Source organism: Arachis ipaensis, chromosome B1 (genome assembly GCF_059453495.1).
Source record: "Arachis ipaensis isolate K30076 ecotype BB chromosome B1, ASM5945349v1, whole genome shotgun sequence".
NCBI classification, from domain to species: Eukaryota; Viridiplantae; Streptophyta; class Magnoliopsida; order Fabales; family Fabaceae; genus Arachis; species Arachis ipaensis.
The window spans coordinates 126,947,692-127,019,780 of record NC_142436.1 but is presented as its reverse complement, the minus strand read 5'-3'; the positions used below and the strand labels follow the sequence as shown (position 1 = coordinate 127,019,780).

The 72,089-nt window shown below is 34.9% G+C and overlaps 2 protein-coding genes, 2 long non-coding RNA genes and 1 pseudogene across 5 annotated transcripts; 3 read left to right on the top strand and 2 right to left on the bottom strand.

The window, feature by feature from the left end:
- Positions 1–413, top strand: part of LOC148578305 (uncharacterized) — a 1,686-nt pseudogene extending 1,273 nt beyond the window's left edge.
- Positions 414–14,916: 14,503 nt separating this feature from the next.
- LOC110271954 (uncharacterized) lies at positions 14,917–22,998 on the bottom strand. The gene is made up of 2 exons (XR_015902434.1): positions 22,830–22,998; positions 14,917–15,767 (listed from the first exon to the last, which is right to left on the bottom strand). It is a non-coding gene; the product is annotated as an uncharacterized LOC110271954 (long non-coding RNA).
- A 1,618-nt stretch (positions 22,999–24,616) lies between these two features.
- On the top strand, positions 24,617–34,492 carry LOC107633253 (arginine biosynthesis bifunctional protein ArgJ, chloroplastic). 2 transcript variants are annotated; one of them, XM_016336894.3, is made up of 19 exons: positions 24,617–24,915; positions 25,972–26,322; positions 27,009–27,576; positions 27,665–27,787; positions 28,665–28,788; positions 28,867–28,940; positions 29,244–29,288; positions 29,466–29,516; positions 29,607–29,675; positions 29,809–29,867; positions 30,043–30,112; positions 30,663–30,743; positions 30,823–30,909; positions 31,164–31,286; positions 31,705–31,767; positions 32,281–32,358; positions 32,439–32,584; positions 33,472–33,542; positions 34,011–34,492. In XM_016336894.3, exons 3-19 carry the CDS (start codon positions 27,511–27,513, stop codon positions 34,091–34,093), a joined length of 1,413 nt encoding a protein of 470 aa, XP_016192380.1. In that variant the 5' UTR covers positions 24,617–24,915; positions 25,972–26,322; positions 27,009–27,510; the 3' UTR covers positions 34,094–34,492. The 2 variants fall into 2 exon arrangements, with proteins under 2 accessions (XP_016192380.1, XP_016192383.1); XM_016336897.3 differs by having other exon boundaries at positions 24,692–24,915; positions 25,935–26,322.
- Positions 34,493–35,774: 1,282 nt separating this feature from the next.
- On the bottom strand, positions 35,775–38,278 carry LOC107619012 (uncharacterized). The gene is made up of 3 exons (XR_002362816.2): positions 37,817–38,278; positions 37,365–37,537; positions 35,775–36,139 (listed from the first exon to the last, which is right to left on the bottom strand). It is a non-coding gene; the product is annotated as an uncharacterized LOC107619012 (long non-coding RNA).
- Positions 38,279–43,040: 4,762 nt separating this feature from the next.
- On the top strand, positions 43,041–44,689 carry LOC107633272 (sodium/hydrogen exchanger 7-like). Its single transcript, XM_088500451.1, has 7 exons — positions 43,041–43,094; positions 43,467–43,510; positions 43,622–43,674; positions 43,815–43,999; positions 44,143–44,190; positions 44,270–44,377; positions 44,594–44,689. Exons 1-7 carry the CDS (start codon positions 43,041–43,043, stop codon positions 44,687–44,689), a joined length of 588 nt encoding a protein of 195 aa, XP_088356577.1.
- The last annotated feature ends 27,400 nt before the right edge of the window (positions 44,690–72,089 follow it).

Genomic DNA, 72,089 nt, shown 5'->3' with positions numbered 1-72,089 from the left:
TGCAACAAACAGAGTCTAATAAAAACATGCAAGCAAGATTAGATTATTTGACCCACAATATGCCAGCACTAGATCCACAAATCAAACCATTTGAGCAGTGCCAAGAATTCAGAGACCGACAGGAAGCAAGGTCTCATCACTACACAGATGTAACACATGAAAGATTGGAGGCAGTTGGGCTCTCAGGGCTATTAGATCCTGTCTGGGATAGAAGGTGCCCTAGTGAAGAAATTCAAGACTACTCCAAGCTCTGGAAGAGAAAGAAGAAGAAAGGAGAATCAAGCAATAACCAAGGACATGACAACTTGAAGGTGGTGAAGTTCTTTCATTTTCCTAAACTAAATAAGGAAGATGTATATCTGAAACATGATATACCTCCAATTGTTCTTTGTTTCGCACATGTTTTAGCTTAAAGAGTTATCTGCATAATAATTGTCATACTTCATTAGCTTGAGTATTTTGCTTTGTTCCTCTTGCTGTTTGAATAAAAGAGAGATGTTTGATTTAGAAAAGTAATTGTTCAATGTTGCAAAAGTTAGAATGAAAGTTAGTGGTGGTATGTGTTTGATTCAATTGTTAGCTCACAAAATAATTGCTGCATAATGACATGTTACTTGAAGCTTAAGCTAGTTTGCTGCTATGATCCTTCAACTAATGAAAATCCCTTGAAAATAAACCAAAATAGAAAGAAAAAGAAATAGAAAAATCCAAAAAAGTGGCAAAGAAACAAATAATAAGGCTAGACACCAATAGCTTGGACCCTAGGACATATGCCTGTGGTGTTTGTGTACTAGGATATGCTTGGACAAGTAAGTTCTAAGGAGTATTTCAAAACTTGGCACTTAGATCAACTGATTTGGGATGGCCAACTGAAAGTCCACAATAAAGAGCAACCTAACTACAAAACACTTAGTTATCCAAAGAGATGCTGGGCATCAATGAGCCTAGGAAGAAAAAGGTGAGCCATGTGTCTGTGGTGAAGAAATATTGAGTGTAATTAAGCCAAAGGCTACTGCAACATTTGCCACCAAGCCTTCAATGAGTAATAAGCTCTCTAAGCAAAAGAAAGAAGGAAAAAGCTAACAAGGGAAGTAAGCAGAAAGCAAGGCATTATAGCAGCAACCTTAGTGACCCCTTGAGGAAACATTGTTTGTTTAATAGCAAGTAATAAATGAGTTACTATTGATCTGCATGAAACCCCATGAAATAAGTTCAACTATCTGCTTAATAAGGACATGTATACTTCTCTATTTCATTTTATCTTCTCTTATGTTTAATGCTTGCTTGGGGACAAGCAAGTTTTAAGTTTGGTATTGTGATGACAAGTCATCTTAGCCTAGTTTTACTAGTCTTTTTCTTTGTTTTTATTAGGTTTTATGCACTTTCTTGCATTGTAAGTAAGTAATTTGGAATGGAAATGCATGGTTTCCTTGAATCAATCAACCACCGTTTAATTGATACTAAATTATGAGGTTCAAGCTAAATTTAATTGATTTTTATTGATTTATAAACCTTGTGAATTTAGTGATACTTTGATTGGTTGTTTTGATTACTTGTAGGTGAAGAAAAGAAGAAAATAAGAAAGTGTGACCTAAGAAGCGTGACCCAAGGAGGAGAAGAGTGTGGCAAAGAAAACAATAAAGCATGGCATAGGCATAGAGCTCTCTTCAGGAGCGGAGCACTCTCTCAAGGAAGCACAAACTATGAGCCAAGAAAGCAAGACATGATGCTACGCTCCCCTTGAGAGCGGAGCACACTTTTGAACCAAGAAACAAAGGAAAGAAGAATGATGCTCCGCTCCCCTTGAGAGCATTATCGGGCTTCACTCAAGAATAAATCCAAGTAAATAGTTTGCCAATGCTTACTCCAAGGATCGAACCCATGAGCAAGGGGGACTGGGAAGTGCTACTCACAAGGGAAAATGAGCCACACTTGGCCAAAATGACACCTCCAAGGATCGAACACAGCACCTTAAGGAAGCAAGGAGCAAGGTGCTACAAGAAACCAAGGAAATTTGCACCAAAAAGCTATCCCAAAAGTCTCGAACTTGGGACTTCTCCAAAGCAAAGGGAGAGCTACGCTCTCCACTAGAGCAGAGCGCTACTCCTTGGTGCAACACGCACAACTTGACACGGCCAGGAGACTTGGAGCGCACAAGACACACACAAGCCACAATGCTCCGCTCCCCACAAGAGCGGAGCACTATCCTGATTGCCCCAAAGCCTTGGCACGTAACAAAGGGATCCAGCACAAGCCTCAATGCTCCGCTCCCCACAAGAGCAGAGCATCCTCCTGGGAGCAACACATGGGCTAAAAATTTAATAAAAAATCCAATTGAATTCAATTCTTCACTAAATTAAAAAGCCCACCCAAATTCTAAAATCCAAGAATAGAAAGTGTATAAATAGAAGCTAATTTGATTTAGAGAGGACTTTACTTTGGACTTTTACCTTTTTGCTTTTTTTGAGAATTTTCATTTTAGAATTTTTAGAGTTTTTACTTTGAATTTGGATCTTGGAGAATTTGGGAGGAGAATTGATCTCTCTTCTTCCTTGTTCTTGCTTGAGCACTCTTTACTTCTTGTCTTGGATCTTGGGTGAAGAATTGAAGAAATTCTGTTTCAATCTCACCTTGAGATCTCTTGTTTATTTTTCTGCATAATTCTGAGAAACTTTGATTTACATTTCAAATTCTGTTTACTGCTTCTTTTCTTTTACTACTTCTGCAACTTACTTTTCTATTTCTTTTGCAATTGTTCTTGTTGGATCAAGGAAGGATTTGAGATCTAGACTTATTTTCTAGTCTCTTCCACTCCTGAGATCTTTAATTTCCTTTTTAATTTCTGCAATTAAGATACAATTACTTTCTGTTTTAATTCTTCAAGCATTTTTACTTCTTTTGTTTGAGATCTACTGCATTTAGATTCATCTTCTCCTTCTTCTGTTTAATTGTCATTATACTTCTGCTTGTTTAATTTCTGCAACCCCAGCTCCTAATTCCTTTTATAATTCAAGCAATTTACATTTCTTGCACTTTAAGATTCAGTCATTTACATTTCTTGCAATCTAAGCTTCTGCAATTTAAATTACTTGTTCTTTAATATTCAACACTTTTACTTCCTGTTCTCTTTAATTTACTGCAATTCTCACCTCTCCCTTTAAATTTCATTCAATTTAGCTTCTGTTGGATACCAATCACTCAAATCAACTCTTATTTGCTTAACTAAATCAACCACTAAACTAAAATTGCTCAATCCTTCAATCCTTGTGGGATCGATCTCACTCACGTGAGTTATTATTACTTGATGCGACCCGGTACACTTACCGGTGAGTTTTGTGTTGGATCGTTTTCCACACATCAATGACGAACGGATTTTGCTAGTAAAGAATTTCACAAATAAGTTCTCGTTGCTAGTATAGTTTCTAAACCAACAAAGAATCCTTTCGTACAAAAACTTGTTTGTCACTAAAACAAACCCCTAAAAATAATAACCGAAGTATTTAAACCTCGAGTCGTCTCTCAAGGAATTGCAGGGAGGTGTAGTTATTATTGGTTATGGAAAAATATCTTTTTGGAGTTTTGAATAAGGAACAAGAAAAGTAAATTGCAAGAAAATAAACTAATAATTAAGAAAACTCTTGACAAGGTATGAAAATTAGACGTCCTATCCTAGTTATCCTTATCAATTGTGATGAGAATTATTCATTGCTCCCACTTAGTTAACCCTTACTAAATAAAGGAAAGTCAAGTGGACTAATCAATTTGATTCCTCAAGTCCTAGTCAAATCCTAAGGAAAGACTAGCTTTAGAGGGATCCAAATCAACCAGCAACTGTCAATTATCAATCATCAAAGGAGTTTAATAACTCAAGAGTCTCTAATTACTCAATTCAAGCTAAGAATGTAAAAATCTAAATTAAAATCATAAATATGAAATACATCAAATTGCATTAAATAAAGAAATCAAATCTAACATGGAGTTCATAAACCAAATTGGGAAAGAAGAGAATCAACAAGAGAAATAAATAAACTAAAGTACTAAAATAAATAAGAGTATAAGAGAATTAAATTAAAAGAACATTGAATCTGGAATTGAGAAGAAATAAACCTAAAACTAAGAGAAATCCTAAAACCTCTCCTCTCTCTCTCTAGAAACTACATCTAAAACCTAAATTGTGAATTATGAGAAGTGTCCCCTTATTCCTCCACTCTGTAGCCTCTAATCTGTGTTTTCTGGGTCGAGAACTGGATCAAAAATAGCCCAGAAATCACTGGGGGCGAATTCCGATACGCTGAATTTTCGCAGATGCACGCGTGCATCGCGTGCGTGTGATGCATGCGTGGTGTCCCTAAAAGCCAGAAAAACTATGACAAATTTATATATCATTTCGAAGCCCCGGATATTAGCTTTCCAACGCAACTAGAACCGCCTCATTTGGACCTCTGTAACTCAAGTTATGGTCAATTAAGTACGAAGAGGTCAGGCTGGATAGCTTAGCAATTCTTTCAATTTCTTGTATTCCTTCCACTTTTGCATGCTTCCTTTCCATCCTCTAAGCCATTCCTGCCCTATAAACCCTGAAAACACTTAACACACATATCACGGCATCGAATGGTAATAAAGGATAATAAAAATTGACAGTTTAAAGGCCAAAGAAGCATGTTTTCAATCATAACACAGAATTAGGAAGGAAAATATAAAACATGCGAATTATATGAATAAGTGTGAGTTTAGTGGATAAAATCCACTCAATTAAGTATAAAATGTACCATGAAATAGTGGTGCATCAAATATTCCCACACTTAAACATTAGCATGTCCTTGTGCTAATCTCAAGAGAAGCTATAAGAGAATGAAGAGGAATGGTAAAACTTATGAAATAAGACCTATCTATATGAATGCAACTAAATGCAAAAATATTTCTGTCTACTTGGTTAAAAGTAAATAAGTTTTCCCAAACAAACATAAATCAGATTCCACTAATTCAAACCATACAATAAAAGACAAGTAAACTTGTAAGAAGATAGCTCATGAAAGCAGGGAACATAGAATCAAGTATTGAACCCTCACTGGTAGTATATATGCACTCTAATCGCTCAAGTGTCTAGGGTTAATTCACTATACTCTTCTCTAGTCATGCTTTCTAGACTTTGTTCTTCATCTAACCAATCAACAGAAATTTAGAGTACCAATGCAAACATCATGAGGTCTTTTCAAGGTTGTAATGGGGCTAAGGTAAGGGTGAGGATATATGTATGGTCAAGTGAGTTATAATATGAATCTTTGATTAACCTAAGCTTTCACCTAACATACACACACACACACACTATGTAACTCTAAATTCACGCCTAGCTACCCATAATTCCCACTTTTTCATCACATACTCAAGCATCAACTTTTCTTTAATTTTATCATATATGCATTGATCTTTTATTAAACTTAACATTGGGGTAATTTTATCCCCTTATTTATTTATTTATTTGAATTTTTTTTTATAAAAGTAAACATAACATATCAATGCACATGAATTTTTAATTTTTTTGGTCTCAAATGAGTAGGTATCTGAATTTCCAAAATTTTGTCAATAAAACACTGTACACTCTCATCAACCAAAGTTCCCACTGTTCCCCACACTTAATTGACACACAATCTCTATCTTAAGCTAACCAAAGATTCAATTAGGATAATTAATTATTTTTTCTACTTAAGGCTAGTGATGTGGTAAAATATAGAACAAACGGAGATTAAAAGGCTCAAGGTGGCAAACAAAGGTGATTGAAAGGGTAGGCTATTTAGGATAAGTGAGCTAATAACAAATGATGGCCTCAATCATATGCAAGCATGTAAATACACTAAACAGTGGACATATAGAATGGAACAAACTATAGATTACAATCATGGAGAAGAAAACACACAAGAACAAAAATTTATGGCTAAATAATGTAACCATATAAATAAGCTCAAAATCTCACAAGTTGTATGTTCTTAGCTCAAAAACCATGTTCTAATTTACAATCTTCAAATAAGTTTAACACAAATTTTAATTTAAATTAGTGAAATGCTGTAAAAAGGGTCTTTAAAAAGAAAATATTACTTCAACCAAGTAGTGGTAGAATATGCACCAAATCAACAAATATGCAATCAAACATGCAAATGCAACAATGAACTACAAAGAAAGTTAAACAATGGTGCTGAAAAGAACGTAATTAACCCACGGAAGTCAATATCGACCTCCCCACACTTAAAGATTGCACCGTCCTCGGTGCATGCTAAGATGTGCAAGTGGACGGGGTTCTCCAACTGACGCATTTCTCTCCAAAGAATGTGCGTAGGGGCTTGTTTGTTGCTCCATTGAGAAGCGTTTCCCTTTTCCTTCTTCGGTGGCCATCCTGAAAGAAGAGGAAAAAAAAGGAGAAAAGTAACCCAGAAACAAAGATAAGAAGACAGATAAAGTATGGGTGGGTTAATGCCAAATAACGAGGGTCTCAATTACATGGTAGCTACAACATGCAAGGGAGAAAACAGTAGAAACAAATCGCATATCAATAGTGCAAAAATTACAACAATGGGGGAGAGAGTGTGGATAATGTAAGATAGTGTAAGTTCATGTCAATGCAAAAGGAATACAGGTATCTTAAAAGATTGACATTGACAGAAAAATAATATCACCCAATATTGTAAAACAAGTCACTAAGCACCAAAATAATACCAGAAAAGATACAACAGTTGAATAAGAACATTTAACACCAATGGAAAAATAATAAACGTAGAAAAGAAAATAAAAATATGCACAAAGGTAAAATGCAATGAAAAAAATATACAAATGCAGTAAAGATAGAAATTAACGAAATGAAGAAGAAGAAAGGGAGATAGGAGAAAGAAAGAAGGAGAGAAGATAGAAGAAAAGAGAAAGGAATGAAAAACGGAATGCGACGCGTGCGCGTAGGGCACGCGTGCGCGTGAAAACTGAAGGAGTCATGCGACACATACACGTCTGCCACGCGTACGCGTGGGTGGTCTGGAAGTGAAAGGACGCGCAAGCGTCGGTCACGCGTACGCGTGAGAACCCGCGCGGCTCCAGCACCATGGCATCATAACTCTCTGTTCAAGCACCTGTTTACGCCGATTTGCAATCCCATGCATACGCGTCATGGACGCTTACGCGTGGATTGGCAAAAATGCAGGAAACGTGTACACGTGCGTGTGGGTTGGCTTGTGCGCCAAGCACGCCGCCCGCGTCGTTCCAGCAGAACTCTCTGCCTCTTTGCGCATACACATACGACGCGTGCGCGTCATAGACGCTTGCGCGTCAATCCCCTATTTTTTTATTTTTTTATTTTTTTTAAAATGTAGAATGCAAAATGCAGAATGCAGATGATTATGCAAAAATTATGAATGAACACTAATAAAAACAAAATAAAATAAAACTAAGAATAAAAATGAAAGATCATACCATGGTGGGTTGTCTCCCACCTAGCACTTTGCTTTTACGTCCTTAAGTTGGACATTTGGTGAGCTCCTTGTCATGGTGACTTGTACTTGAACTCATCCAGGAATCCCCACCAGTGTTTGTAATTCCAATAGCCTCCGGGATCCCACACTAGTTGCATAAAGCCGTCAAGCAAGTTAAAGCAAGTGACGAGGCCCCAAGAGTGTTGATTGCTAGAAAGAATTCCGGGGTCCCAAACCTTACTTTTGCACCTGTCTTCTTGTTGATCATCATTTTTCCACTTGGGTGATGAGCAATCGGAATTCTCACTGAGACATCCAAACAACTTTCTAGACCCATTCAATTGAGAATTATACCAACCTTTGTACTTCAATTTGGAGCATGCAACCATATTGAACCTTGCATGACAATTCCTACCACTAACTATCTCCTACTTGCTCTTATAGCCACAAAGAGCTCTAGGTTGCCCATCCGTCTCAAGCAGAGCATATTCAAGTGGGCTAATTAAGCTTATAGATGAAAGATTTACCCACTTGAATAAAGGAATGGATGGTGATGGCTTTGGGGGAGAGGTCTCCAACAACTTTGGCAAGGTGATTTTCAGCTCCATTCCCTTGAGCTCTTCCTTGACAACTTCCACCTCTTTGCAAGCTTCTTCAATTTCAACCTCTTCCTCTTGGTAGCTTTCTTCCAATTCAATCTCTTCTTCATTACTTACCAATGGCATGGGAGGTTATACTTCTTCTTCTTTAATCTCCATCTCTTGATCAACCTCTTCAAAGTCTTCAACCATGATATGCCTCGGAGGTTGTACACCCTCCTCAACTTCAAATTCAAACGTCTTGGACGGAGGCTCTATGACTTGAGTTTCCCATGGAGGTTCTGCATCTCCTAAGTCTTTAACCACTTCCTCTTCTTCTATAATTTCGGCTTCCTCCACTTGTTCCAGTACAAAGTCATGCTCCTCACTGTCCACCGGAGTTTCTAGTGTCTCCTTCATGCTACGTTCTTCATTAGATTCTCCACATGAAGCCATGGAGGTTCCTTGAGTGTCCAAACATTGGGAAGCGAATCGATTTATCACTCGCTTCAATTGATGAAGGGTTGCATGAAACCAATCCATTGTTTCCTTGAGATGATCCTTTGATTCTTGTTCTACTCGGATTGCATGATTAGGATCATATGGCTCATAGGTTGATGGATATGGACATGGTGTATATAGAGGTGGTGGTTCTTGGAAGTAATTGGGTTAGAATTGGGGTGGTTCTATGTATGGTTTATATGGCTCATATGGTGGTTGGTGTGGTGGATAAGGGTTAGGGTCATATGGAGGTGAATGGTGGAAATGTGCTTGTGAGTATGGTGGTTCAAAATTATGTTGAGGAGGGGGTTCATAGGCGTATGGTGGTGGTTGTTGATAATCAAAAGAGTGCACACCATAGCCGTCATCTTGATATGCTTCTTGGAATGGCTCTTGGTTATAGTATGTTGGTGGAGGTTGTTGTCAAGAGGGTTGATCAAATCCTTGTGACTCCTCCCAACCTTGATTGTTCCAACCTTCATGCATATTCTCATTGTAGCCTCCATTCCCTACAACATAATTCGAACTAAACTCATAGCCAAAGGGGTGAGAATTCATAGTAGCTAAAGAAAATAAAAACAGAAACTAGTAAAAATAAGCAACTAAGTCCTAAACTAACAAAAACTAGCAAACAAGCAAAAAGCAAATATTTACAATAACCAACAATAAGGCACACATTTGCAATTCCCCGGCAACGGCATCATTTTGACGAACGGATTTATGCTAGTAAAGAATTTCACAAATAAGTTCTCGTTGCTAGTATAGTTTCTAAACCAACAAATAATCCTTTCGTACAAAAACTTGTTTGTCACTAAAACAAACCCCTAAAAATAATAACCGAAGTATTTAAACCTCGGGTCGTCTCTCAAGGAATTGCAGGGAGGTGTAGTTATTATTGATTATGGAAAAGTATCTTTTTAGGGTTTTGAATAAGGAACAAGAAAAGTAAATTGCAAGAAAATAAACTAATAATTAAGAAAATTCTTGACAAGGTATGAAAATTAGACGTCCTATCCTAGTTATCCTTATCAATTGTGATGAAAATTGTTCATTGCTCCCACTTAGTTAACCCTTACTAAATAAAAGAAATTCAATTGGACTAATCAATTTGATTCCTCAAGTCCTAGTCAACTCCTAAGGAAAGACTAGCTTAAGAGGGATCCAAATCAACTAGCAACTGTCAATTATCAATCATCAAAGGAGTTTGATAACTCAAGAGTCTCTAATTACTCAATTCAAGCTAAGAATGTAAAAAGCTAAATTAAAATCATAAATATGAAATACATCAAATTGCATTAAATAAAGAAATCAAATCTAACATGGAGTTCATAAACCAAATTGGGAAAGAAGAGAATCAACAAGAGAAATAAATAAACTAAAGTACAAAAATAAATAAGAGTATAAGAGAATTAAATTAAAGGAATATTGAACCTGGAATTGAGAAGAAATAAACCTAAAACTAAGAGAAATCCTAAAACCTACATCTAAAACCTAAATTGTGAATTATGAGAAGGGTCCCCTCATTCCTCCACTCTGCAGCCTCTAATCTGTGTTTTCTGAGTTGAGAACTGGTGTCAAAAACAGCCCAGAAATTGCTGGGAGCGAATTCTGATACGCTGAATTTTTGCATATGCACGCGTGCGCATCCCTAATCGCCAGAGCAAATATGGAAAATTATATATCATTTCGAAGCCGCGGATGTTAGCTTTCCAACGCAACTAAAACCGTCTCATTTGGACCTCTGTAGCTCAAGTTATGGTCAGTTAAGTACAAAGAGGTCAGGCTGGACAGCTTAGCAATTCCTTCAATTTCTTGTATTCCTTCCACTTTTGCATGCTTCCTTTCCATCCTCTAAGTCATTCCTATCCTATAAACCCTGAAAACACTTAACACACATATCACGGCATCGAATGGTAATAAAGGATAATAAAAATTGACAATTTAAAGGCCAAAGAAGCATGTTTTCAATCATAACACAGAATTAGGAAGGAAAATGTAAAACATGCGAATTATATGAATAAGTGTGAGTTTAGTAGATAAAATCCACTCAATTAAGTATAAAATGTACCACGAAATAGTGGTGCATCAATCTACCATAGGTTTCCGTCATTTTTTCTGCCTGGATATGACATCATTAGGTTTCTACTTGAAGCTAGGTATGTACTTATTGTTAAGATATTAATTTAACAACTTATACACAGTGGATATGAGTTAATTATTGTAAATAACTACTTTTTGTTATTAATTTTTTTATTATGTGTAGGTTGGCAGGCTTAGGAAAACAAAGCAAGGATCACCACGATGGCAAGATCCAGACTTTACGTCGTCGCATCGATGGCCTCACCTTTGATCACGCACGACATATTTTGTTGTCTACTTTATTTCATGCATTGGTGATTCGTTCCTAATTATTGTACTTTATGCAATTTACTTAGTTTTGATGGACACCATATGATGATCTCTAGTTACATCAGATTGCTCTTAATTGGCTTAGCAGTGATAAAGAGATTTACACATGGAGGGTTGTTGTCCCCCTGTCTGCTTTCACTTTGTAGAGTTTATCACGTTGACAGAGTGAAGAGACATATCGGGGGGTAGCAACATCGGCCAGCAGATCCAGTGAACGTCGACGAGTTTCTGTTCAAGACAACGAGGGGAGATGATGCCTGGTGGCCCGACATGCATTGTGATTGCTAGGACTTGTTTAGGAGACATTACCAGCTACACCACTTGGTGACTATCAATGGAATCCCTGATTCTCGTCCGACACAAGAGTATCCACATGGTGGCAGCAAGCATGTAGAGTTCAATTTCTATCTGGGGAAGACATCCTGGTTGATCTGAGAGTAGCAGCACTGCCTGCTGATATCCTCCCTACTGCCCTGGGATAGAGAGATGACTTACAGCTTTCACCAGATGCCCCAGATCGGAGACGATGGGCTAGGAGGCATGCCCAAGATGATGTTCAAAAACCAGCTCAAATGGTACGCGATCAGTACGTCAAGTGAGCTGAGGGAGACGATCATCAGGCTGCGGGTGATGGTCAGCTGTCAGACGAGGAGGCTGAGTATGCACAACAGGAGGATATACTGGAGGATCCTACTGCAACTGCACACGCAGAGATTCCCTCCCTGGGATTCTTTACTGGGCATGAGGTGGACATGGCTAGGACCCTGATTGATGAATCCATATTTGACGATAAATTTTGGATTGATTTAAGTAGATTTCATCATATAAACTCACATTTATTGATCCAAATAGCATATTTTTGTTTTCTCTCTCTAAGTTGAGCTTAATTGTGAAAACATGCTATTTCGTGCTTAATTTAACTACTTTTATTCCACTTTCATTCCATTTGATGCCTTGATATTTTTGATGAGTGATTTCAGGTATAATAGGTAGGAATGACTTGATAAGAGTGGAAGAAAAGCATGCAATAGGGAGAAAACATGAAGAAATCAAAGGAGAAGCACACACTGGAGTGTGCGTACGCACAACCTACTATGCGTACGCACAAGAAGCACACGGCCATGTGTGCGTACGCACAATATCCTATGTGCACGCACAAGAGGAAGATTCAGCATGTGTGCGTACGCACGAATCAGCGCACGTGACTCACTTAAAGAAAAACGCTGGGGGCGATTTCTGGGCCTCCGAGCCTAGTTTTGGACTTTCTGAAGCTGATTGAGTGCTAAATCAAAGGGGCATCACTCCATGTCAAGTGGAGAGCAATTAGGGTAGATTAGAAACATGCTTTAGGTCATATTCTAGAGAGAGAAGTTCTCCCTTCTCTCTAGAATTAGGGTAGATTAGGTTAGATTTCTCTTAGATTTAGGTTTAATTCTTGTTTTCATTTTGTTTTTCTTGCCATTTATTGTTATTGCACCTTTGTTCTTTACTTCTATTTGTTATTTCCCTTCTTTATCTTCATATGTCTTTTGGGCTTCCTCTTGCTCCTTTTGACGGATGATTGCTTGAGGCTGGTTCATTGCTTCCTCGAAGTGATCCATTGGCTCTTGTTCTACTTGACTAACATAAGTAGGATCATATTGCTCTTGGACCAATGGATATGGGTATTCTGCCATGGAGGGTTGTGGTAGAAAGGAGAATTCATTTTGTGGTTGAAAGTTATCATACATGGGAGGTGATTCATCTTGGTAAGAATAGTGAGGTGGTGGTTCTTGGGGGTATTGGTAGTAGAATTGGGGTGGTTCTACATATGGTTCATATGGTTCACAAGGTGGTTGGTATGGTGGGTAAAGATTAGGGTCATATGAAGGTGTTTGGTGGTATGGGGCTTGTGAGTACGGTTGTTGAGGGCTATGTTGAGGGAAGGGATCATATGTATGTGGTGATTGTAGTTGACAATCACAATGAGGGTCACATCATACATTAGATTGGTATGCATTAGGAGTTGGATTGTATCCATAAGAAACCGGAGGAGGTTGTTGCCAAGAATGTTGGTCAATTCCTTGAGGCTCCTCCCACCTTTGATTCCCAAATCCTTGATACACATTCTTATTGAAGCTTCTATTTCCTACAACATAGTTGTAACCACACTTATAGCCAAAAGGGTGAGAATTCATGATGGCAAATAAAAACAAAGGCTAACAAAAATAAGCAACAAAATCCTAAACCTAACAAAAACTAACAAACTAGCAAAAGGCAAACATATTCACATATTCACAATAGCCAATAACATAGCACCATTGCAATTCCCCAGCAACGACGCCATTTTGATGAGAGGTATCAATTTGTCGGTATAGAATTTCTCAATGAAATCTCGTTTGTCAACTATAGTTTCTAAACCAACAAACAATTCTCAATCAAAATTTTGTTTGTCACAAGTACAAACCACGATAAAAATAACCGAAGTATTTAAACCTCGGGTCGTTTTACAAGGAATTGCAATGAAGTGAAGAACAAGGGGTTTGATTTTATAATGGGCAAGAAAATATAGATGACAAGAAATTAAATGACAACAACAAATTAAGAAATGGAAAGAACTCTTGGCTAGACATAGGTAATTGAGATCACCATCCTTGTCTACAAACCATATATTGACAATTATGAGGTACCAACCCATTAAGTCTACCCCTATGCTTAAAGCAAGTATAATGTCTACCTCAAGCATTAGGTCGTCAGATAGGCTTGATCAACATCAATCCATAAGTCCCAGCCTAGCTACTAATTGACTTAGTAGTAGGCTAGAGTCAATGGTTATCAAATTGACCACCAAGAGTTCTCAAATCACCAATTCATTAAGACCCAATCCTAATGACTCAAGGTCACTCAATTCCCTTAGCCTAGGCCAAGAGTCAAGAAAACTATCCAAAACCTAGAGAAAACATTTTAACAAACACCTAGAGTACACTAAAAATAAACATCATCAATTGTAAGAATTAATAAAAGCTATAACTAACATGAGCAAGAATTCAATAATAGAAACTAAGATCAACATAAAAGAAACATGGAAACATAAAATTGCATTAAAAGGAAATTAAATGCAACAAGAGTGCATGAAGGTAGAAATAGCAAAACAAGGAAATTAACAAGTAAACTAGAAGAATAAAGATGTAACAACAAGAAATTAAAAGGAAAACTAAATCAAAACAACAATTGAAGATTGGATCTAAGCAGTGACGTAACCAGAAAATTTATGTTGGGGGGCAAAAATAATACACATTACTATCAAAAGATATATTAATTTAAATTTAAAAATATAAAAATGCATATTCATTATTCGAATACAAAAAAAAAAACTAAAAATTACATTAGCCGCTAACTTTTTTCGCTTCAATTCTAAGAATTTCTTTTTATTAGAAGAGAAGACTAATAGAGTGACTTCAGATTCTAATGGTAGCTTTCTTTTAAAATATTTTTTCATTATTATTTCTAAAAATAAAAAATATATATTTTAAATTAGTAAATTGATCAATTTACTTTAAAAATTTATATGCAACATAATTACATATAATAAAATAGAACGAAAGATAAACAAATAAATAATAAGAATCACTAAATTGAGAATAAAATAAAATATATAAATTTATGAAGAGAATAAAAAATAGATTAATACCTAAATTATAATTATTTGAATTAAAATTTGCAATTGAAAATATCAAAAAGAGAAACAATGAAATTGAAAGATACATAGAGTCATAGAAAGTTATATAAAACAAAATAGAGAATTTAAAATTTACCTTTTGATGAAGCGAAGATGACCACTAGATAAAGAATAGAAAAAGAAGATTGAAAATATGAAACTAAGAAAAGGGTTTAAGAGAATAAATGAGTAACGACTGGGATTTGAAAATAGAAGAAGACTAAATTTAATTAGGTTAACTAATAGTCAAAATAATAGAAAGATAAAATGGGTTTAAGACTTTTAATAATTGGGTTTAGTTTATTTATAATGGGGTCATTTAAAATTTAAAATGGGACATATATATATTTTTTGTTTAAAATTATCAAATCAGAGTGGGGGCAAGTGCCCCCTATCATGATGCTTGGGTCCGTGCCTGGATCTAAGGAAAATTAACCTAAATTACCCTAAATTCTAGAGAGAAGGGAGAGCTTCTCTCTCTAGAATTCTACCTACAACATGATGAAAGCTACACTATGATTCTCCCCCCTAATCCCTTGCCATCCTTGGGTTCAAAAACATCAGAAATCGCCCCCAGCGTATTGCCCTTAAGTGAGTCACGTGCCGCTTGTCACGCGTACGCGTCATTGGCAATTTTCCTGGTCACGCGTGCGCGTGGGGTGACACGTACGCGTCGCTTGCGAATTTCCATCTTACGCGTACACGTGGGTGACGCGTGCGCGTGGCCTTCAGTTCAGCAAATCCTCATTTCTTCATGAATTCTCCATTTTTGCATGCTTTTTCTTCATTCTTTCAACCCAATCTTTGCCTTATGAACCTGAAATCACTCAACAAATATATCAAGGCATCGAATGGAATTAAAGTGAACTAAAATTGGCAATTTAAAGGCCTAAAAAGCATGTTTTTACACTTAAGTATAAATTAAGGGAGAATTACAAAACCATGCTATTTAATTGAATAAATGTGAGAAAAGATGATAAAATCCACTAAAATTAACACAAGATAAACCACAAAATTGAGATTTATCACCTTGCCAAGGTATGCATCCTTATTGAATAGATTTTGCTAATGGTGATTCGTGTCAAAAGGACTTGGTCTTAGTCAGTATTGTAAATTTTATGATTACAGCTACTGAAAGTGAAGCCAGAAGAAGTATTAGTTGAATCTACTAGTGTAATTGGTCAAAAAATAAAGAAGGTAAATGCAGAATCTCTATGCACTAATTTTCTGTCTTCTTGTGTTTTTGTACTTTGTAATTGGACAATTACCTAAGCATTCCAACAAGCAGAAATTCTGTTTGCCACACTAATTACTTCTCATTTCCTTGCAGGGCATTTTTAAGCTCACTTCCCACGTTAGTGGGTTCACTTTCATCATCAATTGAAGGGTAATCCCTGTATTCTGTGATTATACTTTTGAATTTTACAAATGGCATGCTATCATGTTAAGAAACTAACTTTTTTTTCCTTAAAAATTATTTTCGTCAGAGCAACATTGTTGTGTCAACTTTTCAATACATTTTCCCTCCTTTTTATAATCTTATCATTTTGCTTGCTTACAAGGCAGATGCTGCAGCAGTGGCAATCACAACAACGGACCTTGTTAGCAAAAGCGTGGCAATTGAGACTCTGGTATCACTGTTTCCTCTTTTAATTTAAGGTTCATACAATCAACTTGTATTTACCTACTGTAGCATATATATGTAGAGTTTGTAACACACATGCACGCATTTATATAAATTGTAACATTGTCATGTTTTGGACTCTGGATCATTTGGATGAATTGTTGATATGAACAAAATCATGGGCCAAAAGGCGTGTTTCATTTGGCTAAATGGAAAAGCAAATAAAAAAATTGAGTATTTTGGAATTTCTGTGCAATCAAGCGCCTTAATACAAGCCATAATAGGATGTTTCATACTTTCATTTAAATGTGACCTGTATAGCTTGTGCCTTGTTAATGGTAGTTGGGAAGAAAAAGTAGAGGGGCCATAGTTGCATGCATTTATTTGTAAGGAAAGTAGTCTTGATAGGTAATTATGTATAATAGCTAGCTATAGTTTCATCAACTTCAAATTTTCTAAACTGAAATCTTTAACTCTTTTTAAGTTTTGGTTGTTAATGGATTATGTTTGGTTCATAACAATATTCTATGTTCCCTTTTTTTTTTGTGGTGTTGGTTAGGTTGGAGAGACTAAGGTAAGGGTTGGGAGAATGGCAAAAGGCTCTCGGATGATCCATGCAAATATGGATGCCATACTCGGGGTATGTCCAACATGATGCTTCTTTCTCATTTGAAATATATGGTTTTTTCACTCTAATCCTTAAACTATATCTACCCTAGGTAATAACAACTGATGCCCGGGTAACCAGCAATGTTTGGAGAAAGATGGTGTTGGTTGCTGTAAATCGAAGTTTCAACCAGATAAATTTATGTAATTTTCACTTTGTTCGGGAACTGCAAATTCATTTAGTTATGTTGTATTTAAATTTTATATTTGATATTCTGTATATATCAGAATAACGGTGTTGCAATAATTTTACAATTTTAATTTTGTGTGTTGCTTTTAATGCAAAAGGGTCATATACTCATATTATCTCCATAAAAAGATATTGCTTTTCTGAGATTTTACCATGTTATGAATTGTGACTGATTCTTACCTTGTTTTTGCAACATTTTACTACAGGTAGATGGAGATACTAGTTCTAATGACACTGTTATTGCTTTGGCTAGTGGGTTATCTGAGTTGGGCTGTATTTCTTCACTGGACAGTGATGAGGCTGCTCAACTTCAGCCATGCCTAGATAAGGTATATTTGTTCTTCTACATTGTAACGATATTATAATTTCATCCTCTATTTTTTTGCTGTTGAATAACTTAAAATAATGATTTACTTCTACACTTACAGATAGCTTAGATTTCTAGTAAATCTAGGAATGGGAGTACTATGGGCTTTTAAATTTAGATTCTTTGTAATATGGGGAGATGGTGCATCATTATGCCGGTATTGTGTGTGCATAAGTTACTAAGCTAGAATTTAATGATTCAATAAAGCTCCACATCCAAGTGATTTAACCAACCAAGTCTTTTAGATTCACGCGCTTCTTCTTTCAATTTGGTGTACATACGTTCTTCTTCATCCTTGATACTACGTCTTTTTCTTCTTCTCCTCCTTCCTTTTCATCCTTCTCCTCCAACATCATCATGATCATCATCGTTATCGTCATTGTCGTCTTCTTCTAATACGTATCATTGTCTGATCTAAAATTGATTTTGATGTGTTTTTATTCAAAATTGACTTGGTCTGTGCTTGTTTTTGAAACGAGTTTGTATATTGTCATCATTAAGTAATTTCAGTTCATTTGCAATTTAATTTTCGGTTCATTTTAGATGTAATTTCGGTTCATTTCTGAGTGAATTTCTGATCATTCAATTTTTTTTGTGCTTGAATACAATCATTAAGTAATTTCAGTTTATTTTAGATTTAAATAAGGTGCACTTGGTCTGTGCTTGTTTTGAAACGGGTTTGTTTGTGTATCATCGTCATTAAGTAATTTCGGTTCATTTAGAATTTAATTTTTAGTTCATTCTGGATGTAATTACGGTTCATTTCGGAGTGAATTAAGGTGCATTTGGTTTCGTTGTTCTGTACAATTCAAAACTCTTATTCCTCACATCCTCTCTTGAGAGGAATTAAACCGAGAAAAATCGAAGAAAAATCAAACAAAAAAGAAGAAACAAAAATAGAAAACTCCTCAAAACTCTTCATCATGTTCTTCTTCTTGTCTTGTTCATCTTCTCCTTCTTGTTTTTCCTTCTCAAAATTCTTCTTCTTTTACCCTCTTAACAATAATAAAAACATGAAAAAGTCAAACAAAGAAGAAGAAACGCGTAATGCTGTAAAATCACTTGATTAATTTGGATGTGTTTTTGTTCATGATTCAATTTTGTTTGTGTGCTTGTTTTCGAACGCAATCATTAAGTAATTTCGTTTCATTTTGGATTTAAATAAGGTGCACTTGGTCTGTGTTTATTTTGAAACGAGTTTGTTTGTGCATTGTCATCATTAAGTAATTTCGATTCATTTGGAACACAATTTTCGGTTCATTCTGGATGTAAGTTCGGTTCATTTGGAATTCAATTTTGTTTGTGCTTGTTTTCAAACACAATCATTAAGTAATTTTGGTTCATTCTGGATTTAAATAAGGTGTACTTGGTCTGTACTTATTTTGAAACGAGTTTGTTTGTGTATTGTCATCATTAAGTAATTTCAGTTCATTCAGAATTTAATTTTCGGTTCATTCTGGATGTATTTTCGATTCATTTCTGAGTGAATTAAGGTGTGTTTGGTCTCGTTGTTCTACACAATTCAAAATAATTCTTCTTCTTCTTCTTATTCTTCTTCTTCTTGTTTCATTTTGTTATAATTATTCTTGTTTTACTCTCTTGATAGGAATAAAACCAAACAAAAGAGAAGAAAAATCAAACAAAGAAGAAGAAGAAACACATAATACTGTAAAATCAACAAGGAGAGGAGGAGGAAAAGAAAAAAAAATGCAGCAACAACAACAGTAACAAAAGAATGACGACGAGGAGAAAACACGCGAAGAAGGAGGAGGAGGAGGAGGAGGAACGTGAAGAAGAAGACCACGACAACGATAATATAAAGCCCCGCGCGTATAATCATGTTCTTTTAATGAAAGTGGTTTTTGTTAGTATTGAGTCTACTTGGTTGAACTTGGATGACAATAATGCTTAGATGTGTAGCAGATCTGTTAATGATTTCTATGCTAAATTCGTAACATTTAAACTACTTTACTTGGGGGTTAATGGGTAGAAAAACGAAAAGAATGCAAAATTTCATGAATTTTGTTTTTATAAAAGAATCAGTGTTCCATGATTTCCTGTAATTCTTCAAAAATGATCTCCTAGTTTTGGTTGCCCTTTTCAGGTAATGCAAGATCTTGCCAAATCAATAGCTTGGGATGGAGAGAGAGCAACATGCCTCATTGAGGAATGCTTCTCTAAATGAAGCATATTTTTGCTTGATCGTGCTATTACATTATATTATAATATTCCCCAATGATAATACTATACTTCCTTTTTCTACATGTTTATATTTCCTAGAGGTATAGATTTCATTCTGCACTTATTATCTCAACAAATCCTCTTTATTCAAATATTTTTTAGTTGCCCAACAAGTAGGCATGGCTCAAGAGTAATATAAAAAACAATATATATATCATTCTTTCTCCGCTTCTCTGTTTTCCTCCGCTGCTTTTTCTGTTTTTAACTGTCTGGCTCAATATCCATGTTCATATTATTTTCCCCCAAGATACATAAGCCATTGCTGATATCTTGCAAGGCCATGTGATCAGATTTTCCCTTTGTTTTCTGCCTTTTCTGTGGTTTGATAGACGTGTAACACAATTTTGTGGTCTGGTTGATGTTGATTAGTTTGAATGAGGCCTCAATCCTTCTTGTATATATGTATCATCAAAATTTGCAGGTCAATGTAATGGGTGCAGATAGTGACGCTGAAGCTGCAAAAGTTGCTCGTTCTGTTGCAGCATCTTCACTTGTAAAGGTACGAGTAATTGAACTAAAGAATTTTGTTACTATCTCAATCTCGCTGAAGAAACATTTTCTGATATAGTGTTTTATCAGGCTGCTGTGTTGAGCTTCTCCTACAGAACAAACCAAGTTAACAGCTGAACTCTAGGAGGGATATCCTTTTTTTAAGAAAATTCCTTGTGAAATTGTGCATCTTGGAATCCATGTCCTCCTCATTGTTCTTACAAAAAAAAAATACATAAAAGATCTGACTGAAAAAGAGCCTAAATTATCATGTCTCCATAGGATATTCTCTGATTCTTCGCTACTTATTGCAACCTTACGTTACCCACTAACACCATCAACTCTTGCAGCTTCTCCTCTTTCCATTCCTTTAGAGGACGTCTCTATTTCAAACTCCTAACCCAAGATATCCCATCTTACAAACCGCACTCGCTAATCCGACAATCTTATCAAGGGTACAACATATAGTTTTGGAAACCTATCCCGAAGAACACCTCCCTTGATCCACAAACTCTTCTAAAATTTAGTTTTGTTCCCATCTCTTACTACTAGTTGCATACCATCTTCAAACACCTTCGTCAGCTTCTCATATCACTATCAATATGTGTTATATCGGCCCAAAAATCCCCTCCTACCACCAAAGCTCTACTTTTACAAAGTACTAGAATCTTGGATGCCATTATAAGAGCTTACCACACACTTCCAAAGAGGGAACTCCTCCCTCTTAAATCTCCACCACCAAGAGAAGCATCGTATCTTTCAATACCAAATCTTTTACATCTAACCCACCTTGACTCTTAGGTTTCTGAATAATATCCCACTTTACTGTAGGCATACCCCATCATCCGTCCACCTTCTCCCAAAAGAAACCACATTGTAAAGAGACAATTTTCTTCGCCACCAACACCGGAAATTCTATCGCCCAACACCATCAATTGTGAGTAGCAGCTAGGGGTGTTCAAGACATGACCCAGCTCAAAACCCAACCCATAGCCGAGGCATATTTTATCGGGTTCGAATTTATCCTTTTTACCCAGTGTAATTTTCGGGCCAGGTTTGGCTCATACTTCGAGTGACCTGGTCCAGTCCGAAGTTGTATTTTATAATTGAAATATAAATTTTAGAGGTTGTATTTTACCCAGTGTTATTTTTGAATTAATTTAGAATCAAATCAAAATAGACCTGACAAATATTAGGCTTGAATACAAATCTAATTAAACATGGCCCGACTCAACCTACGTACATCCCAAGTAGAAGCAGGTGTCCTCAAAACTTGACACCTCTATATCTACATCGGTAATAAAATTTCAATTAGCAAAATTCTTTATTAAAATGTTTGTACAAATTTTTAATCTTTTTACCCAAGGATTAGCCAGTTAAGTTTATTTAAAAGTTAATGTAATGTGCTTAAAAGAACCTAATTTCTGGCTTTTTGCAAGGCTGTATTTATTTTGAGGTACTAAGACTGAGACTAGGAGACTATAACTCAATAATATGTAGATTTTCTATTTTTAGATGTCATTGTTAAATAAACTAAAGTACTTGTTAGAGTTGACAAAACACAAAGGAACATTAAAAAAAAAATGGATTGAAGTCATGATTTATGATGTGTTTAACCTAAAAAACATGTTTTGCCAAAAGTAGCAGCCAATATGTGGTATTGCACAAGAACCTCTAATTCAAATCTGCCCTATATACTAACATTCCATTCTTAAATTGGTTCTAATTCAATCTGTTCTGTATACTAGCATTCCATTCAACTAATACCTGATAAGAATAATTATACTTTTATATAGGTTGTAATAAGTAATAACTAGTCCTAAGATCAATTATACTATAGTGAATGTAACAATAACATTGAAATAACTTGCTGAACAAAGTAATTTAGTTAAGCTTCGAAAGTTTAAAAGTATATAATATAGTGACCTCAACAATAAACCAAACATGATTACACACTTGATTACACACAGATTTAATAAAGTCATATTCTACAAAGTAATTTAGTTAAGCTTCGAAAGTTTAAAAGTATATAATATAGTGACCTCAACAATAAACCAAACATGATTACACACTTGATTACACACAGATTTAATAAAGTCATATTCTACTGGCTTTAAAAGTTTAAGCTTCGAAAGTAATTTAGTTAAGTTTCGAAAGTTTAAAAGCATACTCTACTAGCTTTGAAGTCATTCTCTCTATGAAAAAAATGGAAATAGATTACACACGCTTGATTAACTATATTCAGGCCTTATATCTTTTGATCTATTGAAAATCTAAAACATGAGAAAATGTAATAACACACACTTAAATGACACTTGTTCTTCAAAGAAGCAAGACGAATTCTCAAACACCAAAATAACTCACTTGATCTCTAAAACAAAAGCTCTCACTATGAAAAATAAAGAGGGCCGACACTAATCGAAAGATTCTACCTCTATTCAATCTCAATATTCAACAAAAACATCAACAAATTCTCTTGTAGTCCTTGCATCCAACAGAAGAAACAAATTAAAAGAGGCACCATATGAAAATAGGACAAAAAAAAGGAAAAAGAAGAGATATGAAGAAGACATCAAAGATGAGAGAGAGAGAGAGAGAGAGAGAGAGAGAGAGAACCGTATTCGAAGCAATGGAGAAATGGTGAAGGCCTTCTCGTTGGAGGCGAACTCGACGCCGAAGAGGGGAGTGGCATCGACAAAATGGGGTGATCCGGTGGGAAGCACTGAAATTGAGAAATGAAAAAGGAGGAAGGGATGGCAGTAGTGTTGGGTTAAGGGTTTTTGTGTCTCTTTTTTTTCGTTATTTTGAATACTAGAGGTAATTCAGTCGTTTTATTTATTTTAATTTTAATTTTTATTTTAAATTAAATAAAATATTAAAATATAATTTAAGTACCATTTTTGAAATTTCATACCATCATCTCCCTCTCCTCTAAAACAACCTTTACCTAATTCTAATTACATAAAGATCAGTCTCAATTTCTCAGTTTTAATATGTTTTAAAGATTAATAAGACTAGGTTAAACTGTAGATCAATACTAAATTCAATCAATCTAGATCAGAATCGACCCAATCTTTTATAATTTCGATAAAACTCGAAAAGAAATGACACAACACAACACACAGACAGTAAGCCACACACCCAACCATCGTGGCATCGCTTTTGTTGCTCTCTGCCTCTCCCTCACTGCTATTAGGGGTGTGCACGGCTCGGTCCGGTCCGAAAAACCGACCTAGTTCTGAAGAATTTTGAACCATGAAGACCCGGGGAGAAGAAATGAAATCTAAAAAGTGAATGAAACGGGGACCACGCCATAGCTCGGGTCACCCGGATCCGACCCAGCGGTCCGATAATCATACACAACTAATGGCTATTGATGGATTATGGTTATTTTTATGTGAAATTTAAGTATTGTAAACTTTAATATTTTGTGTTATTAGTCATTATAAGACTATAAGTTAATGTTTTATGTTTAGAATGCATAAGACTTTAGACTAATGCAAAATATTGTGTTATTTGTATTGACTTAAATATTTGGTGTTATTAGACAATATTAGTATTGATTGTGGTTATGCTTTAATTTTGGAGAAGGGTTGGTTCTTCTTATATTTTTCTAAGTAAATTTTACCATGTCAAATAATAGTTGGAATTTTGAAAATTTGGATATTTTCACATGCTAGCTTACAAGAAGGTAGATAATGTAGTTAACGGCCTGGTTTTTACCCAGTATAATTCTGGCTCGAAAGTGATTAGATTTCATCGGGTCTAGAGCCGGGTTCGGGTCTAACAAATAGGCCCAGCATATATTTCGGGCCGGGTCTGGATCACATCAAATTTGGTTTCACCCGACCTATGCACACCCCTAACTGCTATGCTATCTCTTTAGAACCTGATCTGTTTTGGGCTGAGAAAGATATGATTTCATAAGGTCAAAATATAAGATCGAATTTGACTAAGGAAAACCCGGCCCCATCAGCCCCTCATTATAGGGGTGTTCAAAACCGATTAACTAAATCGAAAAAAATCAATAACCGAACAAATTGAAAAAACTGAAAAAATGATATTTTGCAGTTATTTTTGCGGTTTGTTTCGATTTTCGGTTTTGACATTGAAAATCATAACCAAACCGAACTGAACCGGTTTTTTTAAAAAACCCTATATAAAGGATCCCCTCCCAAATGATCTAACCCATACAGCCATAGTTATCAAACCGGGCTCAACCCCGCTGGAAACCAGTCACCTAACCAGGCCGAGACATCCATTGAACCAGCCATGCAATAATCCCGCTAAAACCCGGTTCGACCCGACGGATTTTATGTAAACCCGGCGACCGGCCGGTTAATTCAACCCGGTCCGAGTCATGTTTATTAATTTTTTATATTTTTTTTCTTTTGAAACACGCTGTTTCAAGCTTTTTGAATGAACCCTAAGCCACTAATCCGAGTGGAACCAACACCCCCCCCCCCCCTCCTTCTCCCGCGTAACCCCAGCCTCGTCTCTCTGCTCTCTCGAGCTCGCAGCCCCTCACCTCGTCATTCGTCAGTTCGTCACTCTCAGTCTCTGGTCTCTCACCTCGTCGCTGTCTCTATGTCTCTCACCTCGTCGCTCTCTCGGTCTCTCACCAGTGAAGCAGTGAACTATATTCGTCGGAACCAGTGAAGCAGCATCTGCTCCCTCGGGTGGTGGTCGTCTTCTCAACCAGGTGAGCTCCAGTTTTCGATCCTGTTCTTTCTGTAGTTCAATGTTGATTTCGGTAAATCTGGTGGTTGTTGCTGTTTTATTTAGTTTTTAGAGTTGTTGTTGCTGTTCTTTCTCTGGTTCAATGTTAATTTCGGTGAACCAGAGCAAATTTTATAGTTGTTGCTGATCGTTCTGTTTGTTGAATGTTGGTTTTTTAGAGTTGTTGTTGGTGAATCTGTGCAAATTTTAGTTAGAATTGTTATTGAATCTGGTAGTTGCTGGCTTGCTGTTGTTGAATGTTGGTTTTTTAGAGTTGTTGTTGGTGAATCTGAGCAAATTTCAGTTAGAATTGTTGAATCTGGTAGTTGCTGGCTTGCTGCTGTTGTATTTGGTTTTTTAGGGTTGTTGTTGGTGAATCTGAGCAAATTTTAGTTAGAATTGTTGTTAAATCTGGTAGTTGCTGGCTTGCTGCTGTTGTATTTGGTTTTTTAGAGTTGTTGTTGAACCTGAGGAAATTTTAGTGAACTTTGTTTGAATGGTTAAATTTGTTGTTGATTCTCATCACTGAACTTTGGTGGTTGTTGCTTAAAAGCTCTTTTGTTGAATACTTGAATAGCTAAATCTTTTGTTGCTTAAAAACTTTGGTGTTTTTTTCTTTTGCTAGAATTTCAAAATGAGGAAAATGTTGATCAAGCTCCAAATTTGTCTTATGAAGATATTGATGCCGACTTTGAGATCACCCATTGAATTTGATTTACCGATTGTGTTATCTTTTGCTCGCCCTTGTTGATTTAAATTGAGAAAGTGTTTTGTACTAGAAACTAGTTTATTATTTTTTTTAGATCATTAGTTATGTTTAAAAGTTGATATTAAATTATTAATGTTTGTAAAAATTTGCATTTTTAGTTTTAAGACATTATTTTAATTTTATTTATATAATTTTATATTTTTTTAATTTATGACCGGGTTAACCGGGGGAATCAGTGACCCACCGGTTGACCGGATTGATTACCGGTTTGGTTCTGATAACTATGCATACAGCCACCAGTAACCCTAACTCCTTCTAGCCTCTCTCCAGTCTCCAATCCTCTGAGCTCTCACCGCCTCTTGGTGCCGAAAACTCCTCCTACAGCGTCGCCGAATCTCACTGTGCCAAAACTCCTCACACTTCCCCGCTACCGACGACGCTGGACAGCACCATTGCAGCGGCGGGGCTCTTTTCTCTCCCTCTCCCCTCGTCGTAGCGGTTCTCTCTCCCTGTCGTGCTCCACACACCAGCAGCACGCCGTCTACACCACACACCAGCAGCACGCACCAGAGCCATCGTTCGCTGTCCTCCGCGAGTTCGTAGTCACTGTCGTCCTCGTGCTGTAGTCACCGCAGTAGCCATTCCTCTGCATCTAGAATGGGGATACCTCTTAGCTCTCAGGTAAATTATTTGTTCTAATTTTTTTGGATCTAATTAGTTGTTCTTAGTTCTGTTTTAATAATTGGTTCTATTTTTATTTTGTATATGATTTTTGGTTTAGGGTTTTTGGTTCTGTTCTTTCTAATTTGTTCTTACAGCTTTGGTAATTTGTGGTTCTCTACTTTGAAAATTTGTGGTTCTGTTTGATAATTTCTGTTTGAAAATTTGTTATGTGTTCTTGTTTAATTATCTAAGTTTATAGTGTTTTCTAATAAAAAGATAAATATGAGTGTCGCACGTCAAGCATACGCATATTACTGAGTTTGAATGAAGAAAACAATTAATTAGGCCAATAATAATATCTGAATGTAGATATAGATATATATGTAGGTAGAAACCGCCGGTTTCCAATTTACAAATCAAATTTTTCATACCAAATACACCTAATTTTCAAATTAAAAGTTACCGGTGAAATGTTTTAAATATTTAAAGATAGTTATATATTTTACAAGGTGCGTGTTGATATGTAGTTTCAGTTACTGATGAGTGATGAGTCCCATTGTTCTTGCCACTACGCTTGAACGAACAGAACGTGTGGGAAGCAGATAAATTCTACATGGGACCAGTTTCCACTTGGATCAAATATTTGAAACTTTGTGCTGAATTTGTGCTGAATCCTTCTCTTGATTTTTTTTTTGTCATGGCAGGTATAGGATGCATCCAGAGATATGCAAATCCTCTTCAAGCACTAAATAGGAGCCAATTATCTTGCAAATCAGCACCATTTTACTAGACCAAGTGTCTTGGCCTTTATGTATTCTATATCATTGATTTTTTTTTTGGTGACTCTATGACTGATTTGAAAATAGCTTAAGAAGGTTGTAGTCCGTCGTATATGATTAGAACATGAAATCTTTTTAATGAATGTAAAACCGAAAAATCGAACCAAACCAACCGATTTTAATTGGATTGGTTGGTTTCGATAAAAAAACGGAACCAAGCCGAACCGAAGAATTAATACCAAATTGGATTGCATGACTTTTCTTCCAAAAACCGAACCAAACCGCAAACCGAACACCCCTACCTCACTACTTCTTGCTTATTGGTCATATAACTGAATCTGAAACTTGAGAAGGGAGAGCATATATACATAAACAGTTACTTAGCTAGTAGCTACTCACTTTCTCTTCACTTGAGCTGTGAAAAAAAATGTATTCGTGCATTCCTCACCAACTTTTTCTTCAGTTGCATTCGCCGAGTTCCCGAAACCCAAAGGTGCATTTCGAATGTCTCTTTATTTATGATCGTTGCGTGTTTGATTGCTGAGTAAAGTGCAGTTTCTTAGATCATTTTTCATTTGCAGATTTTCCCCTCACGTGTTCCTTCTTCTCCGCGGATTTTGAGGATCTGCACTGTTTCAATGAGTAAGGCTTCAAGTTACATACCAGCTGCTCCAATTTTTCTTCCTGAAGGACCTTGGAAGGAGGTTAGTTGTCATATTCATCATTAATCACAATTGTTGTCATTAGCATTCATCGCCTTAGGTTGAATTTGGTTAGTATAGTGATAGTAAAAACTAGTGTCTTTGTTTTTAGTTTCTCTATCTGAGTGCCTTCTCCACTCTATTTCTCATTCCAAAAGCAGCCTTAGATAAGGGTCCTTTGAATGTGTTTCTAGAAAGGGTTCATTAAAAAAAGAAAAATAAGAATATATGAAGTGGTAGTCAGTTTGAATAAGTTTCTCCCAAACATAGAAATACAAGACTGAATTAAACTGCTGTGTACTTTTGCCATGTATCCAATCAATTTTTTACATTTTTAAGACTTTGTGAATAATTAAGTATTTAAGGCAAATACTTTTTCTGATATGACAATACATAAATCGGATGTCTGCATAATACCTTTTTGCATTGACAATAGAGACAAATTAAATACTAGAAATACATGGTTTTTATTCTTTTTTTTTCTTTTGAAACCATTGATAAAGTATAATCTTAAAAGTACTTCGAAAAAAAATGATCAAAACACACCTTAAATTCTTTTCAGAAAAGTTTCTCTTTTGAATGATGTGTTGTTTGTGCTAGCTTCTTGTTATTTTACTCTATTCGGAAGTCGCATTTTTTTATGATGAAAGAAATATGTTTATTGACTAGTAAATTTGCTCTTCTTGGTCATGCATTGGATGCCTAATTATAGTTTATTTGCTATTAGATTCCCTTTCTAGGCCCAAAGCAATGTATGCTTTCAATTCTCGAAATGGGATGTTGTTATGATATTACATCTTCTTCTATTCAAGGTTACTTGAAGTGGACAATATGCAAGTTGGTTTACCGGTAGTTGAATATATGATTTTTGATCATTCAGATTCCAGGAGGAGTTACTGCTGCAGAGGGATTTAAAGCTGCCGGAATGTATGGAGGATTACGTGCCAAAGGAGAAAAGCCCGACCTTTCACTTGTTACGTGCGACATTGATGCTATATCTGCAGGTTTGCTTGTCTTGTGGAATTTTAACTCAAATCAACTTGAGTATGGCATGCACTTCATGCGATTGGATTTTTCTTCAGGGTCATTTACAACAAATGTGGTTGCTGCTGCACCAGTATTATACTGCAAAAAGATGTTAGATATTTCAAAAACTGTAAGAGACTTCTACTTTTGTTGATTTCCTTTTCAAGATGCAGCCGGTATTGTACCAAATGCGTTACACAGTTATGCAGTAACTAACCTTGTCAATATCTGATGAGCTGGTATCTTTTCCAAGCTCCTGTGCAAAATGCTTTCACTGTCCTAATGTATATATGAGCAGTTTTTCTGTCAAGAAATGGATGGTTCCTCAACCATGAGCTAAAATTCTAATAGCATGCATTGTGCTGCTGTTCCTTGGAAACTCTATCCTTCTTACTTGATTGCCAGCTAATAAGTCAATTTTGGTACTTGTCAGGCACGGGCTGTAATAACTAATGCAGGCCAAGCAAATGCAGCTACGGTAGGATACCAAAACTATTTGTTTCATGTGCCTATGAATAATATTCAATAGTCCACTGAAGTGTGATCTAATCAAGTTACTTTAGTGCATCGATGAATGCTCTCTATGAACTTGATTCATTTGAACTTTTTCTAGAGAAGATAAACCTTTTGTTGCTAAGGCCCTTAATATCTGCAGGGTGAAGCAGGTTATCAGGACATGTTAGAATGTGTGGAATGCCTTGCCAAGGTATGCATCCTTATTAAACAGATTTTGCTAACGGTGCTCCATGTCAAAAGGACTTGGTCTTAGTCAGTATTGTAAATTTCATGATTACAGCTACTGAAAGTGACGCCAGAAGAAGTATTAGTTGAATCCACTGGTGTAATTGGTCAAAGAATAAAGAAGGTAAAGGCAGAATCTCTATGCACTAGTTTTCTGTCTGTTTGTGTTTTTGTACTTTGTAACTGGACAACTACTTAAGCATTCCAACAAGCAGAAATGCTGTTTGCCATACTAATCACTTCTCATTTCCTTGCAGGGGGCATTTTTAAGCTCACTTCCCACATTAGTGGGTTCACTTTCATCTTCAGTTGAAGGGTAATCCCTGTATTCTGTGATTACACTTTTGAATTTTACAAATGGCATGCTATCATGTTAAGAAACTAACTTTTTTTCCTTAAAAATTATTTTCGTCTGAGAAACATTGTTGTGTCTACTTTTCAATACATTTCCCCCCTCCTTTTTATAATCTTATCATTTTGCTTGCATACAGGGCAGATGCTGCAGCAGTGGCAATCACAACAACGGACCTTGTTAGCAAAAGCGTGGCAATTGAGACTCTGGTATCACTGTTTCCTCTTTTAATATAAGGTTCATACAATCAACTTGTATTTACCTACTGTAGCATATATACGTAGAGTTTGTAACACATGCACACATTTATATAAATTGTAGCATTGTCATGTTTTGGACTCTGGATCTTTTGGATGAATTGTTGATATGAACAAAGTCATGGGCCAAAAGACGTGTTTCATTTGGCTAATGGAAAAGCAAATAAAAAAATTGAGTATTTTGGAATTTCTGTGCAATCAAGCGCCTTAATACAAGCCATAATAGGATGTTTCATACTTTCATTTAAATGTGACCTGTATAGCTTGTGCCTTGTTAATGGTAGTTAGGAAGAAAAAGTGGAGGGACCATAGTTGCATGCATTTATTTGTAAGGAAAGTAGTCTTGATAGGTAATTATGTATAATAGCTAGCTATAATTTCATCAACTTCAAATTTTCTAGACAGAAATCTTTAACTCTTTTTAAGTTTTGGTAGTTAATGGATTATGTTTGGTTCATAACAATATTCTATATTCCTTTTTTTTTTCTGTGGTGTTGGTTAGGTTGGAGGGACTAAGGTAAGGATTGGGGGAATGTCCAAAGGCTCTGGGATGATCCATCCAAATATGGCTACCATGCTCGGCGTATGTCTAACATGATGCTTCTTTCTCATTTGAAATATATGGTTTTTCCACTCTAATCCTTAAACTATATCTACCCTAGGTAATAACAACTGATGCCCGGGTAACCAGCGATGTTTGGAGAAAGATGGTGCAGGTTGCTGTGAACCGAAGTTTCAACCAGATAACTGTGTGTAATTTTCACTTTGTTTTGGAACTGAATTTATTTAGTTATGTTGTATCTAAATTTTATATTTGATATTCTGTATATATCAGAATAACGGTGTTGCAATAATTTTACAATTTTAATTTTGTGTGTTGCTTTTAATGCAAAAGGGTCATATACTCATATTATCTCCATAAAAAGATATTGCTTTTCTGATATTTGACCATGTTATGGATTGTGACTGATTCTTACCTTGTTTTTGCAACATTTTACTACAGGTAGATGGAGATACTAGTACTAATGACACTATTATTGCTTTGGCTAGTGGATTATCTGGGTTGGGCTGTATTTCTTCACTGGACAGTGATGAGGCTACTCAACTTCAGGCATGCCTAGATGCGGTAAATTTGATCTTCTACATTGTAACTTCTACATTGTAACGATATTATAATTTCATACTCCATTTTTTTGCTGTTGAATAACTTAAAATATTATTTACTTCTACACTTACGGATAGCTTAGATTTCTAGTAAAACTGGAAATGGAGGTACTATGGGCTTTTAAATTTAGATTCTTTGTAACATGGCAAGATGGTGCATCATTATGCCGCTATTGTGTGTGCATAAGTTACTAAGCTAAGATTTAGTGATTTCTATGCTGAATTCGTAACATTTAGACTACTTTACTTGGGGGGTTAATGGGTAGAAAAACGAAAAGAACGCAAAATTTCATGAATTTTGTTTTTATAAAAGAATCAGTGTTCCATGAGTCCCTGTAATTCTTCAAAAATGATCTCCTAGTTTTGATTGCCCTTTTCAGGTAATGCAAGGTCTTGCCAAATCAATAGCTTGGGATGGAGAGGGGGCAACATGCCTCATTGAGGTATGCTTCTTTGAATGAAGCATATTTTTACTTGATCGTGCTATTACATATATTATAATATTCTCCAATGATAATACTAGACTTCCTTTTTTCTCCAATGTTTATATTTCCTAGAGGTATAGATTTCATTCTGCACTTATTATCTCAACAAATCCTCTTTATTCAAATATTTTTTAGTTGCCCAATAAGTAGGCATGGCTCAAGAGTAATATAAAAAACAATATATATGTCATTCTTTCTCCGCTTCTCTGTTTCCCTCCACTGCTTTTTCTGTTTTAACTGTCTGGCTCAGTATCCATGTTCATATTATTTTCCCCCAAGTAAGATACATAAGCCATTGCTGATATCTTGCAAGGCCATGTGATGTCGTGATCAGATCATTTTTCCCTTTGTTTTCTGCCTTTTCTGTGGTTTGATAGATGTGTAACCCAATTTTGTGGTCTTGTTGATGTTGATTATAGTTTGAATGAGGACTCAATCCTTCTTGGTATATATGTATCATCAAATTTGCAGGTCAATGTAGTGGGTGCAGATAGTGAGGCTGAAGCTGCAAAAGTTGCTCGTTCTGTTGCAGCATCTTCACTTGTAAAGGTACGAGTAATTGAACTAAAGAATTTTGTTACTATCTCAATCTGGCTGAAGAAACATTTTCTGATATAGTGTTTTATCAGGCTGCTGTGTATGGCAGAGACCCTAATTGGGGACGCATTGCTGCCGCAGCTGGTTATTCTGGGGTCTCTTTCCACCAGAATAAACTTAGGGTGGTGTTGGGGGATATTTTGCTGATGGTTGGTGGGGAGCCACAATCATTTGATCGGTAGGACTTTCTGCTGTTGGTTATTTTAGTTGATTCTGGTATGCTAGTGAATCATGATATTGCTTCTTTAGTTGACACTTCATCAATAGTTAACATTTCATAATAAATCATCACCTATCTTGATTTACTCAAGACAAATGAAATATTTTAATCCTGTGGGTACAATTTTTCCAGCAGACTAATCTTTTCAGAGTTAAATAGTAGTTTACTCCAATTTTTTCATGAGACCCTTAGCAACAAGCCTCAGTGCTACTGTTAACAAAATTTATGCTCCGAATACTGGACGATAAGATATACAATTTTTTATGTTCCTAAATGGTATCAGTTCACATTTCTGTTGCTTGAAGGAAACTCTTTGCATAAATATCAATCATTTAATCAAAAAAACTTTTGGTTAGGTTAGATTTCTTCCAATCAGTAACATATCCCTAGAATGAGAAGATCAAGAATGAAAATGAGGTAGAATAACACTGTTTTCTTTACTAGGTTCCCATGTTTTTCCATGCATCGTCCAATAGGGTATCATGTACATTTTTTAGCACTGAACTTGTGCTCAAGACCTTTGTCCATGGCTCCATGCAATTTAGAGTCTACCTTCTTGCAATATTTGCACTCATTTTACATAATCATGGCTTGTTGCTCTATTTTAGTTACCAACCACCATATTTTAAAGCAAAAGCTAGAGAATCAGGGGCCAGGATAGCTTTGAATGCGTTATATTTTCATCCACACACATGCAATCTCTCAGCTTCTAAACCAATTAGAACTAATCTTAACAATGCCTTTTCAAATTTTTAGCTGGAACAACATTGTTGTGATTTTAATTAGGAATTGTCATGTGGGTAGTTAGAGGTACACAATCTCTTGACAAGTTCCAAACATTGCAGGGTTGCTGCTAGTAATTATCTAAAAAGGGCTGGGGAGACTCACGGTACTGTTAGAATTAACATATCAATTGGTAAGTATATTACTATAACTCAATAGCATATGCTTTATTCTTTTACCACTTCAACAGTATAATCCAGTGAAGGGATCTACTTCTATTGATAATATCGTTAGTGTGTAGGGTTAATATTCGAATTTCGTATCTTAAAGATAATTTGTTCTTTAAATTGGTACTCGAAAGATTTTGTTAGTCATATTAGTTCCTGAAAGATATAACCATAAGGCAAATGAACCTTTCCATCAGTTAGATGACGACGTGTCATATTAAGTATCACGTGGCATTAAATTGTCATGTCATCATGTCATATGACACATCATCATCTAACAAATAGAAAGATTGATTTGACTTATAGTTGTATTTTTCAAGGTCTAATATGACTAACAATCTTTCGGGGGATTAATTTGAAAAACCCGGTTATCATTTAGGAACGAATTTGAGTATTGCCTTAGTGTCTAATTATATTAATTTTCCTACTCACAGGCAACGGACTAGGACATGGACAAGCATGGGGATGTGATTTGAGCTATGATTATGTAAAAATTAATGCAGAATACACAACATGACCCAATAAAAATCGCCAAACCTAGATTGGCCAAAGTTTGATTGCGCATTGCTAAGAAGACCGGACCAGCAGTATGTACTTGAAATGCGCATGAACGCACCAGAAATGCTTTCAATATTTTCGAACAACTAATATCTAGTGGTGGCAAACAGGCCAACCGTCACTTGTCAACAGAAAAAGGGGTTGAGAGAGGCCGGGTAACCAATTTTGGTAATATGAAAATAAACAAGAAATAAAAACTCAACAAGTATGTTACTATTCAGACTAATGTAAACCACAACTAGTAGATAAAAAAAAAAGTCTTGCAGCAATGTAAACCACAACTAGTAGATAAAAAAAAAATAACAATGTTGCCACTTTCAATATTCACATATTTATTCATTCAGATGGTCATTACTCACTATTTACTCTCATTCAAGCGAGACTTTCAAATTTACTTTTTATTTTCTTAACTTCCAAAGTAGTATTTCAAAGAAGAATTATGTTTCAAATACACAAGATGACACCCAATAATTCAATAACTCATTATGATATCATCAAATTAGTTATTATTATTTTTGTTTTGACTGCTTATTTTTTATTTTTTTATCCTTATTTTCGATTTTAATTTGACTGTTCATTTATTGGTCTAGGAGATATCGTAAAAAAAAAAATTGAATGTTCATTTGTTCATAATTGACTAGCTGTAATCTTAATGTTTAAAATTTAAATTGGATTTCAAAACGGAAATAGAAGCCCAAAAAAATATAAAATGAAAAAAAATTAAAAACTCAAGATTGTCAAATATGTTACCTTATCCAAAAAGCCAAAGACGAGTTTGACCTGTTAATTAGTTGACTCATTTTGTCATCCCTAATCTAAAGTTTGAATTGTTAAGATTTGATTTCTTTTATACTTTAACATAACACTGATTTTGAAATATAGCTGTTATAGACAAAAGAAGGCGTAACCGACGAGGCAATTAACTCGTAACTGGCATCGCGAGATAACGACAAAATCACCATAACGGCTACATCATTAAAACCCATAACGGCATCGCGAGATAATGACAAAATCACCATAACGGCTACACCATTAAAACCCATAACGGTTGAATCTCAATAGTAATACGCTGTAATTAGCACTAAATGCTCTAAGGGGCAAAATTAAAAGGATAAGGCAACCAATAGGTAAGTATACTAAAAAAGACTCTTACCGTCTAATACCCTAGTGACTTTAGCATTGGAGTGTCTTGCAGGTTGTCCACCTAGCCTGATTCTATGGGTGATGAAGTTGGGATCTCCAGCCTCCACCTCATCAGTTCGTAAACTCGCTTCGAACAATAGCAGAATTTGAATTTTAGATTTAGTGAAGTTAAAATAAACTAAAGTCACGAAACCCAACTTACACGTAGAATTGATGATGTCAACATTTTTCATGAACTGAACAAGATTACAAGAATATAGATAAGTAAAATAACGAAATCAAATTTAGTTTTATTTGAGTTCCTTAAAATAAGTACCTACTTATTAATTTCATGTCATGGTTATTTTGTATAATTACTTCCAAACATTATATTTGATTTTTTTTCATTTAAACTTGCTTTTCCCAAAAACAATAATAAAAGAAGTATCAAGATCTTACACTCCACCGTATAATTCGAATTTTTCAAATATCATCAAAACACATAAATCAAGTAGGTTCCCCAGCACTAGTTACATGCATTTTTTAAATGTGTCAGGCAACTACAAATGCATGTTTAAATAAAAATATGATACACCAACAAGAAGATCCCAACATTGGAACACGCAAGTAACTAGTAAAATAAAAACATAAATATCACTTGAGAATGACCAAGTCCAATAGTCAATTCTCCCAACAACTGCACATTGGCACACAATTTAAAACGTGTTAGTGCTTGCAACCATTACCTTGAACATCAGAACCTGATTCATTGGTTCATTTCTAATGAACATAATAACCTAGAAGCTAATATTAAGGATCACTAAGGATGAGTAATTCCGATGTGCATACTAGCTCAGAGAGTGATGCTGTCAATCAAACACAACTGAGAAAAAAGGGCAAAGAAAACCGGCTTCAGACTCAAATAAACTTTTGCCATCTAAATCAAATAATCAGTCCCACAAATCATTAAATACCAACTACAATTAGAATCTCTTTATTTCCGAGGCCTGAAAAATGCTACCATTCTACGATGCACGCACACTGATATGGACACGATACGACACGGGACACGCTCAGATGCGAATTTTAAAATTTTATAAGACACGGGAACACGCATACATATAAAATATAAATTATTTTTTAAATAAATCGTAATGATATTTTGATATTTTATTGATATTAAAATATAAATTAATTTTTTAATTATTTTTAATGTCTTATTTTAATTATATTAAGTATTTACAATATTTTTTATTTTAATAAATAATAATATATACTATATCTAAATTTATTTCAAGAATATATGTTAAAAATAAGACCGGACATGCTGACACGTGATGATATTTAGGTGTTCGGTGAAAATTTTTTTATTTTTTATTTTTTATTAAGACACGGTCAGACATGCGTATCGGACGAATGTCGGTAAGTGTCGTGTCCGAAATGTGTCCGACACGCGCACACGACAATTCAACAAAGTGTCTGTGCTTCATAGTTACTATTAAAATTTCAATTTTGAGCAATTCAAGTCATTACAAATTGTTAAAATGAATAAGATTCTAATTCTCAAAATTATCACCTGGAAATGCAGAAGATTCATGAAGACTTGTGACACATACACAAATTGTGAACAGATACAAGGGTTTTGGAGGGGAAGGAGAAGGAAAACCTTCCCTCCTTTCCCTTTCCTTTCCCCATAAAACAAAAACCCATAAACACTCCCAAGAAAACAATCTTAAACATTTAGCTCATATGCAAAAAGATTCAGTTATTGGAGTATGCAAGCAGTTTGAGATGAAGAGATACCATGAAAGATTTAGTTATACATGAAATAGGCCATGTGTTTCCTAGAAATCCCTTGTTTGGAAGACAGTGACACCGTTTCAAATTTAAAGGTCTGAATGGTTTAAGGTTTCATTTCCTATTTTCATTCAATGTTTAGTTGAGAAAAGAATGAACAGTGGAATTCAGGCTGTGTTTGGTTCTTGGGCGAGGACGGTGGAAGTAGGAACAGAGACACAAATTTGCGTCTATGCATAGTTTTTAGTTATAGGAAGAGAGGCATTCTAAGGTTTATATTTTAAAGAGGCAAAATGACAATAGTACAATACCAAAAAAGAATGAGACCAGTTCTTCCCTCTCAATCCATGCCCATCCTGTCCGAGCAGCCAAGAGTCTTTTGTCCCACCGCGTTACTTTGCCCACTAACCTTGGACAACAACCAAACACATCCTCAACCAAACACAGCTTCATCATTTCCTTTTGCAAAGTCTCTACAAAAAACCTACAAAACAAAAACATTGTCGAAAAATTCACTACACATTCTGGAGTTGTAAATAACAAAACCAATGACTTATAAAGTCACACTGGAGTTGTAAATAACAAAACCAATGACTCATAAGGTCACACTAATTAAATTAAACGAGAATATATGAGCATCATAAGTTAAAAACACCAGCATCAATGATAACAAGAAAATGAACATAGAAGAAAAATCAGAAAAGAAGATAATATCAAGGAATGGAAAGTGCAAGGATTAAGATAAAATCAATAAGTTTCTCACACAAGCCAGATTTGATCGTGAACAATTCCATAGAAGCCACAACTAGAGCCGAATCAACCCTAATCTTTACCAATCAGAGAAACTTCATTTTTCAACTTGCAAGAAATGACAAAGTAACTATTGAAAAAGATTTATGACAATCCAATCAAAGGCATTATCTGCAAGTATCAAAGATTATTTAGTTTTTATGTATATTGCAGTGAATGTTGTGGTATCTATCCTATTTTAATACACTTTAACATGATGTTGAATCATAAATGCTAGCATATACAAACAGATACTCAAACACTAATTTTGTTGTCTTATATAAAATAAAAGGTAAACCGAAGAAAACCATGTAACTAAATTACATAGAATAGTAGGGAAATGGATCCTCTCCATTTTTTTTGTCACTGGAGAGAATACAGTGTAATCTCCCACCTTCAATTCTTCAAGTAGGACCAGAAATAAATAAGAGAGAGAATGCAATGAAGGGTGAGATCTTCCACTGGATACCATCCAGTTTTTTTTCCACTGGAGAGGATCCACTCCCGAATAGAAATAAGTAGATAGCTCACCCGAAAGGTTATAAACCAGGCCACATGACATTCATACAGATTTGACCAACATACACCTTGCTTGTCATCACAATCTATAAAACTTATTGAAAACAAAGTCCTTGGCATTTGAAGCACAAATAACCCATCAAGTACCAATTTAATGAGAATTAACATCCAAAGAATCAAGATCAAGTTCCGATATCAACCATCCTAAAGTTCCTAACAAATCTATTCCACATCAAATTATCAATATCGAATTCTATAACATAAAATCCTAAATTCCTTGTTAGTAAGGATACTAAAACACTACCACATCGGTTCCATTCCTATATAGAGATTCATTCCTCACCAATAATTGTATTGGAAGCTTTTCACATATACATAATGTTCCATTCTTTTTAATCATTGAGATTTGTAATAAAATAAATCAACAGATGAGATTAAGTGAGAATCTTGTACGTAGAATTGTTTGACTGATGAGCATGGTAAAGAAGAGATTTGTCATTCCCTTCACCCACCAAGAGAGAGATAAAATTACAATATTGTCCGATTTATGGCTAACTTGTGTTGTCCTGTTGATGAGCTGAAACTGTGATAGGCTAGTGTGACTGATCTCTTTTTCAACAAACATTGGAAAATGTATCTAGAAAAAGCTTATTAATTATTCATTTTTTTTCTAAAAGTTGTGGTTTGTTTTTCTTAAAAAAAAAAGTTAATTGGTCCATTTATAAACTTTTTTTTATTAAAAAAACATATTATTTAGGCATTTAAAAATAACGATAAACATTTTTAATTTATAGTTATCATTTTCATTAATTATAATTATTGTAATAATAGTATAACAATAATTAAAACAACATTAACAATAATAATAATATTTTTCTTACAAAAAATTAAATATAACGCAATAAATGTCACAATTTGTTTAAGCATCTTATTTATCCAATTTATGTTTTAGAATAAATTATAAAATAGGATCCTAAAATTTACATCGCCGACAAAAAAATCTTAAAAGATATGAATGATAAATAAGATTCCAAAAGATCTAAATGATAAATTGATCATTTTGTTATTTTTAATTAAATTTTTAATATGTTTATTGAACAAATAAATCTTTAATAAATTTTATTACAAAATAGTTAAGTTCCTAAAAAATACATTTTAAGACAAATTAGATTCTTTTAAAATAAACTACGGAGAGACCAATCTATATAATGAGAGTAATAAATGAGGACTTCGAGAAAGAATAAAGCTCTACATCCAAGCAAAATACTTAACCAAGTCTAACAAAATTGTTATAACAACTTTTTAAATCATGCGCTTCTTCTCGTTCTCAGTTTCTTTCTCATTCTCATTCTCCTCCTCTTCCTCGTCTTTCTTTTTCTTCTTCTTCTTCCAAATTTGCGTAAGTTCTTCTTTTTCCCTTCTTCCTCTCCTCTTTCTTCTCCTCCTCCTCTTTCTTCTTCTTCTTCCAAATTCGCACACGCAGATTCTTCTTCTTCGTTATCGTCGTCACTAATAATACCAACATTTTGGGAACATCTTTATTAGTTCTGATTTTCTCTGCTGCCATCATTAAATAATTTCAGTTCATTTCTTAATTTGTTTTAGTTCATTTTTTAATTTATTTCGGTTCATTTGTGTGTTAATTGAGATTCACTTGATGCTGTTGATAAGTATTGACCAAATTTTTTATTCCTTAAGTAATTTCGGTTTATTTCTTAGTTTAAATGAGATTCATTTGGATCTAGAAATGAATTTGATATATTTTTGTTAATGATTGAGTCTTTTTGTAACTAAAAAGAATGAAATTATTTATTATCACTTTATTCAATTGTATTAGATTTCATTCCATTCTATTCAATTTGTCTTAAAAGCCATTCCAACCATTGCAACAAATTATTCATTGACAACACACCTATACTGCAAATGAACCGAAAATATTATTAAATTGAAATAATGTATAATACCAAATGAACCGAATATTTGTCCATTATATAAATTCAAATTCAGAAACACCTGCGTTTAGAATGAACCAAAAATATTATCAAAGCGAAACTATTGTCACTACAAGAAAAAGTATATTTTTCGACGCTAAAAATCGACAGTTATCTCTCCCGTCGATATTTTTCGACGGCTTGCTGTCGATATTATTAAAAATGATAATTAAAATAAAATATTAAAATCGACAGCAAAGTCGTCAATTTTTTTTGGTAATCCATTAACCGTCCTCTTATTATCGGCATATTGTCGACGGACTGTGAGTGGAAAATACTTTTATTTTAAAATCTACGAACATAACGACTATTTTATTATTTAGAGAAAAGGACAAATAGGTCCCTAACCTTTTGTCCTGCGGACATTTTTGTCCCTGACCATTGAAAAATACTTTTAAGTTCCTGACCTTCACAAAATTTGGACGGATCAGTCCCTCCGTCCAAATGCCTTCGTTAGGAACTGATCCGTCCAAATGCCTCCGTCAGGGACTGATCCGTCCAAGTTTTGTGAAGGTCAGGGACTTAAAATTATTTTTCAATGGTCAGGGACAAAAATGTCCGCGGGGCAAAAGGTTAGGGATCTATTTGTCCTTTTCTCTATTATTTAAAATATCGACACATTTAATCGTCAATAAATTTAAACGATCTTGATCACTTTTTAAAATTAAATGGAGGGTATAGATTTAATATATAAAATCGACGACTAAGACGTTATTTTTTTCAAATTAAAATCAACAAGTATGCTGTCGATTTTTATCAATAAAATAACTTTTCCCCCTACTCACTCCCCGCGTTTCCTTCATTTCCCCAAATTCACCATTTCAATTTTCACCAACCCTTATTTTACCCCTGAATTCACCTTGCATACTTCAACCCTCATTCTCCATTGCCGCCGCGCTGCCGCGTCGCCGTTGCTCCGCTGCTTTCGTGTGATTGTCGCTCCGTTGCTTCCATCGCATCGCTGCTTCCGTTGCATCGCTGCTTCCGTTGCATCGCTGCTACTGTCGCAGCGCTGCTGCCATCGCTTCGTCTCTCTGCATCGTTGTTGTTGCTGCTCAATCAAAATTAGTTACTCACTTACTCTCTCTCTCTTTTGTTCTTCATTGATTTTTCATCAATTTTTTGGATAAAAAGTTTTCTCAGCATTACTACAGAATAGGTCTTCAAAGATTGATTTGGTACTAATCATTAATCTAATTTGGATCCTGAAGCAACTTAAAAAGCACGGAAGAACCTAGTATCTAATTTCTCCAATCTCTAATTTCTCAGATTCACTTCAATTATTCTGTAGCATAAACTCAGGTTTTTTTTATTCACTACTTTTTTCAATGATTCTGTTTGTATTGAGCAACTTTAATTTGTTTTCTTTTGTTTTAGATTGAATCTTAACTCTATAATTTGTTACTGAACTCTTTTCAAAGCCAACTTCAGTTTCATTTGGAAATCCCCTATTTCAAGTGTAAACTATGACCTAATCGTAATCTTCTATTTTCTAAATCCAGAAATCCTGGTCATATTTTTTCTGGTCCTATTTGTGACTCTCTGAAGTCATGAACTCTACTGAGAGGAAAGAACTATTCAGAAAGTTTTAATTCATGCATAGAATTAATCATGTTTGTGGTGGCTAAGTCATCTGAAATCTAAACCAAATATAGGTGTTGTTGCTTTTTGCATTTTGTGTAGGACTCAGATCTCTCTATTTCATTGCCTATATTCTGAACAGGTTGACTAGTTGTTTGCACTTATTAGATTTATTGCAAGATTTTACAATGACTAATTTGTTGCCATAAACTAACGATAGTTAAATCTTGGTCATCTTTTTTTGGGTTCTATTTTATTTTAAGAGCTAATATGTGTCTAAGTTCTGTGCTAGCAGAAAACAAGTTCACAGTGGGAAGTGGAGCCAAAACTTCAGGTGATCTTCCTCAGTTTGAGTCCTGTAAGTCAATTTCAATTATTGATCTATATAGGAACAACTTATCTGAAACTATACCAAACAGCTTTTCCAAATGTCAGGCTCTTGAAAAACTGAACTTGTCGAACAACAATATGATAGGTCATATACCAGAAGAACTAGCCAGTATCCCTGTTCTTAGTGTTATAGACCTATCATATAATAAGATCAATGGCCCCATACCTGAAAAGTTTGGTAGTTCTTTAAGTTTACAACTTCTCAATGTGTCCTTCAACAATATCATGGGTTCCATTCCAACAGGGAAGTCATTCAAATTGATGGGTAGCAGTGCATTTGTTGGGAATTCTAAAATTTGTGGAGCACCGCTTTGACCATGTCCTGGTTCAGTTGGAATATTGGGGAGCAAAGGAACATGGAGGCTTACCCGTATTCTGCTACTCTGTTTAGGGTCGTTAGTAATCCTTCTAGGAGTCACTTTTGGAATACTTTATTTAAGAAGAGGGATCAAAAGTCGATGGAAGATGGTCTCATTTGCTGAACACTTTATGTCATTTTGAAGTAAGCTTCTACCTTTATGTCATTTTGGGTTTCTCTTGTCTTTAATTTCAGTGAATGATCAACTAAGTTAGATGATTTAACTATTTTTGTCTCTGCTCAATGAAGTGTATTGATGGATCCGTGTTCTGTTTGTGCTTAATATTTTTAATAGTGGGGTTCTCAGAGAACTTTTTGGGTGCTGTTAAGAGAATCCAGTTTGCAACACGTTGTGGCGAATGGGGCCTATGGCACTGTCTATAAGGGCACCTATGATGGCCAAGATGTTGCAGGTTTTAATTTGCACTCTTAGTTGTCTTTTGTTGTCCAAAGAATTCAAAATCTATTATTTGTCATGTCATGTAAGTCGATCTTTAGAATTTATCTCTTAATATTTGGAATCTAGTTATTGAAATTTTTTCTACAGGTTCTATTTTGCATTTGCAAAGACAACTTTTAAGGGTGAAAGTCAACAAAGTTTACATATCTTTTGGTATATTTTTTGCTTCTACTTGTTTATATAAATTATATACTTATAGGACATCGTTTTGATTTTCCTTATTTTCAAAAACATTCATTCTAGTGATGATAAAAGGAAATTAATTATCTAAATCTATGTAGAACAATAAATACTTATTTTACTGACTGACTTTATTTTCTCCAAGGAAATGGTTGCATATATTGCTAATACATTAATTTTCATCTTGAGGTAAGATCATAAATGGATTCTGAAATCATAACAATCAATTGATATAACTTGTGAATCAAGCTTTTCATACCCTTTTTTATTATTATTTTTTATGTTATCTTCTTTTTACAGTGGAGTTGTTATAGTTGAAGGAGTACTTGGTGATGACAGTGTCTTCCATCATGGTAGTATTTACCTCTTAAATTATCTTCTTTGCTCAGTAGGCCATTGATTATACTCTTACTTTTCCATTTAGTTGCTCTTGATAAAAATGTATGTTTGTTGAGTCTAAAAGACTCACTGCAAATTCTTGGTTCTGTTGAAGGAACATCATGGACCCACCTCTTACTTCTCTATGTTTATGTTCAAGTGTCGAAATGCATCGTAGTTGGTGCATTATTTCCCTTGCTAAGGTATTTTGGATATGGCTTGGACTGGAAAGAAGCTAGTATTCTAATCTGGTCAGGATTGCGAGGGGCAGTTGCCTTGTCACTTTCATTATCTGTCAAGGCAAGTATTCAATGACTAATGAAAGCTGCATTTTTTAGCCAAACGCTTCATCTCCTTTATTGCTAATTTTATGAATTTCTTTATGCACATACTATCTTATTATTATTTTAATCTTTTAATTATTAAATTTTGGGTTTGTTCAGCGTTCGAGTGGCCGATCACTTGAATTGACTCCAGAGACAGGAACACTGGTATGTTCTGGGTTTAAGATTTAATTATGACTGTACAAGGACATTAGATTCATCACTCAAATACCTTTTGCTTGTGCAGTTTATTTTTTTCACTGGTGGTATTGTGTTTTTAACACTTATAGTGAATGGTTCGACAACACAGTTCGTTTTACACTACCTTGACATGGACAAATTAACAGCTGCAAAGGTCAGCATTCTGGATCTTCTAAGTTCAGCTTATCTTCTTGCTCTAAGGGATAAAACATTCTGTTATCTCATGCATTAAATGGTGCCTTGATGCTTCAATTTCTATCTTACTTGTGAAACAATATCTGCACTCTGATATAAGGATATACCTTCAGAAGTCTTGTCTTTCAAGTTATATTTGGCCTTTTCCCTAATAATTTGATCGTATAATTAACAGAAACGTATCCTTGATTTCACAAAGTATGAAATGTTGAACAAAACACTAGAAGATTTTGGTGAACTTGGAGATGATGAGGAACTTGGAGAATTTTAACTGATGCAAAGTAGTCAATGCTTCTGACTTAATCTTTGTTTCAATATGAGATTTTATTTTATTTGTAGAAGATACAAATCTAATGTCAATAGCATTAATTACCATTTTCCTATATATCTTATGGCAGTTAAGATTGATTTATACATAGGATTACATTCTTATGTTACAAATGTCTTACACCGACCGTTTTAGGGACGAGAATCTTGGATGCTATCAAGGCAATAGTGGGAGCTGAAACTAAAGTTATTTACGAGAAGGTCCCATCGAAAGACACCATAAACAGTAGTGAGTTCTCATTTGCAATTGTAGCTGTTGGTGAACCTCCTTATGCAGAGTCCTTGGGTGACAATTTTGAGCTTAAAATCCGCTTTAATGGACATGACAATATAAGTCTAAGTTTAGTTATTTATCTTGTCTTAAGTTTTTATGTTAGATGATTATTTATTATTTTGATAAGTTTGTAAACTCATTATCTAATATTTAATATAATTTTATTTTTATATTTAAAAATTTATTTGTTTTGTTATCTAATATTCTATATAAATTTTATTTCTATATTTAAAAGTTTATTTGCATTAATTGTTTATTATTTTTTAAATAGAAAAATAATAAAAAAATATAGCTATTAAAATCGACGATAGCGTTGTCGCTTTTTATGTCGGTATCTAAATAATTAAATCGATGGCAGTTATGTCGATTTTATTGAATCAAATATCCACAGAAATGGTGTCGGTTTTATATAATAATATCGACGGCAATGTTGTCGATTTTATTGAATCAAATATCGACAAAAATGGCATTGATTTTATATAATAAAATTGATGGAAACGTTGTTGATTTTAGTAAGAAGGTAAAATTTTCAAACTCATATTATAGACAGAAATGATGTTAATTTTATTAAATTATTATCGACGGCTAGGCAAGCCGTCGATTTTATTCGAATTCTGAAAAATCGATAAGCTTAATAGCGACCACCTCCGTCGTCCATTTTGCCGTCGATTTTTAATATTATCGACAGTTTAGCTGTCGATTTTGCCGTTGATTTTAACAATGTTTCTTGTAGTGTGTATAATACCAAATGAACTGAACATTTGTCCATTATATAAGTTCGAATTTAGAAACACCTGCGTCTAGAATGAACCGAAAATATTATCAAAGCGAAACCACTGTATAATACTAAATGAACTGAACATTGTCCATTATATAAATTCAAATTCAATTCAAAATGTTAGTTTTTGTTAGCAAAATATTAGTGTTGTTGATGATTACAATAACGAAAGAAAAGAAGGAGGAAGAGGAGGAGAAGGAGGAGGAAGAGGAGGAGGAGAAAACAAAGAAGTTGCGTTATTGAAACGCGCATATGATACGCACTGGTGTGATGAAAGTAGTTTTTGTTGAGTTTGGGTCAACTTCGTTAGACTTGGTTGCCAAAAATAATTGAATATGTAGCTGGACTGTTCTAAAAAATAATTTTTTTTAAGAAATAAAGCATTCCTTCTAAAATTCTTTAAAGATCAATTTAGATATTTATTTATATATAATAAATAACAAACAATCTAACACATCAAATTTTATTCAGTAAAAATGAAATAAATTATAAAAAAATATGTTATGAATAACATTCCTATATAAAAAAAAAAATTAACATTCATACTTTTGTAATAACAAAATAAGAAATGATAATATAAAGTTTGAATTAATAATGTAAAAATCACCCTAAAAAAATCATAAGACATTTCATAAAAAGAATTATTTATATATATATATATATATATATATATATATATATATATATATCCTAATGTTAATGTTGTATTTTTTTTTGACAGAATTAATAAAAATATTATAATTACGTACTCACAAACTAATACGTTATTAAATATATCGTAATTTGTCAAATTACTTTTTTTTTATAAAAACTAATTATTTTTTGTTACATTTAATTTGGGTGTATTATTTTTTGTTTGGACTAAGAATACTATAATACAATAAACTACTATGATACCAAATATTATTATTAAAAAAATTTACTATTTATTTTTAAATTAAGATCCTACGAACATGATGAATTTTTATTTTATTTTACAAGTATAGTCAAACATATTAAAAATATTAATTAGTCAAAGAAATTTTAAATATTAATTTGCAAGAAATTATAGTATTTTTTCATTAATTTTGTTTAAAAATGAAGCATTGGTATTATATATATATAAATGCATTATGATTTTTTTCATTAGAACGATTTATACGTTTTTCATTTAAACTTTGTATTATGTTTAATATTTTGTTATTATAGATTTATGAATGTTATGTTTTTTTAATATATATTTTTATATTTTATTTGATTTTTATTCGATAAAATTCGATGTATTAAATTTTTGGTTATTTACTCGTAAATCATGTTAGACTAGTAGATTTTAGGGATAAGTACTATTTTATTCCCTAAAATTTAGGGTCAAAATCAAAATAATTCCAAATCTTATTTTGGATTTACAATTGTCTCAAATGTTTTATTTAGTATTAAAATCGTCTTTTTGAATAAAATAATTTTTTAAAAAACGAAAATACCCTCCATTACACTATTGTTTATTTTGCAGTTCCCACCACCACCGTTTATTCTGCATTTCCCACCAAGCAACTTATTTGAATTAACTGATGATACAACTAATGCATAAGTTATAATTTATAAATGATTCTCCTAGAAGTTCTTAACCAAACAATATGAAACAGATTCTCCATCTCAGATTTAATCATCATTATCAATATATATTCTCCAATTTCACTATAAGAATTTCTAATCTTCTGGTAAATAAAATAATTACTTCCCAAAATTCACAGGACAAAATGTGAATAACACAAAATCAAATTGGAAGAACCAAAAATTTCAGTTCAATTCACAAAAATTATACAAAATCATAGTTAACAGCAGATTGCACAATAGAAGTTAGTCCTAATTATACAAACAAGCCTCATAAAATGCCACGAACAAAACAAAAAATTAAAAAATTTCTATGAACCCAGATCATGATTCAGCTTCAGATTCCATAGAAACGAATCAAAATTGATCATTTCGAATAAGAAAGATCTAAAACGACTGAAAATTACTTAATAAAAAAAAGAAGAAATTAATAAAAAGGAGAGGATTTTACATTTTTGACAAGGATGAAGTTGGCAGTGATAACGGTGGTGACTATAGAAATCAAATATTTATTTTAAATTTAAAACTATAATAATCAAATTAATCATCTTTTTTTATAAAATAAAATTAGAATTCAAAATATTCATAAAAAATCAATTTAATTATTTTTAATGAGTTAGTTTCTAAAAATAAGAGCCCAAATTAATAAAATAAATTAGAACTTTTTTTTTATTTAGATTTTCAAAAATGCGAGTGGTCACAAAAATCATTCTTTCACCACCATTTTTTACTATCCTATTGGGATAAATTACCACAAAAAAGAACCGATTATTCTCCACGAGAACAAAATTGAAGGGTAAACAGAGAGAAGAGAAAGAAAAAGATTAAATTGTCAATGGTGAAGGTATGGTTGAGGATGGGAGGCGATATATATAGAGTTTTTTTTTAAAATATCTAGAGTGCAGAGACACCTATACCATAATACACATATATCGGGTGCTGAGATCCGCATTACACGTTTGAGTATATCTCGGATACTGAGACCCGCATTAGACGTTTACACATATCTATCGAGATACTATTCAGCGTTTACACTTATCTCAGATACTCAGTACTCATTTTTCCGCTTAACATGCACCCTAGATATGTCAGCTGTCATTGTGTCACAGAACGAGATCTAAATACTCGAAATTTGTTTATTTTTTATATCCGAGATGCGATATGTTGTACATTTAAAAAATTACTTTATATTTTATGCGTTTCCGTAATTTCTATATTTATTTCATTTAAATAAAAAATAATCCCAAAGGAAACATACTAGATATTATTATATAATATATGGTGTACTTGGCAAGACAAGGCTTTACAAGCTGTCCCTCCTCAATTAATTGAGAAAAACTCACTAACCCACTTGTGTTGTAATATGCACAAAATCATCAAAGGATTTTGTAATTTTTAGTTGGTCGGTTCTTTAGGAGTATGTTCGATATTATGGTACGTGTGGCTCTATATTCACCTCATCATCAAGCAATGTTGAATGAAAAACGCAAACAATGCTAGTGTCTTTTTAAGTGTTTCGATGTTACTTTCAGATAATAACTAGCTAGTAGCTAGCTAGCAAACTTGCCTCCTCTTGTAATATTGCTACACTTATAATATTATTGTTGATTTCACTCTTATAGATTTAGACACAAGGAGAGACATAATTGAAAGGATGAACTGGAACATACAAGACCCACGTGTTTTTATTAATATGAACCACACGTTTTAACTTAGAGACAGCATCAGATCAAATTGTGGCGTTTTCTTTCTATCATTTTCGAATTCACCAGGATATGTGGTATGCTAAGTGAAAAGTGATAAAAACGAAAAAAAAAAAGGTTATATAACAAACTAAATGAAGTCAACATACATCAGTAGTGTTTCCAAGTCGGCTATAATTTGCTGCTGATCACATTCTTATATTTTGCCAATTTTTTTTTGGGTGGCTAAATAGAAAAGAAAGAAAAAAAGACAAAATCAAATTAATTGGCTAGGGTCATATCTAAATCTATTAGATGTTGAAGCTCACTCCATGGTTGGCTCTAATTTGAGTGAATGTCCGCGACAGAAGCAGCTGTTTTAGCCATACAATCTGCAACACTATTTGCAGTCCTCTGAATTAAAAGAATAGAGACTCTCCAATTCCAATTCATAACCTCCTGTATATGCTTTGCCAAATCTCATTCCGGAATATCCTTACCAAGCATTCTTTGGTTTACCAAGATAAGAGCTTCTAAACAACCTGTTTCACAAATAACCTCATGAAATCCACTCTCCCAAGCAAGAAGTAAACCTCTCCAAATTGCATACAATTCAACAAAAAGAACATTGCACACTTCGACTTTTCCAGTGCAACCTTTCAACCAACATCCATTAGGATTGCGAATGATACAACCAAAACCAGCATAGCCAAAAGGAACAAACCAACTAGCATCACAATTCAATTTAACAGAATGAACTGGAGGTGGAACCCAATGCAAACAAAGTGAAGGAGGAGACAGAGATTGATGCATAGCAAAAATAGTGTAAAACTCCCTTACTGAACTACGAATCAAACTCACCACTTTACTAGCACTCCATGAATCATCTATATTAAATAAGTCATGATTCCTGCTTCTCCAAATCCACCAGATGCTCGAAAAGAAAAGAAAAACATCTCCACTCCTTGCACCTCTGTAGAGCCAATAATGTAAATTCGAGTTATCTGAATATAGGCCTAAAAGATTCCAGACCTCCTTGGCACTAGGGCACTCCCGAATACAATGAAGAATGGATTCAGAACCATTCTGACACCGATGACAGGTGCTAGATAAAACTAAACCACGACTCAAATGAAACTCTGCCGTAGGAATAGCATTATGAAGACTGAGCCAAATCAAGAACTTGTACTTCTCAGGAATATGCAATCACCATACCCACAATCAATTATCATGCTCATTCCAGTCAAACTTTTTTTGGCTAGCCAACTGTACCCACTCCTAGCTGAGTAGAGTCTAGAAGATGCCACACCCCACGACCAACCCGAACTCTCTCCAGCATTCAAATCCGGATTATAAGCATTCAAACGCTGTTTGACATCTTCTGGAATGATAGAGAAAATATCATGGAGATTCCATTGACCATCTTTCCAAACGTCTCTAATAGTTAAATCAGAGTCAGATATATGTACAAAAGGAACATCTTGAGCAATTGGGCCCTCAATACTCCAATTGTCAAACCAAAAAGATTGATCAAGTGACCCAACGCACCAAGAGAAGGCATCCTTAAGAGCACCAAAAGCCTTTGAGATACTCTTCCAAACATGAGAAGCATTGCAAGGGACAGGGCCATCTAAAACTCCCTCATTCCTCAGATACTTCGCCCTCAATGGAGCAACCCAAGGCTTGTCCTGACAATGAAAAGTTGCCACACCAATTTACCAAGTAAAGATATATTAACACACGCAGGATCTCTAACACCTAGGCCACCAAATTTCTTTGGAGTGATCACGGTCCTCTAATTAACAAGAGAAAGACCTCTACCATCAACTTGACCCTTCCAAAGGAACTATCTCATCATAGAAGACAATTTATCGCAAACCCAATTTGGAAAAAAGATACCTGAATATGATAGACAGGAATGGATGCTGCAACAGAATTGATCAGGCAAAGTCTCCCTGCTTTATTTAGAAGCCTTCCTTTCCAATTAGCTAATCTTCCCCTCACCTTTTCAATCACCGAATGAAAAGAAGCCCTACTGATACGGGAATAATTAAGGTTAACTCCAAGATATCTTCCTAAGTCCAAAGCAAAACGTATTGAAGAAACACTAGTAAAAATATCTCTTCTACGAGCAGTCACATTTTTAGAACAAAAAGCTTTAGACTTTTTAAGATTCACTTTCATGCCAGATGCCTTGCAAAAAATGTTAAGAGAATGCATGACCATTTGGACCTGACTCTTTGTAGCCTGACAGAAGAGTAAGAGATCATTTGCAAATATCAAATGAGAAAATTTTGGGCCACCCCTAGTGACAGAAACTGGTTTCCACACACCCTAGACGACCTTATGAGATATATAGCAAGTAAGTCTTTCCATACAAAGTACAAATAAGTAAGGAGACATTGGATCGCCCTGTCTAAGCCCCCTTCTAGGAGCAAAACTATCCAATCTATTCCCATTCCACATAATAGAAAGAGATGATGTACGGACACAATTCATAATCAAATTAACAGTGATGATAAGAAAACCAAAAGCAATGAGAGTACTCTCCAAAAACCTCCAATCCACCCTATCATAAGCTTTTTCAAGATCAATTTTAAAAGCAAGAGTACCTTTCTTGGATTTTGTGTGCTTCATGAAATTCAAAATTTCTTGGGCCACAATAATATTATCAGGAGCACCACGACCCGGAATAAAACCTCCTTGTAAAGGACTAACAATATCTGGAAGAAAAGGCCGAAGTCGGTTAGTCAATACTTTGGTGATAATTTTATAAACAACATTACACAAGCTAATAGGCCTGAAATCCTTCATAAAGGTAGGGTTATCAATTTTAGGAATAAGCACAATCAGAGTTTCCATGATGCTAGGATTCAAGAACTCTCCCAAAAAAGCGCTCCGGACAATATTCCAAATCTCAGTGCCTACTATCTCCCAATATTCTTTAAAAAAAATAAGCTTGAAAGCCATCTGGACCAGGAGCCTTAAAAGGGCTCATACTGAATACTGCTGACTTGACTTCCACAAAAGAGACATGGTCAATTAACCTAGCACAAGCCTCAGTGCTTAGAGTGGGCATCGGAACATCCCCTAAACAATCAACCTCAACCTCTTCCGTTGTACCAAAGAGATTCTTGTAAAAAGAGAGGGCTTCTTCCTGGAGAATATCTGGATCAGTAGATCAAGACCCATCTCTAACATATAATCTATGTACTCTATTATGGTTTCTACGCACCAAAGTCTGAAGATGAAAGAATTTAGTGTTTCTATCCCCATACTTGACCCACTGCTCTCTAGATTTCTGGTACCAAAAAAGTTCCTCTTGCAATAAAAGCCTATTGTAATATTTCCTCAGTTCAGCTTCTTTAATTCTTAGAGATAACACATCGGTAACCTCCAAACGCCGTTGAATCTGATCAATCTGATATTCCAGCTTATTTTTTCGCACAAAAATATTTCCAAAAATATTTGAGTTGAAGTCCAAAAAAGCCTGTTGAACCATCTTAAGCCTTTCAGTAACGCCTCCAAACTCTTGATTTCAAGCCTTACTAATAACATGTTTATAAGAAGGATGTGTTGCCCACGCAGCTTGAAACCTAAAAGGACGAGAACCTTTCACTCTGGGGCTACCATGACAACGAACTAAAATAGGACAATGATCAGAATGAAGCCTGTTAAGAATTTCAGAATAACCCTCAGGAAACATTGTCATCCATGCCTCATTAACTAGAGCTCTATCCAACCTTTTAGCCAAGTTCCTGCCAGCCTGAACTGCTCTATACCAAGTATATCTTTTACCAGTCACTTTAAGATCAAAGAGCTCACAGTCATCTAGAGTAGTAGCTAATAGACTAGCTCTGTGAGAAGAAAAATAAGCACCTGTACTCTCATCTGGTGCCACAATCTCATTAAAATCAACAACGGCCATCCACGGTCTATTATGGCCTGAATTAATAGAACGCAAATGATCCCAAAGCATACATCTTTTTTCAAATTGAGGACTCCCATATACTGCACTACAAAGTCAAACTAAGTTATCCACACTCACTTTCACTGTAATACATTGGTCAATTTGATCAATAACCACACAAGAAGCATTAGCAATAGAAGATAAAAACTAAATTCCACCCCTGTGTCCTACTGCTTCCTCAATACCAACACAATAAAAACCCAACTTATCCCAAAAATTCTTCAAATTATTAAACATGGTATGAGTCTCAAAGAGAAAGGAGAAAGATGGTTTATATACTCTCCCCAAATTTTTGCAATGCACACGGGCCATCTTGTTAGATGCACCCCTCACATTCCAGGTTATGATATTAAAACTATCCATAAAAACAGCAAAAAGGGAGCTCCAATAACAAACCCGAGACTCAACATGATGTCCCTGTCTTCGACGATCCTGCCTTTAATGGACTCTCAAGTTGCAGCCCAATTTTTTCCGTCGAAACTTTTTTGCCAATTTATGAAGGCTTTAAAAGTTATTTTTGGTTTTAGTCTAACAAAATTTTACAATTAGTTATTTTAATTTTAAGTATTAGTTTATTTTAATAAGTAATAATATGAAAGGTTAAATATCAGGTTATTCATTAATAGAGCATATTAATTACAAAATTAAAATAAATAACATTAAGATTTTATTAAATCCAAACATTTTTTATGAAAAGCAAACTTATCCATATTAATTAAGAATAAAAATTATTATTTTTAGTTGATACCATTCAAATTCACACACGCATCTACTACTTAATGCTATATCAACAATAAATAGCAAATTGCATTTTGAAAACCCAGCATTTATAGTATTTTTTATACCATTATTCCAAAATTAATTGAATTTAAAAATATATTATATATTATGTTATACTACTAACAAAAGAATTGTCCATGGTCACAGTTTTTGACCTATAGTCACTAATTTTTCACCTAGGCCTATTTTGCCGTGGTTATAGATTTATGGTTATGATTTTTTTAACTATGGTCACAGTTACAGTTTTTAAATTCTGACACTTTAGGCCATATTTTTTTTACCATGACCATAGCTTATCTGTGGTCATAGTTTTAGCGCGACTATAGCTTATCTATGGTCATCCCTATTTTAAATAGTGACCATAGGGTGATTTATGATCATGGTTTTAGCATGACCTTAGCCTTATATATAGTCACTCTGTTTTAAAACTATGACCAAAGCTTACTCTATGGTCTCCTTTTTGAAAAACCGTGACCATAGCTCACTCTATGGTAACCCTTTTGAAAAATTGTGACCATAGCCTTATCTATGATCATAGTTTTTAGCGTGACCATAGCTCATCTATGGTTACTCTATTTTTAAATGTGACCATAACCTTATCTATCGTTACGGTTTTAATGTGACCATAGTTTATCTATGGACACTCTATTTTAAAACTATGACCATAGCTTATTCTATTTTTTGAGATTTATTTTTTTTAAAGCTAATCACATCCCAAAATTAATCACAAAATAAGTCTAAAAAGGAGAAATTCAAGAAATCTAAATAAAAAAATTTACATTATAAGCTATTTTTGGTCCAAACAACATAAATCAAAATAGGGTGTAATTTGTCCATTACATATAATAATGGGTAAAATCTCTTAAAAAAAGTACAGAAGACATTAAAATATGACATTTAGATAAACTTATCTTGCTAGGTATGCTTCATCATCACTATATCCTACTTGCTTCAGATTTGTCATATCAACTTACCTTGCTTCATCATAACTATAGCAACTGGAGTGTCAAATGTCATATTGGATTAGATAACGATTCATGTGAACCATTCGATGCATTTTTGACATAAGTGATCAAAGATGAGCTTGACAAAGGATTTGCAGTTGTGATTCCTTCTGCCTGAAATACATATAAAAAATTGTAAATTATTAGAATTATTATGTATATACAAAGGAATGATGTATGAGAGAGGACATGGCACAATCCTCAAATTATCATATTCTTGAAAGTCTATGCAATCTAAACTGTTATAATACTATGATCAAACAAAAAATAGACTAGCAGAATAGAAAAGTCGTGCCTACCTTTACTTTCGTGTTGAGGTGATTATGTATGCAATCAATAAAGTAAAATGGAATCACATCAAAATTTGAACACCCACATCAATGGATGATTACAGCAACAAGGACAAACATTGTATTATACCAAAACACAGAGTTAAAATATGTTGAACTATAATTTAAAATTAGTAGCAAGAAGTCAGATGGGTTAAATTTATCATCATAATATCATACAAGAGGCACAACAAGTCATAAGAACTAAATTTTAAGAACCGCTATAACGATGAGCTGGAAGTGTCTTGAACTGATGAAATAACAAGGCCATTGAAATAATATAAAATCTATAACATGCCATGTTATCTCAACTCAACTGAAGCCAATAAACTAAATGCATAAAATCACAACCATATGATTGATATTACTAGTTATACTAGAAAAAAGATCTCACCTCAGAAAACAACGTATGAGAAAAGGAGAAGCCTGATAATGCCAAAAGAATAAATCAAAATGTACTAAATATGAATGTATTATCACCAGTAACTAGCTAAAGATAACCAACATTAGAAGAGACTATACAATCATAGTTGAGTAATTGCACCTAACATACTATCGTGTTATAATAAAATTGATCTAATACAGAAGAGACACCTATAGAAGAAAGTGAAAATTTTAATGGATACTAAGCATTAAGTAGATTAAGGGAATCACATTAGAGCATTCAACATTCAAAACAAATTCAATTGCCATATAGGACCAACACAATTATTCTAAACTTTCATACTCACAACACTCAAAACTTAATCCAATATTTAGTCCTTTCAACCAATTGAATCATTAGGTCAATGATATGTTAAATACAATAACACAATATACTTCAACTCATCTCTGATCACATGACAACTACAATAGCAATTTCCCAGACCTCAATGAACACCACAGTACATGAGTTGTTTAATTTAGTATTTTCATTACAGAATTAAATAGACACACAGGAGTGCAACTCCAATACAGTTATAAGCATTGGACGTCATAACTTCACCAAGAAATAAGAATGACTTTTTTCTTTGATCTCATGCAAATCACACAGCAGTTCTATTTGAGCACCAAGGCCAACATAATAGTCTTACTGAATCATGATTATTTTTAACTTTGAAGTCTTGAAGCAATCTTACTAACCATTAAACATCCTGCAATTCGAGGTTCTAATGCCTTCCACCTCTCTTCAGTAGATGAGAGTGAATATGTTGTCTATGCTACATCAAGAAAGCAATGCTGACCCAGGGAAAAGCCAAATCTGTAGTTTTAAATCCAACCAATTAGAAATTGGCACCTTCAAGATAAATAAATTATTCAACTAACATCGTGGTTTACACATACGATCTCCTTAGACCATTTTAATTGATGTTGATGTGGATTATTGATCAATTTCCAAACTCACGAACACACTTCAGGTGATCTATCTCACTTAGTCACTTGTATGGCAACAATGGATACAATAGTTCCATAAATGGATCATATAGGCACACTACATTACTACATAGGAATATCTAGATTCCTATTTTACAAAGATTCTTATCCACAAACAATCATTCTTTAGTGTTCAAGGATTTTGCATGGCAGTTTCAACTTAAGTAACAAGTTGACCTTGTAATTATAGTAAAATCAACCACCAACTATGCATGCTTTCAAGAAGGTGCAAATAATGACATCCTTGTACATAGTACTTCTAGTAGTTCAGTCTTTTTCAAAAACAACAAAACTCTATAATAAATATATTAAGCTATTACCCAATAACTCCACAGTGAAAGGTGATGTATACATCTCAATTAACCATTCAAATCATTGAAGAAACAAAAGTTGGTATGAATAAGAGTATGAACGCAATAATACAAGATTAAAAGATTGCTCCAAATCAACAAAAATTAACATGCAAATTATTCGCAGATTCAATAGGAGACCAAGCTAATTCATGAGTTGAACAACTAACACAGCAATAATTAGCAACTTAACAATTTAACAAATTAACAACATAGTAGTAAGATTTGAAAAACACAGCAACCAACAGCAAAGCAAAAAGTTTAATAAATCCAGTAAGAAACAACTAACACAGCAAGCCAAAAGTGAACAATATAGCAGCTATCAACTATCAAAAAGGAATAGAGGATTCACCTACCAAAACTGAGTGAATGAAATAGTTTTAGGGAAGCAACATCACCACAAAATGTGATTACAATGACAAAAATTAACATGTCCTAGAAACTTTAGCTAATCTAATAGATTTAAAGTTAGGATTTTTTTATTTAAATTATATAAATATATAAATTACAGAAATACATAAAATGTTAAGTATTTACAAAAATGCGTACTCGTACACATCTCGGATGCTGAGGGTCATATTAAAAATTGAGCATATCTCAGCGTCTGAGACCCCGTGTTGTGATCAAGCGACGCCGAGACATATCCTGTAGGGGTGTTCATGGTTTGGTTAATCCAAAAATTAAACTAATTTTTTGGTTAACCAAAAATATAATCTTGGTTAATTTACCAAATTGGTTTAAAATGAAAAAACCGGTTATTAGCCGGTTAGTAAAACTCAAAACCGATTTTTAACTGGTTATTAAAACCAAAACCTGTTCTAAAAAACCGATTTTTATATAAATAAACCGGTTTTAAATTAAAAAACCGATTTTTACACCAAAAAACTTGTTTTTATACCAAAAATTTGGTTTTTACATACAGAAACCCAAATTTTTACCTTTTTTTTTAAATTGATTTTTTTAATCTAAAAATTATTTTTTTCTTTCTAAATAATACAAGTAACATTTGTAAATAATGAAATCCCTTTCATTGTAAATAATAATTACTTTTCTAAACTTTTGGTGGCAACACTCATCGCATACACCAAAAGCAAAGAAGGTATAAGGCACATTAGGATCAAACCCTTCAATTATAAACATAAACATAAGCAAGTCTAATCATATATGGAAAAGCAAGTCTAATATCTTTACCACATAAGTGTTTAGAACATAACTAAAGAAAACATAAACAATCAAGACTTTCTAGTTATCCTCAAGCAGAATTGAACCTCGACCCACTGAACAAGTAATGTTCTCTGATAAAATCAAATCTACAAAAAGAAAAACTATAATCATAAATTTAAAAAAATTATAAAGACTAACGGAATAATTTAATTAATTTTATTCATCATTTGAATCTACATAAGTTAAACTAAAACATTTTCTAAGTAAATCAAGCAAACCGATTCTTTTTACTAATTAAGCAACAAATAAAATTATGCTCTATATTCAATTAAGAGAAGATTAAGTGTTAAGCATGTTCCATATTCAAGCTAACTGATAGAGAAAAACTATAAAATAGATATTGGAATTGATAAATTATCATATGATATATTTAAGAGACATTTAATATTCAATTTACCTTGCTCGACCTTTTCAAGCTCTTCGAAATTCTCAAGTGCAAGAGAAGAGAAAAAGTCTCCTTTAAGCCAATCTTCGGTGCATACAAGGGCTTCTACCATCTTAGGAGTCAATGAGCTACGATATTGATCGATGATTCTTCCCCCATACTAAAAGCAGACTCGAAAGCTACTGTTGAAACTGGTATAGCCAATATGTCCCGTGCCATATTTGCTAGGACGGAAAACCGATTCGAGTTAGCCTTCCACCATCCTAGAATATCCAAAGGCTTATCATCTGGCTTAGAGTCTTCATTCAAATAACGATCAAGCTCAGATTTAAGATTGGGTTTGCAACCGGTTGATCGGCGATATAACCCCATATCATAAATGTCTTTGGCTTTATCACTTGCCCTCGGTTGGGAGAGGGTATCATCTTAGTTTCCTTCATCTGCACTTTGATATAAATTATAAAGTGAATGAAGACAAGAAGACAACTTTGTCTTCAATTCACTGCCCACTTCCGCACCAAAAGAATTAACTAGGCACCACTCAATATAATCCAACTTATGGCAAGGATCTAGAACTACGGCAATTAACAACATGTTAATAGTTTTTGCATTTTCCCAATACTTGTTATATTTTGCTTTCATCTTATTTGCCATAAGACTTATACTCAAATCATCATGATCACGATATTGTTGAATCCCCCTTCCAAGAGCAAACGCTTCTTTCATGTATAAGTTACTAGTGACATAAGAAGATCCAGAGATGCGAAGTGTAGCATCGTAAAATATCTCTAAAAATGGTAAGACGGACTTAGCATAATCCCAATCTTGAATTAAAGGTACCCCTCTTCCCTTGTTTAATTCTTTAACAAATTTTTTGTCTTGCATCTCTAATAGCTCAAATGCCTTTTGATGCTTTAAGGCTATTACTAACATTAAGTATGTAGAGTTCCATCGCATCTCAACATCTAGGCAAACAAGACTCTTATGTGAAATATTCTCTTGTACAATACATGCCTTGAACCTAGTTAATCTTGAATTTGAAGATCTAACATACTTCACAGCATCTCAAATTTTGGCGACCGAATCATCAATCTCTTTCAATCCATCCTTCTCAATCAGGTTTAAAATATGCGCACAACACCACATATGGAGATACTCTCCATTCAAAACTGAACTCTTCCAAGAAATCAACCTTCTTTGTAAATACATAACTCCTACATCGTTAGACGATGCATTATCAACTGTCAAACTCAAGATCTTGTTCAACTTCCAGCTATTCAAGCAAGCTTCAATATTTTGAGCCATAATCTCTCCCGTGTGGCCGGTGACTTGGCAAAAATTTAGTATTTTCTTTTGCAACTTTCAGTCCACATCAATGAAATGAACAGTCAAACACACATACGCCATATTCTGACACGAACTCTAGTTATCAGTTGTAAGACAAACTCTTCCTTCGTATTTGGAAAAGTATTTTTGAAGTTGAACCATATTTGTTTCATAAAGCATCAAGATGTCACGTGCCAATATAATACGTGAAAGAGTGTTAAACCTTAGTTGTAAAACCTTGACTTTCTTTAAAACCTTGACTTTCTACAAATTGAAAAGGAAGCTCCTCACGAACAAACATTGATATCAATTTTTCCCGAGCATATTCTGCATCAAACCTATCCACTTGTGCTTCTGGGCTAGGCGATGTGCCTATTTTCTGTCGTTTGCTTCTATTTAAACTGGGATTGCTTATGCAAATCTTTAAATGTGATCTCATTGCACTTGTTCTATTCCCGCACTTGATCACTTTCAAACAGTATTGACATTGAGCCTTATTTTCATCATCAGGGATTCTCTTGAAGTGGTCCCAAACTGTTAATCGATTTCTGCGCTTAGATGATGTAGTTGGGAGAGGAGATAATGTAGAAGTCGAATGCTCTACAGACTCTGACATGGGAACATCACGATCGGCTACCTCATTCTGAATAAGAAGCCATAAAATCTAATTATTAAATACTTCAACAAAGCAAAGTTGTCAAGTACAAAGCAAAGTTCAAACAATATATACATATACTTGAAACCGATTCTAGGGGTGTACAAAATGTTGATGTTCACAATATATACAATATATGTGCTAATGCAAGAACTAGCTAGACTTAATAATTAATTTCAGAAATTACTAAAATAAAGCTCCTAATTAAAGATATCTGATGAACTGAATTTCTGCTAATTAGAATTTTATAAGAATAATCACGTTGTAAGTATAGTTTCTGAACTAGCAAAGAATCCTTTCGTACAAAAACTTTGGTTGTCACAAGTAACAAAACCCAATAAAATTTATAACCGAAGTATTTAAACCTCGGGTCGTCTCTCAAGGATACAGGGAGGTGTATTTATTATTGGTTATGGGTTTTTCTGAGAAGATTTTGAGTTTGAGAACAGAAAAATAAATAATTGTAATTTAAAGCGGTGGAAATTAAAAAGAGAATTTATATAATTAATTAAAAAGCCTTGACCGGGGGTGTGATTAATTGGAAGTTCTATCCTTATTGGAATCTTTTCAAGTGTAGTGTAAAGAGGTTGTTGTTTTCACTTAGTTAACCCTTACTGAGTAAAGGAAAGTCAAGTGATTGAACTGACTCTTATCCACAATTCCTAGTCCTTTTTCTTGGAAAGGTCTAGCGTTAGTAGATACAGAATTAGCCAACAATGTCCCTTTTAACTAAGCACTTGAGCATTCCAACTCAAGTGTCTCCTCTTAATCGACCCCCATGTCAAGTGGAAAATCTACTCCATTGACATGGATGCCAATTTCACATAATAAATGACTAAATAAATACTTGAAGATAATCAAACAAATAATGAGGTAAATAGAAAAATACTCTTTGCATCAATAATGTCATAAAAGCTTTCTGGTGCACGAATTGTAAATCACACTTTTCATAACTCGTACCACTAACCAGCAAGTGCACTGGGTCGTCCAAGTAATACCTTACGTGAGTAAGGGTCGAATCCCACGGAGATTGTTGGCTTGAAGCAATCTATGGTTATCTTGTAATTCTTAGTCAGGATATCAATTATAATTATCAGTTTGGATTGCGAAAAATAAAAGAGCATGAATTAAATACTTGTTATGTAGTAATGGAGAATATGTTGGAGTTTTGGAGATGCTTTGTCTTCTGAATCTCTGCTTTCCCTTGTCTTCTTCTTCACGCACACAAGGTTCCTCCAATGGCAAGCTGTGTGTTAGTGGATCACCGTTGTCAATGGCTACCATCCGTCCTCTCAGTGAAAATGGTCCAGGTGCGCTGTCACCGCACGGCTAATCATCTGTCGGTTCTCACTCATGCTGGAATAGGATCCATTGATCCTTTTGCGTCTGTCACTACGCCCAACCCTTGTGAGTTTGAAGCTCGTCACAGTCATTCAATCCCTGAATCCTACTCGGAATACCACATACAAGGTTTAGCCTTTCCAGATTCTCAAGAATGCTGCCAATGGATTCTAGCTTATACCACGAAGATTCTGATTAAGGAATCCAAGAGATACTCATTCAATCGAAGGTAGAACGGGAGTGGTTGTCAGGCACGTGTTCATAGATTGAGAATGGTGATGAGTGTCATGGATCATCACATTCATCATATTGAAGTGTGAATGAACATCTTATTTAGAAACAAGCGTGTTTGAAGAGAAAACAGAAGTAGTTCCATTAATTCATCGAGACACAGTAGAGCTCCTCACCCCTAACAATGGAGTTTAGAGACTCATGCCATAAAAGAGTACAAAGTTCAGATCTAAAAATGTCATAAGGTACAAAATAAATCTCTAAAAGTTGTTTAAATACTAAACTAGTAACCTAAGTTTACAGAAAATGAGTAAACTAAGATAGATAGTGCAGAAATCCACTTCTGAGGCCCACTTGTGTGTGCTGGGGCTGAGACTTGAGTTTTACACGTTCCTAGGCTGTTTCCCGAGTTAAACACCAAGTTGTAACCTGTTTCTAGCGTTTAACTCCAACTTGTAACCTGTTTCTGGCGTTTAACGTTAGAATGCAACATGGAACTGGTGTTGAACGCCAGTTTACGTTATTTATCCTTGAGCAAAGTATGGACTATTATATATTTCTGGAAAGCCCTGGATGTCTACTTTCCAACGCAATTGAGAGTGCGCCATTTAAACTTCTGTAGCTCCAGAAAATCCATTTCGAGTGTAGGAAGGTAAGAATCCAACAGCATCTGCAGTCCATTTTCAGCCTGAATCAGATTTTTGCTCAGCTCCCTCAATTTTAGCCAGAAAATACCTGAAATCACAGAAAAACACAAAAACTCATAGTAAAGTCCAGAAATATGAATTTTGCCTAGAAACTAATAAAAATATACTAAAAACTAACTAAAACATGCTAAAAACTACATGAAATTACCCCCAAAAAGCGTATAAAATATCCGCTCATCACAACACCAAACTTAAACTGTTGCTTGTCCTCAAGCAACTAGACAAATAAAATAGGATAAAAAGAAATCGAGAAGCAATAATATCTCAGAGTTTTAAGTGAAGCTCAGATTCTAATTAGATGAGCGGGACTAGTAGCTTTTTGTTTCTGAACAGTTTTGGCATCTCACTTTATCCTTTGAAATTCAGAATGATTGGCGTCCATAGGAACTCAGAATTCAGATAGTATTATTGATTCTCCTAGTTTAGTATGTTGATTCTTGAACACAGCTACTTTATGAGTCTTGGCCGTGGCCCTAAGCACTTTGTTTTCCAGTATTACCACCGGATATATAAATGCCACAGACACATAACTGGGTGAACCTTTTTAGATTGTGACTTAGCTTTGCTAAAGTCCCCAATTAGAGGTGTCCAGAGTTTTTAAGCACACTCTGTTTTTGCTTTGGACCTCGACTTTAATCGCTCAGTCTCAAGTTTTCACTTGACACCTTCACGCCACAAGCACATGGTTAGGGACATCTTAGTTTAGCCACTTAGGCCAGGATTTTATTCCTTTTAGACCCTCCTATCTATTAATGCTCAAAGCCTTGGATTCTTTTTACCCTTGCCTTTTAGTTTTAAGGGCTATTGACTTTTTCTACTGCTCCTTCTTCTTCTCTTTTTTTTTGTTGCTTTTTCTTGCTTCAAGAATCAATTTCATGATTTTTCAGATCATCAATAATATTTCTCTTGTTCATCATTCTTTCAGGAGCCAACAATTTTAACATTCATAAAATTCAATATCAAAAACATGCACTGTTCAGGCATTCATTCAGAAGACAAAAAGCATTGCCACCACATATAGATAATTAGAATTTTCATTATTAAGAACTCGAAAAAATATTGCCTCCTTATTCTAAAAATCTGCTATTTTATTCATGTTTGATGATGATGAGAAAAATAAATTATAGCTTAATTGGAGATAAAATCAAAATAGAGATACTCATTACTACTACTCATATATAACTTCTAAGGTAAATTTCTAATAAGAACAATTATCACAGAGTTAAGGCTAAGATTAGAACTCAACAACCTTGAATTTGGGAGGTGGATCCCTCTTTAGTCTGTGGAGTGCTTGGCCCTTCAAGAGATAGCTTCTGGCGCTTCAGTTCCTTCAGTTCATGCCCTTGCTCTTCTTGTTCTCTAAGCAGTTTGCAGAGCATGCTGTTTTGATTTTGCTGTTCTTCCTTTAGTTGATCCACAGCTTCTTGCAACTTGGTGACAGATGCTTCTAGGTGCTCCCAGTATTCAATTTGAGGGATTTCTGGGAGGAACTCCTGTGCTCTCCTCTTGATGGGTTCATCCTGCACTTGTTGTCCTTCCATAGACTTTTTGGTGATTGGTAGCTCAACTGGGATGTACTCATCTACTCCTATTTTTATTCCAGCATCTTTACATAACAGAGAGACCAAGCTTGGATAAGCCAATCTGGCATCTTTGGAGTTCTTGTTTGCAATCTTGTAAAGCTCACAAGCAATCAGCTGATGAACTTCCACTTCTTTTTCCAGCATAATGCAATGAATCATCACTGCTCTTCTGATAGTGACCTCAGAGCGGTTGCTAGTGGGCAATATAGAGCGCCTAATAAAGTCCAGCCAGCCTCTGGTGACTGGTTTGAGATATCCTCTTTTGAGTTGGTTCGGGGCACCCTTTGTGTTGGTTGTCCATTTAGCTCCAGGGAGACATATGTCCTCTAGGATCTTGTCCAAGTTCAGGTTTGATCTCATCATTCTCCTATTAAAGGAGTCTGGGTCATCTTGCAGTTGAGGCAGCTTGAAGATCTCCCTTATTTTGTCAGGGTGGGTGTGAACAATCTTCCCTCTGACCAGAGTTCTATAGTCATAGAATGCGGTTCCTGCTATTCTCTGCCTGTCCGTCTGCCACATATTTGCATAGAATTCCTTAACCATGTTTCTTCCCACCTTTGTTTCAGGATTAGCTAGGACTTCCCAGCTTCTGTTTCGAATTTGCTCTTGGATCTCCGGATATTCGTCTTCTTTCAGATCAAATTTAACTTCCGAGATCACTGATCTTAGACCCATTATTTTGTAGTAATGGTCTGAATGTTCTTTGGTTAAGAACTTCCCTTGATTCCAAAGTGGTTTTGGAATATTCTCTTTCTTGCCTCTTGGGTTGGTTTGTTTTCCCTTAGGAGCCATGATCTTAGTGGGTATTGGCTTAGTGATCACGGATAAACACACCAAACTTAGAGATTTGCTTGTCCTCAAGAAAAAGAAAAGAAAGGAGAGGGATATGAGGAGAGCCAAGTCCGAATTGTGGAGGTGGGGGGAGGCCGAACTAGGATTTAAAGGGAAGGGGGATGGGTTTTCGAAAATTTTGAAGAAGTTATGATAAAAGATATGATTTGTAAAAGATAAGTATGATAGGAAAAGGATGCACTTTAAAATTTAAAAGATATGAATAATATGAAAGATATTTGAAAAAGATAGCTTTGTTTTGAAAAAGATGTTGTGAAGATTTGAAAAAGATATTGATGAGTTGAAAAGATTGTAGAAGGAAAAAGAGATAGATTTGTTTTGAAAAGGATTTGAAAATAATTTGAAGAGGATAAAAAAAGGGTTTATGAATTAAGATACATTTGATATCTTTTGAAAAAGGATTTGAAAAATTAGGATTTGTAACATGTTTGTGCAAGAAATCATGAATTGAAACATAAAAAATAGAAAAAAATTGAATTGAAAACAAAATTGCCTACTCCCCACAATCCTGGTGTTAAACGCCCAACTGCTGCATGTTTTGGGCGTTTAACGCCCAATTGGTGCTTGGTCTGGGCGTTTAACGCCCAGCTGTTGCTTCCAGCTGGCGTTAAACGCCAGAAACTCCTTTGTCACTGGGCATTTTTCTGAACGCCCAGGATGCTGTAAATCTGGCATTAAACACCCAGAAGCTGCTTCTTTCTGGCGTTTAACGCCCAGATGGCTATCTCTACTGGCATTAAACGCCCAGTAGATGCTCCTTTTGGGCGTTTAACGCCCAATTGTGCCTCTTACTGGCGTTTTCTTGCCAGTGAGCTCCTTTTTCCTATTTTGTGCTCTGAATCCTTCTGTAGCCCTGTGAACTTATGCAATTGATTCTTTACCTTATTAATATTGAACTTATATGCTTTAAAAATAAATAAAATGAAGAATAGAATAAAATAATAGAAAGAGTTTTGCTAATGGCTGGGTTGCCTCCCAGCAAGCGCTTCTTTATTGTCTTTAGCTGGACCTTGCTGAGCTTTTTAATCTAGCCTCAGCCTTGAGCATTCTTGCTCAACATTGCCTTCAAGATAATGTTTGATTCTCTGTCCGTTAACAATGAACTTCTTATTAGAATCAATGTCTTGAAGCTCCACATAGCCATATGGTGACACACTTGTAATCACATATGGTCCCCTCCACCGGGATTTTAGTTTCCCGAAGAATAGCCTGAGCCTAGAGTTAAACAGCAGAACCTTCTGTCCTGGTTCAAAGACTCTAGATGACAACTTTCTGTCATGCCACCTTTTTGCCTTCTCTTTGTAAAGCTTGGCATTTTCGAAGGCAGTGAGTCTGAATTCCTCTAGCTCATTCAGCTGGAGTAATCTTTTTTCTCCAGCTAATTTGGCATCAAAGTTTAGGAATCTGGTTGCCCAGTAGGCTTTGTATTCCAGTTCCACGGGCAGATGACAGGCCTTACCATACACAAGCTGGTATGGAGAGGTCCCTATAGGAGTCTTGAATGCTGTTCTGTAAGACCACAGAGCATCATCCAAGCTTCTTGCCCAATCCTTTCTACGAGTACTTATAGTCCATTCCAGAATTCTTTTTAGTTCTCTGTTAGAGACTTCAGCTTGCTCATTTGTCTATGGATGATATGGAGTTGCCACTTTGTGGCTAATTCCATACCGGACCATGGTAGAGTAAAGCTGTTTGTTGTAGAAGTGAGTGCCCCCATCACTGATTAGTACTCTAGGGACACCAAACCTGCTGAAAATATATTTTTGGAGGAACTTCAGCACTGTCTTAGTATCATTAGTGGGTGTGGCAATGGCCTCTACCCATTTAGATACATAGTCGACTGCAACCAGAATATAAGTGTTTGAGTATGATGGTAGGAAAGGCCCCATGAAGTCAATACCCCATACATCAAACAACTCTATCTCCAAGATTTCTTGTTGAGGCATGGCATAACCATGAGACAGATTACCAGCTCTCTGGCAACTGTCACAGTTACGTACAAACTCTCGGGAATCTCTATAGAGGGTAGGCCAGTAGAAGCCACATTGGAGGACCTTGGTGGCTGTTCGCTCACCTCCGAAATGTCCTCCATATTGTGACCCATGGCAATGCCATAAGATCTTCTGTGCTTCTTCTCTAAGCACACACCTTCTGATTATTCCATCTGCACACCTTTTAAAGAGATAGGGTTCATCCTACAAGTAATACTTTGCATTAGTAATTAATTTTTTCTTTTGTTTCCTGCTGTACTCCTTGGGTATGAACCTTGCAGCTTTATAATTTGCAATGTCTGCAAACCATGGTGTTTCCTGAATGGCAAACAAATGCTCATCCGGAAAGGTTTCAGAGATTTCAATAGAGGGAAAGGACACCCCTTCTACTGGCTCTATCCGGGACAGATGATCATCCACTTGGTTTTCTGTCCCTTTTCTGTCTCTTATTTCTATATCAAACTCTTACAGAAGCAACACCCATCTTATGAACCTGGGTTTTGAATCCTGCTTTGTAAGTAGATATTTAAAAGCAGCATGGTCAGTGTACACAATCACTTTTGATCCTACTAAGTATGATCTAAACTTGTCAATGGCATAAACCACTGCAAGCAATTCCTTTTCTGTGGTTGTGTAATTTTTTTGGGCATCATTTAAAACACGGCTAGCATAATAAATGACATGCAAGAGCTTGTCGTGCCTCTGCCCCAATACTGCACTAATGGCATGGTCACTGGCATCACACATTAATTCGAATGGTAATGTCCAGTCTGGTGCAGAAATAACTGGTGCTGTGACCAGCTTAGCTTTCAGGGTTTCAAACGCATGTAGACACTCTGTGTCAAACACAAATGGCGTGTCAGCACCTAGCAGATTGCTCAGAGGTTTTGCGATTTTTGAAAAATCCTTTATAAACCTCCTATAGAATCCTGCATGCCCCAGAAAGCTTTTGATTGCCTTAACATTGGCAGGTGGTGGTAATTTTTCAATTACTTCCACTTTAGCTTGATCCACCTCTATTCCCTTGTTTGAAATTTTATGCCCAAGGACAATCCCTTTAGTCACCATAAAGTGACATTTTTTCCAGTTTAAAACCAGGTTAGTCTCTTGGCATCTTTTCAGAACTAGTGTCAGGTGATCAAGACAGGAGCTGAATGAGTCTCCATATACTGAGAAGTCATCCATGAAGACTTCCAGAAAATTTTCCACCATATCAGAAAAAATAGAGAGCATGCATCTCTGAAAGGTTGCAGGTGCATTACATAGCCCAAATGGCATCCTTCTGTAGGCAAATACTCCAGATGGATATGTAAATGCAGTTTTCTCTTGATCTTGGGGATCTACTGCAATTTGGTTGTAACCTGAATAGCCATCCAAAAAGCAGTAAAAATCATGACCTACTAGTCTCTCTAGCATCTGGTCTATGAATGGTAAAGGAAAATGATCCTTTCTGGTGGCTGTATTGAGCCTTCTGTAGTCAATACACATGCGCCACCCTGTAACTGTTCTTGTAGGAACCAGTTCATTTTTTTCATTATGAACCACTGTCATGCCTCCCTTTTTGGGGATAACTTGAACAGGGCTCACCCAGGGGCTATCAGAAATAGGATAAATAATCCCAGCGTCCAGTAACTTGGTGACCTCTTTCTGCACCACTTCCTTCATGGCTGGATTTAACCGCCTCTGTGGTTGAACCACTGGCTTAGCATCATCCTCCAATAGGATCTTGTGCATGCATCTAGTTGGGCTTATGCCCTTAAGGTCACTTATGGACCACCCAAGAGCTATCTTGTGTGTCCTTAGCACTTGGAGTAGTGCTTCCTCTTCCTGTGAATTCAAAGTAGAGCTTATGATCACTGGAAAAGTGTCGCCTTCTCCCAGAAATGCATATTTCAGGGATGGTGGTAATGGTTTGAGCTCGGGTTTAGGAGGCTTTTCCTCTTCCTGAGGAAGTTTCAGAGGCTCTTTCAATTCCTCTGAATCCTCCAGATCAGGCTGAACATCTTTAAAGATGTCTTCCAGCTCTGATTCGAGACTCTCAGCCATGCTGATCTCCTCTACCAAAGAGTCAATAAGATCAACTTTCATGCAGTCTTTCGGTGTGTCTGGATGCTGCATGGCTTTGACAGCATTCACCTTAAACTCATCCTCATTGACTCTCAGGGTTACTTCCCCCTTTTGAACATCAATGAAAGTTCGTCCAGTTGCTAGGAAAGGTCTTCCTAGAATGAGAGTAACACTCTTGTGCTCCTCCATTTCCAGCACTACAAAGTCAGTGGGGAAGGTGAATGGCCCAACCCTGACAATAATGTCTTCAATCATGCCTGATGGGTACTTAATGGAGCCATCAGCAAGTTGGAGACATATCCAGGTTGGTTTGACTTCTTCAGTTAAACCAATTTTTCTGATAGTAGATGCAGGTATTAGATTGATACTTGCCCTAAGATCACATAAAGCTGTCTTGGTGCAATTACCCTCTAATGTGCATGGTATCATGAAGCTCCTGGGATCTTTAAGCTTTTCTAGGAAGCTTTTCAGAATGACTGCACTGCATTCTTCAGTGAGGAGAACTCTTTTAGTTTCTCTCCAATCCTTCTTATGACTCAAGATCACTTTCATGAACTTGGCATAAGAAGGTATTTGCTCAAGTGCCTCTACAAATAGAATATTTATTTCAAGAGTCCTGAGATAATCTGCAAAGCGTGCAAATTGCCTATCCTGCTTCTCTTGGCGGAGTTTTTGAGGATAAGGCATTTTAGCTTTGTATTCTTCAACCTTGGTTGCTGCAGGTTTATTTCCTACAGAGGTGGTTGGAGAAGCCTTTTTAAAGGGGTTGTTATCAGCACTTGTGTGTGTCTGATCCCTCACTGGCGTTTGAATGCCAGGGGTGGAAGCTGCATTGGCATTGGACGCCAACTCCTTACCTGTTCCTGGCGTTTGAACGCCAAAACTGAGCTTCCTTTGGGCGTTTAACACCAACTCCTTGCTTGTTTGTGGCGTTTGAACGCCAGGACTGAGCATGGGTTGGGCGTTTAACGCCAACTCTCCATCCTTTTCTGGCGTTTGAGCGCCAGAATCATTCCTCTCTAGGCTCTTACTGTCCTCAGAGGGATTTTGGATAATATTTTGCTCATCCTCTGTCAGTTGTTCTTTCCTTGGCTTTCTGCTGTTCTGAAGCGAGGTATTTAATGTTTTTCCACTTCTTAATTGAACTGCCTGGCACTCTTCTGTTATCTGCTTTGATAACTACTGTTTTATCTGATTCAATTGTGCCTCCATATTTTTATTAGCATTTTTAGTGTCTTGTAGCATCTCCTTGAATTCTGCTAGCTGTTTTGTTAGAAAGCACAATTGTTGATTGAGTTAAGCAACTTGTTCTGGAGGACCAAGTTCAGTAGATACTGCTTTGGCTTCTTCTTTTATGGAGGACCCATTACTTATGTACAGATGCTGGTTTCTGGCAACTATATCAATAAGCTCTTGAGCCTCTTCAATAGTTTTCCTCATGTGTATAGATCCACCAGCTGAGTGGTCTAGGGACATCTGAGCTCCTTCTGTAAGCCCATAGTAGAAGATGTCTAACTGCACCCACTCTGAAAACATTTTAGAGGGGCATTTCCTTAGCATCCCTCTGTACCTTTCCCAGGCATTATAAAGGGATTCATCATCCTCTTGTTTAAAGCCTTGGATATCCAGCCTTAGCTGTGTCATCCTTTTTGGAGGGAAATATTGATTCAGGAATTTGTCTGATAACTGTTTCCATGTCCTTATGCTTGCTGTGGGTTGGTTATTTAACCACCTTTTAGCTTGATCTTTTACAGCAAACGGAAATAGTAACAGTCTGTATACATCCTGATCTACCTCCTTGTCATGTACTGTGTCAGCAATTTGCAAGAATTGTGCCAGAAACTCAGTAGGTTCTTCCTGTGGAAGACTGGAATACTGGCAGTTTTGCTGCACCATGACAATGAGCTAAGGATTTAGCTCAAAATTGTCTGCTTTGATGGAGGGTATACAGATACTACTCCCATATGTAGCAGTAGTGGGGTTAGCATATGACCCCAGAGTCCTTCTGGACTGTTCATTTCCACTTAGATCCATGACGGAGAAAGGGAAATGATGTGAATTGCAAGTAAAATATATTTTTATTTTTTTTGTTTTATTTAATTAAAAATAACCGGAAAAAATGAAATAAAATAAAGTAAAATAATTAGAAAATAAAATATAGATTTCAAAAATTAAAAGAAAAAAGAAAATAAAAAGAAATTTGAATGTTGAATTGACTAATTAATTGAAAAGATTTGAAAATTTTTGAATAAGATTTTGAATTTTGAAAAGATTTGATTTTTAAAATAAAATTCTGAATTTTTAAAGGTAATTTTCGAAAAATCAGTTAAAATAAAGGGAAAAGATATTTTTGAATTCAATGAGGAAAGAGAAAAAAAATAAAAAGACACAAAACTTAAAATTTTTAGATCCAATGCTCCTTATTTTCGAAAATTTTGGAGGGAAAACACTAAGGAATACCAAACTTAAAAATTTTAAGATCAAAATACAAAGAAGACTCAAGAACACCTTGAAGACTAACAAGAACAACAAGAACAAGATTCAAAGATTCAGGAACATAAAAGGGAACACCAAACTTAAAACTTTTAGAAAACTAAGAACAACTTTTTGAAAATTAAAGAAAAATAACAAGAGAACACCAAACTTAAAAGTTTGGCACCAGATTTAATCAAAGAAAAATTATTTTTGAAAAAGTTTTAAAAGAAAAATTCCTAATTACCAGGAACATAAACACAACGCTCTAGCCAATTGTGTTATAAATTTAAAGTGTTTTAATAAGGTATTTAATGTATAATTTTTTTTTGAAAAATGA

Bases quoted from the DNA above. Each gene is read 5' to 3' on its own strand.
- LOC107633253 (XM_016336894.3), top strand. From the start codon at position 27,511: ATGTATTCGTGCATTCCTCACCAACTTTTTCTTCAGTTGCATTCGCCG. The intron at 31,287-31,704 runs GTAAATTTGATC...TGCCCTTTTCAG, and splicing joins TTCAGGCATGCCTAGATGCG to GTAATGCAAGGTCTTGCCAA. The intron at 31,768-32,280 runs GTATGCTTCTTT...TCAAATTTGCAG, and splicing joins GGGCAACATGCCTCATTGAG to GTCAATGTAGTGGGTGCAGA.
- LOC107633272 (XM_088500451.1), top strand. From the start codon at position 43,041: ATGGGGCCTATGGCACTGTCTATAAGGGCACCTATGATGGCCAAGATG. The intron at 43,095-43,466 runs GTTTTAATTTGC...ATTTTCTCCAAG, and splicing joins TGATGGCCAAGATGTTGCAG to GAAATGGTTGCATATATTGC. The intron at 44,378-44,593 runs GTCAGCATTCTG...TATAATTAACAG, and splicing joins ACAAATTAACAGCTGCAAAG to AAACGTATCCTTGATTTCAC.